At 59.1% G+C, this 68,477-nt stretch overlaps 1 protein-coding gene across 3 annotated transcripts; it reads left to right on the top strand.

Annotated features, from left to right (window-relative positions):
• The first annotated feature begins 63,808 nt into the window (after positions 1-63,808).
• Positions 63,809-66,894, top strand: LOC308183950 (uncharacterized protein). 3 transcript variants are annotated; one of them, XM_080570556.1, is made up of 9 exons: positions 63,809-64,490; positions 64,738-64,784; positions 64,869-65,135; positions 65,217-65,290; positions 65,379-65,456; positions 65,534-65,620; positions 65,733-65,837; positions 65,925-66,012; positions 66,239-66,894. In XM_080570556.1, the coding sequence occupies exons 1-9, from the start codon at positions 64,060-64,062 to the stop codon at positions 66,676-66,678; spliced, it is 1,617 nt and encodes a 538-aa protein (XP_080426682.1). In that variant the 5' UTR covers positions 63,809-64,059; the 3' UTR covers positions 66,679-66,894. The 3 variants fall into 3 exon arrangements, with proteins under 3 accessions (XP_080426682.1, XP_080426684.1, XP_080426683.1); XM_080570557.1 differs by having other exon boundaries at positions 63,841-64,490; positions 65,920-66,012; positions 66,239-66,499; XM_080570558.1 differs by lacking the exon at positions 65,925-66,012 and having other exon boundaries at positions 63,832-64,490; positions 66,239-66,500.
• Positions 66,895-68,477: the final 1,583 nt, after the last annotated feature.

Raw genomic sequence — 68,477 nt, 5'->3', positions numbered from 1 at the left:
CTCACCCAAGTGAGCAAGCAGTATGAGTGTTCTCCAAGGGATGTCAGCTCTGCGCGTGCATGCGCCGGTCAATCTCTAGGGGTGAGAGCACAGCGTGGCCAGCTCCACAGCTCGCTTTGGAGCCTCCTTTTTCCTTCATTCTCGGTCACAATGGTGACCAAGACTCTGCTTTACGCGGCTTGTGGAAAGGCTGCTCAGCCTGTAACTTGTGAAGCTTCTGCTCCCTGCTACGAGCTGCTTGGAAAGGCCCGGCTCTTTCAGAACCCACTTTCCCCTTTGGACCAACGGCCCAGGTGTGCTCGGGGCAGCGGTCTGTGCCAGCTGTGACGCATTTCACACCATTGCTGCTTCTGGAAGCCTGCTGCAGGCCCACCGTGCCTGCTGCCGCCATCGTTCACCCGGCTCTGCCACAAGCACCTTGTTTCTCCTCAGGTGTGGCCTCGAGTGAGCTGTCCCCTCCTGGCTGCCTGCAGGAGAGCTTCAGGGGCCTCAAAGAGAAGGCTCTGCTGGGCTCCGCTGTCACTTTGCCCTTTGGAACAAAAGCGCAAACCTGCGCTACAGCACCGCCGTCGTGCAGCCATCTGGGAGCACAACCAACAGGCTCCCTGAGAATCCCCCGTGCCCCCCAGCGTGCCCCCCATTTTCACTCGCCTGTGCCCCCACTCCCATATGTCCCCCTTTCCCCTCACTATTTCAACTCCCATGTCCCCACCAGTAGTTTCCCAGTGAGCTACGTCCACGGGGCCTGAGGGAACCGGTGGACTTGCTAAGCCACTGGCCATCATACAGGAGAGGCTGTGGAAGTCTGTTTAAGTAGTTCCCACTGACTGGAGGAGAGGAAACATAGCCCCCATTCTACAAAGGGGAAAATGGAAGACCTGGGAGCTACAAGCCTTCCTCCCTTTGTGGGGGTGCAGAGCCTTCACCACCCTCAGGCGGGGGGCAGAGCTGAGGCAGGGCCGGGCTGGGTGGGGGGGGGCGCTCTGGAAGGTTCTGTGCTGTGGGGCGTGCTGGGGGGGGGCACTAGGGGAGGGAACACACGGTGCTGGGGGGCACCCGGGGCACGTAGCTGGGGGTAACTGTGGGGGGGATGCCCTAGAGTAGGAGTTGAACTGGTGAGGGGAAAGGGGGTCATATAGGAGTGGGGGCACACGCAAGTGAAAATGGAGGAGTTCTCCTCCTCCCTGTTAAAGGGGAGCAAAGCTCCCCCCATGGCCTTCCTCCCTTTGTGGGGGTGCACAGCCTTCACCACCCTCAGGCGGGGGGCAGAGCTGAGGCAGGGCCGGGCTGGGTGGGGGGGGGCGCTCTGGAAGGTTCTGTGCTGTGGGGCGTGCTGGGGGGGGGCACTGGGAGGGGCTGTCCTTAAGGTCAGTGGTCATTAAGGTCCCCTCCAACCCAAAGCATTCTAGGATTCTGTTTCTAAAAACACCTCTTCTGTTCCATCCCAGTAATAATAAACAGCACAAGCAGAAATCAGCTCTGCCAGCCTGGGGTGTCCCCATGCATTCAGGTCGTCCTCATCCCCCCCACACTCACGCTACAGCCTGCCCCATGGGAGGCCAAGGGGAGATGTTTCCCCTGCACTTGCAGCTCTCCAGCAAAGGCCCTGGACTGAATGGAACAGGCGGTGCTGGAGCTACACCGGGGGTGCTTGGAGGGCTTGTAGGCACAGTAAAAGATGCATTTCAAACAGCCCAGCTGGGCCCTGCTCGTGTCCCGCAGCCCGAAGGAGATGCCAGCACGGACGCGCTTTGAACCAGGGCATTTACTGGGGTACTGTGTGTTACTGGCATTTACTGTGGGGTACTGAACCGGACTGTGCGGTGGGGCCTGACAAGTGTCCCTACCTTGTGTTGACCTACAGAAGACGGAGGAACTGGCGAGGAGAAGAGGTGCCTTTTCCTGGCTGTGGTGAGTGTCCCCTCAGGTGCCCTGTGCCCACCCAGGTTCCCCTGCAGCGACTGGGATGGCCAGGACGCCTGCTGCGGCGTGTTTGCCCAATGCCGAGGTGTCTTCCTGGGCTTGTGGAGGCTCACGTCCAAGCCTGTCCGAATGAGCAATGAGAAATGCCTGGAGGGGCAGCCTGTGGGGCTCCCAGAACAGCCCCCTCTGGCATGGGTGCGGGATGCGTCCAGCCTGCCCTTTTTCCAGCTCTTTTTCTGCCCCACAGGACATTCTGCCTGATCTTTGTGTGCGTGGAGCTGGCCGTCACTTTCATGCTGGGTGTCGCGGTGCTCTACGCCTCCTATTACGACCGGGAGTTCTTCCACCTGCTGCTTCATGTGCTGCCAGAAGACATCTTCACTGACCTGGCACACTTCCTTGAAGAGACCCTGTCTCTGGTCAGTGAGGGCGTGCCGCCCCACTGCCATCTCCTCTAAATAAAACCGAGGCTGCTCTGCCCAGTTCCTCTGTGCCTGTGCAAGAAAGGGAACTGACCAGGAAAAAAACAAGTACTGAGTCCCTCTACAGATAGGTAGGAGAAACTTCACGTTTGCAGGGCCCCGGGGGACTTCAAGCACCATCTGTCTGCTGGAGGGATAACACCGCAAGACATCAGCAATCCGGGAGGGTCCTGGGGTGCGCTGATGGCAGCTTCCTCACCTGCCTGCTATCCCGAGCAGTGGATATGTATGGGGTGAGCAGCCCCTCACCCCAATCCTGAGCGGGGGCTGCTGTTCCCAGCATGGCATAGAGTCTAGGGAAGGGTTTAAAGAAGATGGTAGGAACAAGTCAGGACTGAACTGGTCCTCACAGCTCCTCGCGCTTTGAACCAGGGCATTTACTGGGGTAAATCCAGGTATGGGGGGCAGTGACCCACCCCTGGGTGCTGTTGACCACTGGTCAATATGCAGATCCCTGAGGAATGCCACTCGTTACTGGTTTCTGGCTGGACACTGAGCCTCTGACCGCTACTCTTTGAGTGCAACCATCTCGCCAATTCCTTACCCACCGAGTTGTCCGTCCATCCGATCCATGTCTCTCCAGTTTAGAGATCATGGGGGACAGTGCAAGTGCTTTGCACGAGTCCAGGTAGATGATGTCCGTTGCTCTTTCCCTACCCACCAATGCTGCAACCCCATCATAGAAGGGCACCAGATTTGTCAGGCATGATCTGCCCCGAGTGAAGCCGTGTTGTCTGTCACCAATCGCCTCCTTATTTTCTATAGCCCTCAGCAACAACTTCTCAGGTACGACGGACAGTGGGTGGTGAAGGCTGTGCACCCCCACAAAGGGAGGAAGGCCATGGGCGGAGCTTTGCTCCCCTTTAACAGGGAGGAGGAGAACTCCTCCATTTTCACTTGCGTGTGCCCCCACTCCTATATGACCCCCTTTCCCCTCACCAGTTCAACTCCTACTCTAGGGCATCCCCCCCACAGTTACCCCCAGCTACGTGCCCCGGGTGCCCCCCAGCACCGTGTGTTCCCTCCCCTAGTGCCCCCCCCCAGCACGCCCCACAGCACAGAACCTTCCAGAGCGCCCCCCCCACCCAGCCCGGCCCTGCCTCAGCTCTGCTCATTCGGACAGGCTTGGACCTGTTCAGTACCGGTTCAGTACCCCACAGTAAATGCCAGTAACACACAGTACCCCAGTAAATGCCCTGGTTCAAAGCGCGTCCGTGCTGGCATCTCCTTCGGGCTGCGGGACACGAGCAGGGCCCAGCTGGGCTGTTTGAAATGCATCTTTTACTGTGCCTACAAGCCCTCCAAGCACCCCCAGTGTAGCTCCAGCACCGCCTGTTCCATTCAGTCCAGGGCCTTTGCTGGAGAGCTGCAAGTGCAGGGGAAACATCTCCCCTTGGCCTCCCATGGGGCAGGCTGTAGCGTGAGTGTGGGGGGGATGAGGACGACCTGAATGCATGGGGACACCCCAGGCTGGCAGAGCTGATTTCTGCTTGTGCTGTTTATTATTACTGGGATGGAACAGAAGAGGTGTTTTTAGAAACAGAATCCTAGAATGCTTTGGGTTGGAGGGGACCTTAATGACCACTGACCTTAAGGACAGCCCCTCCCAGTGCCCCCCCCCAGCACGCCCCACAGCACAGAACCTTCCAGAGCGCCCCCCCCCACCCAGCCCGGCCCTGCCTCAGCTCTGCCTCCCGCCTGAGGGTGGTGAAGGCTGTGCACCCCCACAAAGGGAGGAAGGCTTGTAGCTCCCAGGTCTTCCATTTTCCCCTTTGTAGAATGGGGGCTATGTTTCCTCTCCTCCAGTCAGTGGGAACTACTTAAACAGACTTCCACAGCCTCTCCTGTATGATGGCCAGTGGCTTAGCAAGTCCACCGGTTCCCTCAGGCCCCGTGGACGTAGCTCACTGGGAAACTACTGGTGGGGACATGGGAGTTGAAATAGTGAGGGGAAAGGGGGACATATGGGAGTGGGGGCACAGGCGAGTGAAAATGGGGGGCACGCTGGGGGGCACGGGGGATTCTCAGGGAGCCTGTTGGTTGTGCTCCCAGATGGCTGCACGACGGCGGTGCTGTAGCGCAGGTTTGCGCTTTTGTTCCAAAGGGCAAAGTGACAGCGGAGCCCAGCAGAGCCTTCTCTTTGAGGCCCCTGAAGCTCTCCTGCAGGCAGCCAGGAGGGGACAGCTCACTCGAGGCCACACCTGAGGAGAAACAAGGTGCTTGTGGCAGAGCCGGGTGAACGATGGCGGCAGCAGGCACGGTGGGCCTGCAGCAGGCTTCCAGAAGCAGCAATGGTGTGAAATGCGTCACAGCTGGCACAGACCGCTGCCCCGAGCACACCTGGGCCGTTGGTCCAAAGGGGAAAGTGGGTTCTGAAAGAGCCGGGCCTTTCCAAGCAGCTCGTAGCAGGGAGCAGAAGCTTCACAAGTTACAGGCTGAGCAGCCTTTCCACAGCCCCCTGACGACTTTTTCAGTGGGGATCCAGCCACCCCTCTAGACCCTGCCTGGTCATACCATCCCCACCACGGTGGGTATGGTGTTCTGGGTCTGCCTGGGATGGACTCAACCTTCCCCACAGCAGCCCATGCAGCACTATGCTCTGTACTTCTGGCTAGAACTGACTTGATATTGCACCAATGTGTTTTGTCTACTGCTGAGCCGTGCTGGCACAGCATCAGGACTCCCACAGCGCCCTCCCTCTGCCACCCCCCAGCCCCAAATCCAGTCGGCTGGCTGTGGGCAAGAGGTGGGGAGGGGGCATTGCCAGGGCAGCTGACCCAAAAAGACCAAAGGGATAGTCCATACGGCAACGTCACGCTCAGCAATAAAAGCTGTGGAAGGGGAGGGAGAAGGGGGGGAGACACAGGGGACACAGATTCCTTGGTCAAGATCTTTATTTATTCCTCCGATTCCTCCGTTTCTTCCTTCCTCTCCTGCTGCAAGATCTCAGTTCATCATCGCTATCCTGCAGGAGATCACGTAGCTCTGGAGGCACAGTTGTCACCAGGTCATCGTCTGAAACTTCTTCTACCAAATTAGAGGGGACAAATCCTCTCGTGCCATCCGTCAGCTCTCCCACAAACCAGCCGTCTTCATCCATGTCTCCATAGACATAAACGTATTCTCCCGCAGTCAGAGGAAGCTCTGCTTCGGGGTGCTCATTAGGACCCTCGAAAGGATCGTAGCTATATCGAGCTAAAAATTTTCGAAGTTTTAGCGATTCTTCTCCCGAGGACTGCAGGATGAAGGACACATGCTCTGCTCCTGATTCTTCGTTCCCATGCACAGGGCCCTCGTCTGAAAGAAGGCGGCACCCAGGACTGTTGTGTGCGGCATCTGATGTCCAGGTGCTTGTGTGGGATGCCGGGACCTTGGTTGCCTCCTCAGAAACATCAGAGCTGTCTTCGCGGTTGCAAAGGTCATGGGACTGCTCTGCATAGGCCTGTGCTGTGGGAGAAGATGTCACCTGTGGTAGTCCTGAACCGATACGGTTGGATTCTTTTCTTTTTTCTTGCTCAAGTTGCTGAGAGAGCAGCTCCCATTGTTGACTTTGGTGCTGATTCTGTTTCTCTAATTCTCTCAGCTGCGCTTGAGACGCTTGCGTGTCTTCCTCATGTGTCCTTCTTTGCTCTGCCCAAGCCCTCTGCAAATGCTCAACTTCCTCTTTCTTCTTCTGCAGCAGTCGCCTTGTTTCCTCGAGGTCGTTCTCCTGTTGTTGCCTTCGTCCTGCCAGTTGTCTCATGGCTTTCAGTTCACAACCCAGATCTTGCAGTCGTGTTTGAAGACGTTTGGCCTCTCCGATGGCAGAATTTCGCTGCTCTGTCACTTGCACGAGTTTCCCCTTCAGAGCAGCGTTGTCAGATCGAACCTCGTCTATCCGCTCCTTCTGCCCACGGAGCTGAGAATTTTCTTCTGCGCGCCTGGCATTTTCATTTGTCATCTCTCTCAGACGCACTTTCAGCTCCTCGTACCTTTGCTGCAGTCTTGAGCGTTCCTGATCCAGGTTCCTGTGAGGCCTAAGTTTTTTCCCAGCCTCGGTTTCCGATTCCCCTCTCTGCTGCTGGTCGACCTGCTCTGTCTTTGCAGCAGTCTTTCCAGATTTCAGGTCGGTCTCTTTCAGTTGCCTGGTGTTTTCTTTCAGGTGCTTGGTAAGGAGGCCTAGCATACTAGTCTTCTGCTGGAGCCTCTCCACCTCCTCCCCCAGTTCCAGAGCGCTTTCCTTCCCCAGAAGGCGGGTCTCCTCTTGAAGGACACCGCATTGCCTCTGCAGGTCCTCCAGGGCATGCTGCAGATGAGCTTTCTCCTGCAGCAGCTGGCTGTCTCCACTGCCAGGTGGGCAGGCCTCTTGTTGCGCTGCCACCTGAACACCCACGTCTGTGACCGCCCGCCCGCAGCTCTTCCCTTCTCCCTGGAGGTGAGCTTTTAAGCTGGAGTGGGTTGTCTGCTGCCCTCCTCCCCCAGCAGCACCAGATGCACCGGGGCTCTTCGAAGAGCAGGTCCCGGTGGTCCCTGCGCCCAGGCGAGTCTGCAGGCGGTGCCAGGCCGCAGCCCTGTCTTCGCTGTGGGAGGCAGACGGCCTCCCCTCAGCCTGCTCCAGGATGTACTGCTGGAAGAGCCTTCTCTGCAGTTCCAGTTCATTTTGGAGGCTTACGATGCGGGCGGTCTGCTTGCTGTCCTTCCGCCAGTGGAGCTGCCTGTGGACCTCCTGCAGCTTGCTGCGGGCCTCGCTGCTGCTGCTGCAGCCGTGCCTCACCAGCTCCTCGGCCAGCTCCTGCTGCAGGTCCCGCGCCTGGCGGACGGCGTCGTCCCGCTGCTCTTGGAGCAACTCCTGTGCCTGGCGCCACTCGGCCTCCTTCTCACGCAGCAGCTGACGGATCTCTGTTGCCCGCTGCTTCTGGCTCAGCTCCCACAGCCGCTGCAGCTCCCGTGCCCGTTGCTGCTCCCATCTGGAGCGTAGCTTCTCAGCCAGAAGCTGCCGCTCCTGCTCTGCCATCTTCTTTATCTCGCGGGTTTCATCAGCAAAGCGGCGGTGCAGCTCCTGCGAGTGGAGACGCTCGGCCTCCAGCTGGGCCCGCAGCGCCTCCAGCTCCTGCCTGTGCTCCTCCTGCTGCACAGGCCCGCTGGGGGGTCGCGCTGGGCCCCGACGGGATGAGGGGTGACTGTGCGCCACGGGCCCCTGGCCCACACCACCCCGGATCATGGCTTAAGGAATGAGAACGATGAACGTTCACCAAACGCTGCCAGCAATAGCCACCAGCGATCGCACGGCCTGGGCCTCTGAGGGACAGCAGCCTCTGAGCCCTCAGCAGACACCGGCTCCCAGCACCGCACAGCAGCAGAGGTCGCCTCTGCCACTGGCCCGGCCTGGGCGAGCGCGGCCTTATATAGTGTCCGGGTGATGGCGTCATAGAGGAGGGATGACGTCATATGACCTTATATGGTGCGTGCCCGCCCGGACACACCCCGACAGCCTCAGCGCAAGGGGTGCAGAGGAGGGAGGTGAAGGGTTGTTAACGAGTGCAGACGGAGCCCCCGCGCAGGTGCGCAACGAGAATGTGTCTGTGAGGCCTCAGGCACGGGCACAGCTTACGGGTCTGGGCCACGTCTGTCCTTTAGTGGGGGAAGCGTGGTAGTGATGACATACAGCATTACACAGCCATTAGCATGGGCTGTTAACGAGGGTTAACAACCCCTAGAAGGGTTGTTAACGAGGTCATATGACGTCATCCCTCCTCTAAGACGTTTGGAACAACCTTCCGATAGCTAAATCTGGAGAAAGCCGGGGAGCGCAGTGATACATGGCAAGGAGTAATGGCTTTAAACTAAAAGAGGGTAGATTTAGATGAGATACAAGGAAGAAATTCTTCACTCAGAGGGTGGCGAGGCACTGGAACAGGCTGCTCAGAGAAGCTGTGGATGCCCCATCCCTGGAAGTGTTTAAGGCCAGGCTGGACGGGGCTTGGAGCAAGCTGGTCTAGTGGAAGGTGTCCCTACCCACGGCAGGGGGACTGGAATTTGATTCTCTTGAAGGGCCTTTCCAACCCAACCCCTTCTATGGTTCTGTGATCCTATGAGTGTCCTTCCCATGGGTCTGGAGCTCCAGCAGCTGGAGGGATGGTTGCCCAGATGGAGGAGTTGGGTCCGGGGGTCCCTCTTCCTGCCCCTCAGTGCCTGCAGGGCTGGGTAGGAGAGGGGACGCGGTGCCCGAGGGCAGCCAGGAGGGGACACTGGCAAGGATCTCCAGCCAGGCAGAGATCTCACAGCAGTGCCCCAGTGCCCTGATGGCTGCTCCTCTTCCCTTCCTCTCCCACAGCAAATTTGAGCTGAAGCTGAAGGAAGCGACAGCTGACGAACTGAAGGTGGGCTGCAAGGCAGAGGGCAGAAGTTGGCCCATCCTTAGAGGGTCAGAGAGGGGGGTGCCAGCGCTGCTTCTGTGCAGCCCAGCGGCCTCAGGCAGCGGTGTAGCTGGGCCAGACATTTGTGCCAGAATGCGGTGGAGAGGGAAGGGGGGGGGACATCATTTCCCTGTGCCTGTCTCTGTGAGTCGCCAGGTCTCCCTGTGCCTTGGGGCAGTGGGGGAGCTAGACGGCATGGCCCCAGAGCTGGAGAGCAGTGAGGGTCCCTGGGTCCCAGCACCGCTGTCCAGAATGCTGTGCCTGTTGTTTTGCAGCACATTGCCCAACTGGAAGAGCAGCTGCGGGAGGAGGAGGAGCAGAGAAAGGTAGCGTGCAGGGGCCAAGGGGAACCGTGGGGGTGCCCGCTGGCACAGGGTGGGTGATGTGGAGGAGGGCTGGAGCGGGCACAGGGAGTCAACAATTCTGTCTCCCAGGTGCTGCGTCAGGAATTAACGCATCTACAAGAGGATATAGAGGAGAAGGGAACAGAACATGCCTGGTGAGTGAGGACTGCCCCCCTCCCCTCCCTTGCCGCACACTTGTACCCAGGGGCTTCTCCGCAGCACCCAGCGGAGCAATGGGACCGCCAGGGCTGGAGCCGGGCAACCAGGGATGGAGTGTGGGAGCGAGTTCTGATCAGCACCTGGCGTGACAGAGGAGCCCCATCCCGGTCCTGGGGTGTGCACGTGCTGCTGGGGAGCCCCCGTGGTGATGGAGTTCTGCACTCACCCAACCAAAAACCCTGTTACTTGCAGGCAGCAGCAGATGGAACTGCAGGCCGTGACACAGGGGTGTGTGCACCACCACAGGGGTGTGCTCCACCCGATGGAGCTCACCAGAGAGGTCAGTGTCCCCTCCTCTGTCCGTGTCCCTCAGCTGTGACAGCTAGGGCAGTGTCAGGGGCTAAGTGCCTCTCTCCCGCTCCTCTTTGCAGAAACGTTGCGTGGCCCAGCTTCAGGAGTTGGTGGAATCGTTGAAGGTGAGTTCACAGACCCTCAGAGTCAGAGAATCACAGAAGGCTTGAGGTAGGAAGAGATGGCTGGTGGCGATGATCTTATCAATGACAAATTCAAGGAGAATGGCAAGGATATCCTGCCAGGTGGAGAGGAAGCTCCAGGGAGACCTTTGGAACAACCTTCCGATAGCTAAAGCTGGAGAAAGCCGGGGAGCGCAGTGATACATGGCAAGGAGTAATGGCTTTAAACTAAAAGAGGGTAGATTTAGATGAGATACAAGGAAGAAATTCTTCACTCAGAGGGTGGCGAGGCACTGGAACAGGCTGCTCAGAGAAGCTGTGGATGCCCCATCCCTGGAAGTGTTTAAGGCCAGGCTGGACGGGGCTTGGAGCAAGCTGGTCTAGTGGAAGGTGTCCCTACCCACGGCAGGGGGACTGGAATTTGATTCTCTTGAAGGGCCTTTCCAACCCAACCCCTTCTATGGTTCTGTGATCCTATGAGTGTCCTTCCCATGGGTCTGGAGCTCCAGCAGCTGGAGGGATGGTTGCCCAGATGGAGGAGTTGGGTCCGGGGGTCCCTCTTCCTGCCCCTCAGTGCCTGCAGGGCTGGGTAGGAGAGGGGACGCGGTGCCCGAGGGCAGCCAGGAGGGGACACTGGCAAGGATCTCCAGCCAGGCAGAGATCTCACAGCAGTGCCCCAGTGCCCTGATGGCTGCTCCTCTTCCCTTCCTCTCCCACAGCAAATTTGAGCTGAAGCTGAAGGAAGCGACAGCTGACGAACTGAAGGTGGGCTGCAAGGCAGAGGGCAGAAGTTGGCCCATCCTTAGAGGGTCAGAGAGGGGGGTGCCAGCGCTGCTTCTGTGCAGCCCAGCGGCCTCAGGCAGCGCTGTAGCTGGGCCAGACATTTGTGCCAGAATGCGGTGGAGAGGGAAGGGGGGGGGACATCATTTCCCTGTGCCTGTCTCTGTGAGTCGCCAGGTCTCCCTGTGCCTTGGGGCAGTGGGGGAGCTAGACGGCATGGCCCCAGAGCTGGAGAGCAGTGAGGGTCCCTGGGTCCCAGCACCGCTGTCCAGAATGCTGTGCCTGTTGTTTTGCAGCACATTGCCCAACTGGAAGAGCAGCTGCGGGAGGAGGAGGAGCAGAGAAAGGTAGCGTGCAGGGGCCAAGGGGAACCGTGGGGGTGCCCGCTGGCACAGGGTGGGTGATGTGGAGGAGGGCTGGAGCGGGCACAGGGAGTCAACAATTCTGTCTCCCAGGTGCTGCGTCAGGAATTAATGCATCTACAAGAGGATATAGAGGAGAAGGAAACAGAACATGCCTGGTGAGTGAGGACTGCCCCCCTCCCCTCCCTTGGCAGCAGCAGATGGAACTGCAGGCCGTGACACAGGGGTGTGTGATGTCGGAGGTGCTGGAAGCACGACTGTGCTTCCAGCCCATGTCAACCCCTGCCCCTGCCCCCGCCAGCACGGGGCTCCCTAGGGACAGGGACGTCTTTCAGACGAGGGCCCTGTGGGTGGGAACGAAGAATCAGGAGCAGAGCATGTGTCCTTCATCCTGCAGTCCTCGGGAGAAGAATCGCTAAAACTTCGAAAATTTTTAGCTCGATACAGCTACGATCCTTTCGAGGGTCCTAATGAGCACCCCGAAGCAGAGCTTCCTCTGACTGCGGGAGAATACGTTTATGTCTATGGAGACATGGATGAAGACGGCTGGTTTGTGGGAGAGCTGACGGATGGCACGAGAGGATTTGTCCCCTCTAATTTGGTAGAAGAAGTTTCAGACGATGACCTGGTGACAACTGTGCCTCCAGAGCTACGTGATCTCCTGCAGGATAGCGATGATGAACTGAGATCTTGCAGCAGGAGAGGAAGGAAGAAACGGAGGAATCGGAGGAATAAATAAAGATCTTGACCAAGGAATCTGTGTCCCCTGTGTCTCCCCCCCTTCTCCCTCCCCTTCCACAGCTTTTATTGCTGAGCGTGACGTTGCCGTATGGACTATCCCTTTGGTCTTTTTGGGTCAGCTGCCCTGGCAATGCCCCCTCCCCACCTCTTGCCCACAGCCAGCCGACTGGATTTGGGGCTGGGGGGTGGCAGAGGGAGGGCGCTGTGGGAGTCCTGATGCTGTGCCAGCACGGCTCAGCAGTAGACAAAACACATTGGTGCAATATCAAGTCAGTTCTAGCCAGAAGTACAGAGCATAGTGCTGCATGGGCTGCTGTGGGGAAGGTTGAGTCCATCCCAGGCAGACCCAGAACACCATACCCACCGTGGTGGGGATGGTATGACCAGGCAGGGTCTAGAGGGGTGGCTGGATCCCCACTGAAAAAGTCGTCGGGGGGCTGGGAATGATGGGGAAGGGTCTGGATGGTGTGGTGGGAGCTCCTACGCTCACCCAAGTGAGCAAGCAGTATGAGTGTTCTCCAAGGGATGTCAGCTCTGCGCGTGCATGCGCCGGTCAATCTCTAGGGGTGAGAGCACAGCGTGGCCAGCTCCACAGCTCGCTTTGGAGCCTCCTTTTTCCTTCATTCTCGGTCACAATGGTGACCAAGACTCTGCTTTACGCGGCTTGTGGAAAGGCTGCTCAGCCTGTAACTTGTGAAGCTTCTGCTCCCTGCTACGAGCTGCTTGGAAAGGCCCGGCTCTTTCAGAACCCACTTTCCCCTTTGGACCAACGGCCCAGGTGTGCTCGGGGCAGCGGTCTGTGCCAGCTGTGACGCATTTCACACCATTGCTGCTTCTGGAAGCCTGCTGCAGGCCCACCGTGCCTGCTGCCGCCATCGTTCACCCGGCTCTGCCACAAGCACCTTGTTTCTCCTCAGGTGTGGCCTCGAGTGAGCTGTCCCCTCCTGGCTGCCTGCAGGAGAGCTTCAGGGGCCTCAAAGAGAAGGCTCTGCTGGGCTCCGCTGTCACTTTGCCCTTTGGAACAAAAGCGCAAACCTGCGCTACAGCACCGCCGTCGTGCAGCCATCTGGGAGCACAACCAACAGGCTCCCTGAGAATCCCCCGTGCCCCCCAGCGTGCCCCCCATTTTCACTCGCCTGTGCCCCCACTCCCATATGTCCCCCTTTCCCCTCACTATTTCAACTCCCATGTCCCCACCAGTAGTTTCCCAGTGAGCTACGTCCACGGGGCCTGAGGGAACCGGTGGACTTGCTAAGCCACTGGCCATCATACAGGAGAGGCTGTGGAAGTCTGTTTAAGTAGTTCCCACTGACTGGAGGAGAGGAAACATAGCCCCCATTCTACAAAGGGGAAAATGGAAGACCTGGGAGCTACAAGCCTTCCTCCCTTTGTGGGGGTGCAGAGCCTTCACCACCCTCAGGCGGGAGGCAGAGCTGAGGCAGGGCCGGGCTGGGTGGGGGGGGCGCTCGGAAAGGTTCTGTGCTGTGGGGCGTGCTGGGGGGGGGGCATTGGGAGGGGCTGTCCTTAAGGTCAGTGGTCATTAAGGTCCCCTCCAACCCAAAGCATTCTAGGATTCTGTTTCTAAAAACACCTCTTCTGTTCCATCCCAGTAATAATAAACAGCACAAGCAGAAATCAGCTCTGCCAGCCTGGGGTGTCCCCATGCATTCAGGTCGTCCTCATCCCCCCCACACTCACGCTACAGCCTGCCCCATGGGAGGCCAAGGGGAGATGTTTCCCCTGCAGTTGCAGCTCTCCAGCAAAGGCCCTGGACTGAATGGAACAGGCGGTGCTGGAGCTACACCGGGGGTGCTTGGAGGGCTTGTAGGCACAGTAAAAGATGCATTTCAAACAGCCCAGCTGGGCCCTGCTCGTGTCCCGCAGCCCGAAGGAGATGCCAGCACGGACGCGCTTTGAACCAGGGCATTTACTGGGGTACTGTGTGTTACTGGCATTTACTGTGGGGTACTGAACCGGTACTGAACAGGTCCAAGCCTGTCCGAATGAGCAGAGCTGAGGCAGGGCCGGGCTGGGTGGGGGGGGCGCTCTGGAAGGTTCTGTGCTGTGGGGCGTGCTGGGGGGGGGCACTAGGGGAGGGAACACACGGTGCTGGGGGGCACCCGGGGCACGTAGCTGGGGGTAACTGTGGGGGGGATGCCCTAGAGTAGGAGTTGAACTGGTGAGGGGAAAGGGGGTCATATAGGAGTGGGGGCACACGCAAGTGAAAATGGAGGAGTTCTCCTCCTCCCTGTTAAAGGGGAGCAAAGCTCCCCCCATGGCCTTCCTCCCTTTGTGGGGGTGCACAGCCTTCACCACCCACTGTCCGTCGTACCTGAGAAGTTGTTGCTGAGGGCTATAGAAAATAAGGAGGCGATTGGTGACAGACAACACGGCTTCACTCGGGGCAGATCATGCCTGACAAATCTGGTGCCCTTCTATGATGGGGTTGCAGCATTGGTGGGTAGGGAAAGAGCAACGGACATCATCTACCTGGACTCGTGCAAAGCACTTGCACTGTCCCCCATGATCTCTAAACTGGAGAGACATGGATCGGATGGACGGACAACTCGGTGGGTAAGGAATTGGCGAGATGGTTGCACTCAAAGAGTAGCGGTCAGAGGCTCAGTGTCCAGCCAGAAACCAGTAACGAGTGGCATTCCTCAGGGATCTGCATATTGACCAGTGGTCAACAGCACCCAGGGGTGGGTCACTGCCCCCCACACCTGGATTTACCCCAGTAAATGCCCTGGTTCAAAGCGCGAGGAGCTGTGAGGACCAGTTCAGTCCTGACTTGTTCCTACCATCTTCTTTAAACCCTTCCCTAGACTCTATGCCATGCTGGGAACAGCAGCCCCCGCTCAGGATTGGGGTGAGGGGCTGCTCACCCCATACATATCCACTGCTCGGGATAGCAGGCAGGTGAGGAAGCTGCCATCAGCGCACCCCAGGACCCTCCCGGATTGCTGATGTCTTGCGGTGTTATCCCTCCAGCAGACAGATGGTGCTTGAAGTCCCCCGGGGCCCTGCAAACGTGAAGTTTCTCCTACCTATCTGTAGAGGGACTCAGTACTTGTTTTTTTCCTGGTCAGTTCCCTTTCTTGCACAGGCACAGAGGAACTGGGCAGAGCAGCCTCGGTTTTATTTAGAGGAGATGTCAGTGGGGCGGCACGCCCTCACTGACCAGAGACGGGGTCTCTTCAAGGAAGTGTGCCAGGTCAGTGAAGATGTCTTCTGGCAGCACATGAAGCAGCAGGTGGAAGAACTCCCGGTCGTAATAGGAGGCGTAGAGCACCGCGACACCCAGCATGAAAGTGACGGCCAGCTCCACGCACACGAAGATCAGGCAGAATGTCCTGTGGGGCAGAAAAAGAGCTGGAAAAAGGGCAGGCTGGACGCATCCCGCACCCATGCCAGAGGGGGCTGTTCTGGGAGCCCCACAGGCTGCCCCTCCAGGCATTTCTCATTGCTCATTCGGACAGGCTTGGACGTGAGCCTCCACAAGCCCAGGAAGACACCTCGGCATTGGGCAAACACGCCGCAGCAGGCGTCCTGGCCATCCCAGTCGCTGCAGGGGAACCTGGGTGGGCACAGGGCACCTGAGGGGACACTCACCACAGCCAGGAAAAGGCACCTCTTCTCCTCGCCAGTTCCTCCGTCTTCTGTAGGTCAACACAAGGTAGGGACACTTGTCAGGCCCCACCGCACAGTCCGGTTCAGTACCCCACAGTAAATGCCAGTAACACACAGTACCCCAGTAAATGCCCTGGTTCAAAGCGCGTCCGTGCTGGCATCTCCTTCGGGCTGCGGGACACGAGCAGGGCCCAGCTGGGCTGTTTGAAATGCATCTTTTACTGTGCCTACAAGCCCTCCAAGCACCCCCGGTGTAGCTCCAGCACCGCCTGTTCCATTCAGTCCAGGGCCTTTGCTGGAGAGCTGCAACTGCAGGGGAAACATCTCCCCTTGGCCTCCCATGGGGCAGGCTGTAGCGTGAGTGTGGGGGGGATGAGGACGACCTGAATGCATGGGGACACCCCAGGCTGGCAGAGCTGATTTCTGCTTGTGCTGTTTATTATTACTGGGATGGAACAGAAGAGGTGTTTTTAGAAACAGAATCCTAGAATGCTTTGGGTTGGAGGGGACCTTAATGACCACTGACCTTAAGGACAGCCCCTCCCAGTGCCCCCCCCTAGCACGCCCCACAGCACAGAACCTTCCAGAGCGCCCCCCCCCACCCAGCCCGGCCCTGCCTCAGCTCTGCCTCCCGCCTGAGGGTGGTGAAGGCTCTGCACCCCCACAAAGGGAGGAAGGCTTGTAGCTCCCAGGTCTTCCATTTTCCCCTTTGTAGAATGGGGGCTATGTTTCCTCTCCTCCAGTCAGTGGGAACTACTTAAACAGACTTCCACAGCCTCTCCTGTATGATGGCCAGTGGCTTAGCAAGTCCACCGGTTCCCTCAGGCCCCGTGGACGTAGCTCACTGGGAAACTACTGGTGGGGACATAGGAGTTGAAATAGTGAGGGGAAAGGGGGACATATGGGAGTGGGGGCACAGGCGAGTGAAAATGGGGGGCACGCTGGGGGGCACGGGGGATTCTCAGGGAGCCTGTTGGTTGTGCTCCCAGATGGCTGCACGACGGCGGTGCTGTAGCGCAGGTTTGCGCTTTTGTTCCAAAGGGCAAAGTGACAGCGGAGCCCAGCAGAGCCTTCTCTTTGAGGCCCCTGAAGCTCTCCTGCAGGCAGCCAGGAGGGGACAGCTCACTCGAGGCCACACCTGAGGAGAAACAAGGTGCTTGTGGCAGAGCCGGGTGAACGATGGCGGCAGCAGGCACGGTGGGCCTGCAGCAGGCTTCCAGAAGCAGCAATGGTGTGAAATGCGTCACAGCTGGCACAGACCGCTGCCCCGAGCACACCTGGGCCGTTGGTCCAAAGGGGAAAGTGGGTTCTGAAAGAGCCGGGCCTTTCCAAGCAGCTCGTAGCAGGGAGCAGAAGCTTCACAAGTTACAGGCTGAGCAGCCTTTCCACAGCCCCCTGACGACTTTTTCAGTGGGGATCCAGCCACCCCTCTAGACCCTGCCTGGTCATACCATCCCCACCACGGTGGGTATGGTGTTCTGGGTCTGCCTGGGATGGACTCAACCTTCCCCACAGCAGCCCATGCAGCACTATGCTCTGTACTTCTGGCTAGAACTGACTTGATATTGCACCAATGTGTTTTGTCTACTGCTGAGCCGTGCTGGCACAGCATCAGGACTCCCACAGCGCCCTCCCTCTGCCACCCCCCAGCCCCAAATCCAGTCGGCTGGCTGTGGGCAAGAGGTGGGGAGGGGGCATTGCCAGGGCAGCTGACCCAAAAAGACCAAAGGGATAGTCCATACGGCAACGTCACGCTCAGCAATAAAAGCTGTGGAAGGGGAGGGAGAAGGGGGGGAGACACAGGGGACACAGATTCCTTGGTCAAGATCTTTATTTATTCCTCCGATTCCTCCGTTTCTTCCTTCCTCTCCTGCTGCAAGATCTCAGTTCATCATCGCTATCCTGCAGGAGATCACGTAGCTCTGGAGGCACAGTTGTCACCAGGTCATCGTCTGAAACTTCTTCTACCAAATTAGAGGGGACAAATCCTCTCGTGCCATCCGTCAGCTCTCCCACAAACCAGCCGTCTTCATCCATGTCTCCATAGATATAAACGTATTCTCCCGCAGTCAGAGGAAGCTCTGCTTCGGGGTGCTCATTAGGACCCTCGAAAGGATCGTAGCTGTATCGAGCTAAAAATTTTCGAAGTTTTAGCGATTCTTCTCCCGAGGACTGCAGGATGAAGGACACATGCTCTGCTCCTGCTTCTTCGTTCCCATGCACAGGGCCCTCGTCTGAAAGAAGGCGGCACCCAGGACTGTTGTGTGCGGCATCTGATGTCGAGGTGCTTGTGTGGGATGCCGGGACCTTGGTTGCCTCCTCAGAAACATCAGAGCTGTCTTCGCGGTTGCAAAGGTCATGGGACTGCTCTGCATAGGCCTGTGCTGTGGGAGAAGATGTCACCTGTGGTAGTCCTGAACCAATACGGTTGGATTCTTTTCTTTTTTCTTGCTCAAGTTGCTGAGAGAGCAGCTCCCATTGTTGACTTTGGTGCTGATTCTGTTTCTCTAATTCTCTCAGCTGCGCTTGAGACGCTTGCGTGTCTTCCTCATGTGTCCTTCTTTGCTCTGCCCAAGCCCTCTGCAAATGCTCAACTTCCTCTTTCTTCTTCTGCAGCAGTCGCCTTGTTTCCTCGAGGTCGTTCTCCTGTTGTTGCCTTCGTCCTGCCAGTTGTCTCATGGCTTTCAGTTCACAACCCAGATCTTGCAGTCGTGTTTGAAGACGTTTGGCCTCTCCGATGGCAGAATTTCGCTGCTCTGTCACTTGCACGAGTTTCCCCTTCAGAGCAGCGTTGTCAGATCGAACCTCGTCTATCCGCTCCTTCTGCCCACGGAGCTGAGAATTTTCTTCTGCGCGCCTGGCATTTTCATTTGTCATCTCTCTCAGACGCACTTTCAGCTCCTCGTACCTTTGCTGCAGTCTTGAGCGTTCCTGATCCAGGTTCCTGTGAGGCCTAAGTTTTTTCCCAGCCTCGGTTTCCGATTCCCCTCTCTGCTGCTGGTCGACCTGCTCTGTCTTTGCAGCAGTCTTTCCAGATTTCAGGTCGGTCTCTTTCAGTTGCCTGGTGTTTTCTTTCAGGTGCTTGGTAAGGAGGCCTAGCATACTAGTCTTCTGCTGGAGCCTCTCCACCTCCTCCCCCAGTTCCAGAGCGCTTTCCTTCCCCAGAAGGCGGGTCTCCTCTTGAAGGACACCGCATTGCCTCTGCAGGTCCTCCAGGGCATGCTGCAGATGAGCTTTCTCCTGCAGCAGCTGGCTGTCTCCACTGCCAGGTGGGCAGGCCTCTTGTTGCGCTGCCACCTGAACACCCACGTCTGTGACCGCCCGCCCGCAGCTCTTCCCTTCTCCCTGGAGGTGAGCTTTTAAGCTGGAGTGGGTTGTCTGCTGCCCTCCTCCCCCAGCAGCACCAGATGCACCGGGGCTCTTCGAAGAGCAGGTCCCGGTGGTCCCTGCGCCCAGGCGAGTCTGCAGGCGGTGCCAGGCCGCAGCCCTGTCTTCGCTGTGGGAGGCAGACGGCCTCCCCTCAGCCTGCTCCAGGATGTACTGCTGGAAGAGCCTTCTCTGCAGTTCCAGTTCATTTTGGAGGCTTACGATGCGGGCGGTCTGCTTGCTGTCCTTCCGCCAGTGGAGCTGCCTGTGGACCTCCTGCAGCTTGCTGCGGGCCTCGCTGCTGCTGCTGCAGCCGTGCCTCACCAGCTCCTCGGCCAGCTCCTGCTGCAGGTCCCGCGCCTGGCGGACGGCGTCGTCCCGCTGCTCTTGGAGCAACTCCTGTGCCTGGCGCCACTCGGCCTCCTTCTCACGCAGCAGCTGACGGATCTCTGTTGCCCGCTGCTTCTGGCTCAGCTCCCACAGCCGCTGCAGCTCCCGTGCCCGTTGCTGCTCCCATCTGGAGCGTAGCTTCTCAGCCAGAAGCTGCCGCTCCTGCTCTGCCATCTTCTTTATCTCGCGGGTTTCATCAGCAAAGCGGCGGTGCAGCTCCTGCGAGTGGAGACGCTCGGCCTCCAGCTGGGCCCGCAGCGCCTCCAGCTCCTGCCTGTGCTCCTCCTGCTGCACAGGCCTGCTGGGGGGTCGCGCTGGGCCCCGACGGGATGAGGGGTGACTGTGCGCCACGGGCCCCTGGCCCACGCCACCCCGGATCATGGCTTAAGGAATGAGAACGATGAACGTTCACCAAACGCTGCCAGCAATAGCCACCAGCGATCGCACGGCCTGGGCCTCTGAGGGACAGCAGCCTCTGAGCCCTCAGCAGACACCGGCTCCCAGCACCGCGCAGCAGCAGAGGTCGCCTCTGCCACTGGCCCGGCCTGGGCGAGCGCGGCCTTATATAGTGTCCGGGTGATGGCGTCATAGAGGAGGGATGACGTCATATGACCTTATATGGTGCGTGCCCGCCCGGACACACCCCGACAGCCTCAGCGCAAGGGGTGCAGAGGAGGGAGGTGAAGGGTTGTTAACGAGTGCAGACGGAGCCCCCGCGCAGGTGCGCAACGAGAATGTGTCTGTGAGGCCTCAGGCACGGGCACAGCTTACGGGTCTGGGCCACGTCTGTCCTTTAGTGGGGGAAGCGTGGTAGTGATGACATACAGCATTACACAGCCATTAGCATGGGCTGTTAACGAGGGTTAACAACCCCTAGAAGGGTTGTTAACGAGGTCATATGACGTCATCCCTCCTCTAAGACGTTTGGAACAACCTTCCGATAGCTAAATCTGGAGAAAGCCGGGGAGCGCAGTGATACATGGCAAGGAGTAATGGCTTTAAACTAAAAGAGGGTAGATTTAGATGAGATACAAGGAAGAAATTCTTCACTCAGAGGGTGGCGAGGCACTGGAACAGGCTGCTCAGAGAAGCTGTGGATGCCCCATCCCTGGAAGTGTTTAAGGCCAGGCTGGACGGGGCTTGGAGCAAGCTGGTCTAGTGGAAGGTGTCCCTACCCACGGCAGGGGGACTGGAATTTGATTCTCTTGAAGGGCCTTTCCAACCCAACCCCTTCTATGGTTCTGTGATCCTATGAGTGTCCTTCCCATGGGTCTGGAGCTCCAGCAGCTGGAGGGATGGTTGCCCAGATGGAGGAGTTGGGTCCGGGGGTCCCTCTTCCTGCCCCTCAGTGCCTGCAGGGCTGGGTAGGAGAGGGGACGCGGTGCCCGAGGGCAGCCAGGAGGGGACACTGGCAAGGATCTCCAGCCAGGCAGAGATCTCACAGCAGTGCCCCAGTGCCCTGATGGCTGCTCCTCTTCCCTTCCTCTCCCACAGCAAATTTGAGCTGAAGCTGAAGGAAGCGACAGCTGACGAACTGAAGGTGGGCTGCAAGGCAGAGGGCAGAAGTTGGCCCATCCTTAGAGGGTCAGAGAGGGGGGTGCCAGCGCTGCTTCTGTGCAGCCCAGCGGCCTCAGGCAGCGGTGTAGCTGGGCCAGACATTTGTGCCAGAATGCGGTGGAGAGGGAAGGGGGGGGGACATCATTTCCCTGTGCCTGTCTCTGTGAGTCGCCAGGTCTCCCTGTGCCTTGGGGCAGTGGGGGAGCTAGACGGCATGGCCCCAGAGCTGGAGAGCAGTGAGGGTCCCTGGGTCCCAGCACCGCTGTCCAGAATGCTGTGCCTGTTGTTTTGCAGCACATTGCCCAACTGGAAGAGCAGCTGCGGGAGGAGGAGGAGCAGAGAAAGGTAGCGTGCAGGGGCCAAGGGGAACCGTGGGGGTGCCCGCTGGCACAGGGTGGGTGATGTGGAGGAGGGCTGGAGCGGGCACAGGGAGTCAACAATTCTGTCTCCCAGGTGCTGCGTCAGGAATTAAGGCATCTACAAGAGGATATAGAGGAGAAGGAAACAGAACATGCCTGGTGAGTGAGGACTGCCCCCCTCCCCTCCCTTGCCGCACACTTGTACCCAGGGGCTTCTCCGCAGCACCCAGCGGAGCAATGGGACCGCCAGGGCTGGAGCCGGGCAACCAGGGATGGAGTGTGGGAGCGAGTTCTGATCAGCACCTGGCGTGACAGAGGAGCCCCATCCCAGTCCTGGGGTGTGCACGTGCTGCTGGGGAGCCCCCGTGGTGATGGAGTTCTGCACTCACCCAACCAAAAACCCTGTTACTTGCAGGCAGCAGCAGATGGAACTGCAGGCCGTGACACAGGGGTGTGTGCACCACCACAGGGGTGTGCTCCACCCGATGGAGCTCACCAGAGAGGTCAGTGTCCCCTCCTCTGTCCGTGTCCCTCAGCTGTGACAGCTAGGGCAGTGTCAGGGGCTAAGTGCCTCTCTCCCGCTCCTCTTTGCAGAAACGTTGCGTGGCCCAGCTTCAGGAGTTGGTGGAATCGTTGAAGGTGAGTTCACAGACCCTCAGAGTCAGAGAATCACAGAAGGCTTGAGGTAGGAAGAGATGGCTGGTGGCGATGATCTTATCAATGACAAATTCAAGGAGAATGGCAAGGATATCCTGCCAGGTGGAGAGGAAGCTCCAGGGAGACCTTTGGAACAACCTTCCGATAGCTAAAGCTGGAGAAAGCCGGGGAGCGCAGTGATACATGGCAAGGAGTAATGGCTTTAAACTAAAAGAGGGTAGATTTAGATGAGATACAAGGAAGAAATTCTTCACTCAGAGGGTGGCGAGGCACTGGAACAGGCTGCTCAGAGAAGCTGTGGATGCCCCATCCCTGGAAGTGTTTAAGGCCAGGCTGGACGGGGCTTGGAGCAAGCTGGTCTAGTGGAAGGTGTCCCTACCCACGGCAGGGGGACTGGAATTTGATTCTCTTGAAGGGCCTTTCCAACCCAACCCCTTCTATGGTTCTGTGATCCTATGAGTGTCCTTCCCATGGGTCTGGAGCTCCAGCAGCTGGAGGGATGGTTGCCCAGATGGAGGAGTTGGGTCCGGGGGTCCCTCTTCCTGCCCCTCAGTGCCTGCAGGGCTGGGTAGGAGAGGGGACGCGGTGCCCGAGGGCAGCCAGGAGGGGACACTGGCAAGGATCTCCAGCCAGGCAGAGATCTCACAGCAGTGCCCCAGTGCCCTGATGGCTGCTCCTCTTCCCTTCCTCTCCCACAGCAAATTTGAGCTGAAGCTGAAGGAAGCGACAGCTGACGAACTGAAGGTGGGCTGCAAGGCAGAGGGCAGAAGTTGGCCCATCCTTAGAGGGTCAGAGAGGGGGGTGCCAGCGCTGCTTCTGTGCAGCCCAGCGGCCTCAGGCAGCGCTGTAGCTGGGCCAGACATTTGTGCCAGAATGCGGTGGAGAGGGAAGGGGGGGGGACATCATTTCCCTGTGCCTGTCTCTGTGAGTCGCCAGGTCTCCCTGTGCCTTGGGGCAGTGGGGGAGCTAGACGGCATGGCCCCAGAGCTGGAGAGCAGTGAGGGTCCCTGGGTCCCAGCACCGCTGTCCAGAATGCTGTGCCTGTTGTTTTGCAGCACATTGCCCAACTGGAAGAGCAGCTGCGGGAGGAGGAGGAGCAGAGAAAGGTAGCGTGCAGGGGCCAAGGGGAACCGTGGGGGTGCCCGCTGGCACAGGGTGGGTGATGTGGAGGAGGGCTGGAGCGGGCACAGGGAGTCAACAATTCTGTCTCCCAGGTGCTGCGTCAGGAATTAAGGCATCTACAAGAGGATATAGAGGAGAAGGAAACAGAACATGCCTGGTGAGTGAGGACTGCCCCCCTCCCCTCCCTTGCCGCACACTTGTACCCAGGGGCTTCTCCGCAGCACCCAGCGGAGCAATGGGACCGCCAGGGCTGGAGCCGGGCAACCAGGGATGGAGTGTGGGAGCGAGTTCTGATCAGCACCTGGCGTGACAGAGGAGCCCCATCCCAGTCCTGGGGTGTGCACGTGCTGCTGGGGAGCCCCCGTGGTGATGGAGTTCTGCACTCACCCAACCAAAAACCCTGTTACTTGCAGGCAGCAGCAGATGGAACTGCAGGCCGTGACACAGGGGTGTGTGCACCACCACAGGGGTGTGCTCCACCCGATGGAGCTCACCAGAGAGGTCAGTGTCCCCTCCTCTGTCCGTGTCCCTCAGCTGTGACAGCTAGGGCAGTGTCAGGGGCTAAGTGCCTCTCTCCCGCTCCTCTTTGCAGAAACGTTGCGTGGCCCAGCTTCAGGAGTTGGTGGAATCGTTGAAGGTGAGTTCACAGACCCTCAGAGTCAGAGAATCACAGAAGGCTTGAGGTAGGAAGAGATGGCTGGTGGCGATGATCTTATCAATGACAAATTCAAGGAGAATGGCAAGGATATCCTGCCAGGTGGAGAGGAAGCTCCAGGGAGACCTTTGGAACAACCTTCCGATAGCTAAAGCTGGAGAAAGCCGGGGAGCGCAGTGATACATGGCAAGGAGTAATGGCTTTAAACTAAAAGAGGGTAGATTTAGATGAGATACAAGGAAGAAATTCTTCACTCAGAGGGTGGCGAGGCACTGGAACAGGCTGCTCAGAGAAGCTGTGGATGCCCCATCCCTGGAAGTGTTTAAGGCCAGGCTGGACGGGGCTTGGAGCAAGCTGGTCTAGTGGAAGGTGTCCCTACCCACGGCAGGGGGACTGGAATTTGATTCTCTTGAAGGGCCTTTCCAACCCAACCCCTTCTATGGTTCTGTGATCCTATGAGTGTCCTTCCCATGGGTCTGGAGCTCCAGCAGCTGGAGGGATGGTTGCCCAGATGGAGGAGTTGGGTCCGGGGGTCCCTCTTCCTGCCCCTCAGTGCCTGCAGGGCTGGGTAGGAGAGGGGACGCGGTGCCCGAGGGCAGCCAGGAGGGGACACTGGCAAGGATCTCCAGCCAGGCAGAGATCTCACAGCAGTGCCCCAGTGCCCTGATGGCTGCTCCTCTTCCCTTCCTCTCCCACAGCAAATTTGAGCTGAAGCTGAAGGAAGCGACAGCTGACGAACTGAAGGTGGGCTGCAAGGCAGAGGGCAGAAGTTGGCCCATCCTTAGAGGGTCAGAGAGGGGGGTGCCAGCGCTGCTTCTGTGCAGCCCAGCGGCCTCAGGCAGCGGTGTAGCTGGGCCAGACATTTGTGCCAGAATGCGGTGGAGAGGGAAGGGGGGGGGACATCATTTCCCTGTGCCTGTCTCTGTGAGTCGCCAGGTCTCCCTGTGCCTTGGGGCAGTGGGGGAGCTAGACGGCATGGCCCCAGAGCTGGAGAGCAGTGAGGGTCCCTGGGTCCCAGCACCGCTGTCCAGAATGCTGTGCCTGTTGTTTTGCAGCACATTGCCCAACTGGAAGAGCAGCTGCGGGAGGAGGAGGAGCAGAGAAAGGTAGCGTGCAGGGGCCAAGGGGAACCGTGGGGGTGCCCGCTGGCACAGGGTGGGTGATGTGGAGGAGGGCTGGAGCGGGCACAGGGAGTCAACAATTCTGTCTCCCAGGTGCTGCGTCAGGAATTAATGCATCTACAAGAGGATATAGAGGAGAAGGAAACAGAACATGCCTGGTGAGTGAGGACTGCCCCCCTCCCCTCCCTTGGCAGCAGCAGATGGAACTGCAGGCCGTGACACAGGGGTGTGTGATGTCGGAGGTGCTGGAAGCACGACTGTGCTTCCAGCCCATGTCAACCCCTGCCCCTGCCCCCGCCAGCACGGGGCTCCCTAGGGACAGGGACGTCTTTCAGACGAGGGCCCTGTGGGTGGGAACGAAGAATCAGGAGCAGAGCATGTGTCCTTCATCCTGCAGTCCTCGGAAGAAGAATCGCTAAAACTTCGAAAATTTTTAGCTCGATACAGCTACGATCCTTTCGAGGGTCCTAATGAGCACCCCGAAGCAGAGCTTCCTCTGACTGCGGGAGAATACGTTTATGTCTATGGAGACATGGATGAAGACGGCTGGTTTGTGGGAGAGCTGACGGATGGCACGAGAGGATTTGTCCCCTCTAATTTGGTAGAAGAAGTTTCAGACGATGACCTGGTGACAACTGTGCCTCCAGAGCTACGTGATCTCCTGCAGGATAGCGATGATGAACTGAGATCTTGCAGCAGGAGAGGAAGGAAGAAACGGAGGAATCGGAGGAATAAATAAAGATCTTGACCAAGGAATCTGTGTCCCCTGTGTCTCCCCCCCTTCTCCCTCCCCTTCCACAGCTTTTATTGCTGAGCGTGACGTTGCCGTATGGACTATCCCTTTGGTCTTTTTGGGTCAGCTGCCCTGGCAATGCCCCCTCCCCACCTCTTGCCCACAGCCAGCCGACTGGATTTGGGGCTGGGGGGTGGCAGAGGGAGGGCGCTGTGGGAGTCCTGATGCTGTGCCAGCACGGCTCAGCAGTAGACAAAACACATTGGTGCAATATCAAGTCAGTTCTAGCCAGAAGTACAGAGCATAGTGCTGCATGGGCTGCTGTGGGGAAGGTTGAGTCCATCCCAGGCAGACCCAGAACACCATACCCACCGTGGTGGGGATGGTATGACCAGGCAGGGTCTAGAGGGGTGGCTGGATCCCCACTGAAAAAGTCGTCGGGGGGCTGGGAATGATGGGGAAGGGTCTGGATGGTGTGGTGGGAGCTCCTACGCTCACCCAAGTGAGCAAGCAGTATGAGTGTTCTCCAAGGGATGTCAGCTCTGCGCGTGCATGCGCCGGTCAATCTCTAGGGGTGAGAGCACAGCGTGGCCAGCTCCACAGCTCGCTTTGGAGCCTCCTTTTTCCTTCATTCTCGGTCACAATGGTGACCAAGACTCTGCTTTACGCGGCTTGTGGAAAGGCTGCTCAGCCTGTAACTTGTGAAGCTTCTGCTCCCTGCTACGAGCTGCTTGGAAAGGCCCGGCTCTTTCAGAACCCACTTTCCCCTTTGGACCAACGGCCCAGGTGTGCTCGGGGCAGCGGTCTGTGCCAGCTGTGACGCATTTCACACCATTGCTGCTTCTGGAAGCCTGCTGCAGGCCCACCGTGCCTGCTGCCGCCATCGTTCACCCGGCTCTGCCACAAGCACCTTGTTTCTCCTCAGGTGTGGCCTCGAGTGAGCTGTCCCCTCCTGGCTGCCTGCAGGAGAGCTTCAGGGGCCTCAAAGAGAAGGCTCTGCTGGGCTCCGCTGTCACTTTGCCCTTTGGAACAAAAGCGCAAACCTGCGCTACAGCACCGCCGTCGTGCAGCCATCTGGGAGCACAACCAACAGGCTCCCTGAGAATCCCCCGTGCCCCCCAGCGTGCCCCCCATTTTCACTCGCCTGTGCCCCCACTCCCATATGTCCCCCTTTCCCCTCACTATTTCAACTCCCATGTCCCCACCAGTAGTTTCCCAGTGAGCTACGTCCACGGGGCCTGAGGGAACCGGTGGACTTGCTAAGCCACTGGCCATCATACAGGAGAGGCTGTGGAAGTCTGTTTAAGTAGTTCCCACTGACTGGAGGAGAGGAAACATAGCCCCCATTCTACAAAGGGGAAAATGGAAGACCTGGGAGCTACAAGCCTTCCTCCCTTTGTGGGGGTGCAGAGCCTTCACCACCCTCAGGCGGGGGGCAGAGCTGAGGCAGGGCCGGGCTGGGTGGGGGGGGGGCGCTCTGGAAGGTTCTGTGCTGTGGGGCGTGCTGGGGGGGGGCACTAGGGGAGGGAACACACGGTGCTGGGGGGCACCCGGGGCACGAAGCTGGGGGTAACTGTGGGGGGGATGCCCTAGAGTAGGAGTTGAACTGGTGAGGGGAAAGGGGGTCATATAGGAGTGGGGGCACACGCAAGTGAAAATGGAGGAGTTCTCCTCCTCCCTGTTAAAGGGGAGCAAAGCTCCCCCCATGGCCTTCCTCCCTTTGTGGGGGTGCACAGCCTTCACCACCCTCAGGCGGGGGGCAGAGCTGAGGCAGGGCCGGGCTGGGTGGGGGGGGGGGCGCTCTGGAAGGTTCTGTGCTGTGGGGCGTGCTGGGGGGGGGCACTGGGAGGGGCTGTCCTTAAGGTCAGTGGTCATTAAGGTCCCCTCCAACCCAAAGCATTCTAGGATTCTGTTTCTAAAAACACCTCTTCTGTTCCATCCCAGTAATAATAAACAGCACAAGCAGAAATCAGCTCTGCCAGCCTGGGGTGTCCCCATGCATTCAGGTCGTCCTCATCCCCCCCACACTCACGCTACAGCCTGCCCCATGGGAGGCCAAGGGGAGATGTTTCCCCTGCACTTGCAGCTCTCCAGCAAAGGCCCTGGACTGAATGGAACAGGCGGTGCTGGAGCTACACCGGGGGTGCTTGGAGGGCTTGTAGGCACAGTAAAAGATGCATTTCAAACAGCCCAGCTGGGCCCTGCTCGTGTCCCGCAGCCCGAAGGAGATGCCAGCACGGACGCGCTTTGAACCAGGGCATTTACTGGGGTACTGTGTGTTACTGGCATTTACTGTGGGGTACTGAACCGGTACTGAACAGGTCCAAGCCTGTCCGAATGAGCAGAGCTGAGGCAGGGCCGGGCTGGGTGGGGGGGGCGCTCTGGAAGGTTCTGTGCTGTGGGGCGTGCTGGGGGGGGGCACTAGGGGAGGGAACACACGGTGCTGGGGGGCACCCGGGGCACGAAGCTGGGGGTAACTGTGGGGGGGATGCCCTAGAGTAGGAGTTGAACTGGTGAGGGGAAAGGGGGTCATATAGGAGTGGGGGCACACGCAAGTGAAAATGGAGGAGTTCTCCTCCTCCCTGTTAAAGGGGAGCAAAGCTCCGCCCATGGCCTTCCTCCCTTTGTGGGGGTGCACAGCCTTCACCACCCACTGTCCGTCGTACCTGAGAAGTTGTTGCTGAGGGCTATAGAAAATAAGGAGGCGATTGGTGACAGACAACACGGCTTCACTCGGGGCAGATCATGCCTGACAAATCTGGTGCCCTTCTATGATGGGGTTGCAGCATTGGTGGGTAGGGAAAGAGCAACGGACATCATCTACCTGGACTCGTGCAAAGCACTTGCACTGTCCCCCATGATCTCTAAACTGGAGAGACATGGATCGGATGGACGGACAACTCGGTGGGTAAGGAATTGGCGAGATGGTTGCACTCAAAGAGTAGCGGTCAGAGGCTCAGTGTCCAGCCAGAAACCAGTAACGAGTGGCATTCCTCAGGGATCTGCATATTGACCAGTGGTCAACAGCACCCAGGGGTGGGTCACTGCCCCCCATACCTGGATTTACCCCAGTAAATGCCCTGGTTCAAAGCGCGAGGAGCTGTGAGGACCAGTTCAGTCCTGACTTGTTCCTACCATCTTCTTTAAACCCTTCCCTAGACTCTATGCCATGCTGGGAACAGCAGCCCCCGCTCAGGATTGGGGTGAGGGGCTGCTCACCCCATACATATCCACTGCTCGGGATAGCAGGCAGGTGAGGAAGCTGCCATCAGCGCACCCCAGGACCCTCCCGGATTGCTGATGTCTTGCGGTGTTATCCCTCCAGCAGACAGATGGTGCTTGAAGTCCCCCGGGGCCCTGCAAACGTGAAGTTTCTCCTACCTATCTGTAGAGGGACTCAGTACTTGTTTTTTTCCTGGTCAGTTCCCTTTCTTGCACAGGCACAGAGGAACTGGGCAGAGCAGCCTCGGTTTTATTTAGAGGAGATGTCAGTGGGGCGGCACGCCCTCACTGACCAGAGACGGGGTCTCTTCAAGGAAGTGTGCCAGGTCAGTGAAGATGTCTTCTGGCAGCACATGAAGCAGCAGGTGGAAGAACTCCCGGTCGTAATAGGAGGCGTAGAGCACCGCGACACCCAGCATGAAAGTGACGGCCAGCTCCACGCACACAAAGATCAGGCAGAATGTCCTGTGGGGCAGAAAAAGAGCTGGAAAAAGGGCAGGCTGGACGCATCCCGCACCCATGCCAGAGGGGGCTGTTCTGGGAGCCCCACAGGCTGCCCCTCCAGGCATTTCTCATTGCTCATTCGGACAGGCTTGGACGTGAGCCTCCACAAGCCAGGGAAGACACCTCGGCATTGGGCAAACACGCCGCAGCAGGCGTCCTGGCCATCCCAGTCGCTGCAGGGGAACCTGGGTGGGCACAGGGCACCTGAGGGGACACTCACCACAGCCAGGAAAAGGCACCTCTTCTCCTCGCCAGTTCCTCCGTCTTCTGTAGGTCAACACAAGGTAGGGACACTTGTCAGGCCCCACCGCACAGTCCGGTTCAGTACCCCACAGTAAATGCCAGTAACACACAGTACCCCAGTAAATGCCCTGGTTCAAAGCGCGTCCGTGCTGGCATCTCCTCCGGGCTGCGGGACACGAGCAGGGCCCAGCTGGGCTGTTTGAAATGCATCTTTTACTGTGCCTACAAGCCCTCCAAGCACCCCCGGTGTAGCTCCAGCACCGCCTGTTCCATTCAGTCCAGGGCCTTTGCTGGAGAGCTGCAACTGCAGGGGAAACATCTCCCCTTGGCCTCCCATGGGGCAGGCTGTAGCGTGAGTGTGGGGGGGATGAGGACGACCTGAATGCATGGGGACACCCCAGGCTGGCAGAGCTGATTTCTGCTTGTGCTGTTTATTATTACTGGGATGGAACAGAAGAGGTGTTTTTAGAAACAGAATCCTAGAATGCTTTGGGTTGGAGGGGACCTTAATGACCACTGACCTTAAGGACAGCCCCTCCCAGTGCCCCCCCCTAGCACGCCCCACAGCACAGAACCTTCCAGAGCGCCCCCCCCCCCCCCAGCCCGGCCCTGCCTCAGCTCTGCCTCCCGCCTGAGGGTGGTGAAGGCTCTGCACCCCCACAAAGGGAGGAAGGCTTGTAGCTCCCAGGTCTTCCATTTTCCCCTTTGTAGAATGGGGGCTATGTTTCCTCTCCTCCAGTCAGTGGGAACTACTTAAACAGACTTCCACAGCCTCTCCTGTATGATGGCCAGTGGCTTAGCAAGTCCACCGGTTCCCTCAGGCCCCGTGGACGTAGCTCACTGGGAAACTACTGGTGGGGACATAGGAGTTGAAATAGTGAGGGGAAAGGGGGACATATGGGAGTGGGGGCACAGGCGAGTGAAAATGGGGGGCACGCTGGGGGGCACGGGGGATTCTCAGGGAGCCTGTTGGTTGTGCTCCCAGATGGCTGCACGACGGCGGTGCTGTAGCGCAGGTTTGCGCTTTTGTTCCAAAGGGCAAAGTGACAGCGGAGCCCAGCAGAGCCTTCTCTTTGAGGCCCCTGAAGCTCTCCTGCAGGCAGCCAGGAGGGGACAGCTCACTCGAGGCCACACCTGAGGAGAAACAAGGTGCTTGTGGCAGAGCCGGGTGAACGATGGCGGCAGCAGGCACGGTGGGCCTGCAGCAGGCTTCCAGAAGCAGCAATGGTGTGAAATGCGTCACAGCTGGCACAGACCGCTGCCCCGAGCACACCTGGGCCGTTGGTCCAAAGGGGAAAGTGGGTTCTGAAAGAGCCGGGCCTTTCCAAGCAGCTCGTAGCAGGGAGCAGAAGCTTCACAAGTTACAGGCTGAGCAGCCTTTCCACAGCCCCCTGACGACTTTTTCAGTGGGGATCCAGCCACCCCTCTAGACCCTGCCTGGTCATACCATCCCCACCACGGTGGGTATGGTGTTCTGGGTCTGCCTGGGATGGACTCAACCTTCCCCACAGCAGCCCATGCAGCACTATGCTCTGTACTTCTGGCTAGAACTGACTTGATATTGCACCAATGTGTTTTGTCTACTGCTGAGCCGTGCTGGCACAGCATCAGGACTCCCACAGCGCCCTCCCTCTGCCACCCCCCAGCCCCAAATCCAGTCGGCTGGCTGTGGGCAAGAGGTGGGGAGGGGGCATTGCCAGGGCAGCTGACCCAAAAAGACCAAAGGGATAGTCCATACGGCAACGTCACGCTCAGCAATAAAAGCTGTGGAAGGGGAGGGAGAAGGGGGGGAGACACAGGGGACACAGATTCCTTGGTCAAGATCTTTATTTATTCCTCCGATTCCTCCGTTTCTTCCTTCCTCTCCTGCTGCAAGATCTCAGTTCATCATCGCTATCCTGCAGGAGATCACGTAGCTCTGGAGGCACAGTTGTCACCAGGTCATCGTCTGAAACTTCTTCTACCAAATTAGAGGGGACAAATCCTCTCGTGCCATCCGTCAGCTCTCCCACAAACCAGCCGTCTTCATCCATGTCTCCATAGACATAAACGTATTCTCCCGCAGTCAGAGGAAGCTCTGCTTCGGGGTGCTCATTAGGACCCTCGAAAGGATCGTAGCTGTATCGAGCTAAAAATTTTCGAAGTTTTAGCGATTCTTCTCCCGAGGACTGCAGGATGAAGGACACATGCTCTGCTCCTGCTTCTTCGTTCCCATGCACAGGGCCCTCGTCTGAAAGAAGGCGGCACCCAGGACTGTTGTGTGTGGCATCTGATGTCCAGGTGCTTGTGTGGGATGCCGGGACCTTGGTTGCCTCCTCAGAAACATCAGAGCTGTCTTCGCGGTTGCAAAGGTCATGGGACTGCTCTGCATAGGCCTGTGCTGTGGGAGAAGATGTCACCTGTGGTAGTCCTGAACCGATACGGTTGGATTCTTTTCTTTTTTCTTGCTCAAGTTGCTGAGAGAGCAGCTCCCATTGTTGACTTTGGTGCTGATTCTGTTTCTCTAATTCTCTCAGCTGCGCTTGAGACGCTTGCGTGTCTTCCTCATGTGTCCTTCTTTGCTCTGCCCAAGCCCTCTGCAAATGCTCAACTTCCTCTTTCTTCTTCTGCAGCAGTCGCCTTGTTTCCTCGAGGTCGTTCTCCTGTTGTTGCCTTCGTCCTGCCAGTTGTCTCATGGCTTTCAGTTCACAACCCAGATCTTGCAGTCGTGTTTGAAGACGTTTGGCCTCTCCGATGGCAGAATTTCGCTGCTCTGTCACTTGCACGAGTTTCCCCTTCAGAGCAGCGTTGTCAGATCGAACCTCGTCTATCCGCTCCTTCTGCCCACGGAGCTGAGAATTTTCTTCTGCGCGCCTGGCATTTTCATTTGTCATCTCTCTCAGACGCACTTTCAGCTCCTCGTACCTTTGCTGCAGTCTTGAGCGTTCCTGATCCAGGTTCCTGTGAGGCCTAAGTTTTTTCCCAGCCTCGGTTTCCGATTCCCCTCTCTGCTGCTGGTCGACCTGCTCTGTCTTTGCAGCAGTCTTTCCAGATTTCAGGTCGGTCTCTTTCAGTTGCCTGGTGTTTTCTTTCAGGTGCTTGGTAAGGAGGCCTAGCATACTAGTCTTCTGCTGGAGCCTCTCCACCTCCTCCCCCAGTTCCAGAGCGCTTTCCTTCCCCAGAAGGCGGGTCTCCTCTTGAAGGACACCGCATTGCCTCTGCAGGTCCTCCAGGGCATGCTGCAGATGAGCTTTCTCCTGCAGCAGCTGGCTGTCTCCACTGCCAGGTGGGCAGGCCTCTTGTTGCGCTGCCACCTGAACACCCACGTCTGTGACCGCCCGCCCGCAGCTCTTCCCTTCTCCCTGGAGGTGAGCTTTTAAGCTGGAGTGGGTTGTCTGCTGCCCTCCTCCCCCAGCAGCACCAGATGCACCGGGGCTCTTCGAAGAGCAGGTCCCGGTGGTCCCTGCGCCCAGGCGAGTCTGCAGGCGGTGCCAGGCCGCAGCCCTGTCTTCGCTGTGGGAGGCAGACGGCCTCCCCTCAGCCTGCTCCAGGATGTACTGCTGGAAGAGCCTTCTCTGCAGTTCCAGTTCATTTTGGAGGCTTACGATGCGGGCGGTCTGCTTGCTGTCCTTCCGCCAGTGGAGCTGCCTGTGGACCTCCTGCAGCTTGCTGCGGGCCTCGCTGCTGCTGCTGCAGCCGTGCCTCACCAGCTCCTCGGCCAGCTCCTGCTGCAGGTCCCGCGCCTGGCGGACGGCGTCGTCCCGCTGCTCTTGGAGCAACTCCTGTGCCTGGCGCCACTCGGCCTCCTTCTCACGCAGCAGCTGACGGATCTCTGTTGCCCGCTGCTTCTGGCTCAGCTCCCACAGCCGCTGCAGCTCCCGTGCCCGTTGCTGCTCCCATCTGGAGCGTAGCTTCTCAGCCAGAAGCTGCCGCTCCTGCTCTGCCATCTTCTTTATCTCGCGGGTTTCATCAGCAAAGCGGCGGTGCAGCTCCTGCGAGTGGAGACGCTCGGCCTCCAGCTGGGCCCGCAGCGCCTCCAGCTCCTGCCTGTGCTCCTCCTGCTGCACAGGCCTGCTGGGGGGTCGCGCTGGGCCCCGACGGGATGAGGGGTGACTGTGCGCCACGGGCCCCTGGCCCACGCCACCCCGGATCATGGCTTAAGGAATGAGAACGATGAACGTTCACCAAACGCTGCCAGCAATAGCCACCAGCGATCGCACGGCCTGGGCCTCTGAGGGACAGCAGCCTCTGAGCCCTCAGCAGACACCGGCTCCCAGCACCGCGCAGCAGCAGAGGTCGCCTCTGCCACTGGCCCGGCCTGGGCGAGCGCGGCCTTATATAGTGTCCGGGTGATGGCGTCATAGAGGAGGGATGACGTCATATGACCTTATATGGTGCGTGCCCGCCCGGACACACCCCGACAGCCTCAGCGCAAGGGGTGCAGAGGAGGGAGGTGAAGGGTTGTTAACGAGTGCAGACGGAGCCCCCGCGCAGGTGCGCAACGAGAATGTGTCTGTGAGGCCTCAGGCACGGGCACAGCTTACGGGTCTGGGCCACGTCTGTCCTTTAGTGGGGGAAGCGTGGTAGTGATGACATACAGCATTACACAGCCATTAGCATGGGCTGTTAACGAGGGTTAACAACCCCTAGAAGGGTTGTTAACGAGGTCATATGACGTCATCCCTCCTCTAAGACGTTTGGAACAACCTTCCGATAGCTAAATCTGGAGAAAGCCGGGGAGCGCAGTGATACATGGCAAGGAGTAATGGCTTTAAACTAAAAGAGGGTAGATTTAGATGAGATACAAGGAAGAAATTCTTCACTCAGAGGGTGGCGAGGCACTGGAACAGGCTGCTCAGAGAAGCTGTGGATGCCCCATCCCTGGAAGTGTTTAAGGCCAGGCTGGACGGGGCTTGGAGCAAGCTGGTCTAGTGGAAGGTGTCCCTACCCACGGCAGGGGGACTGGAATTTGATTCTCTTGAAGGGCCTTTCCAACCCAACCCCTTCTATGGTTCTGTGATCCTATGAGTGTCCTTCCCATGGGTCTGGAGCTCCAGCAGCTGGAGGGATGGTTGCCCAGATGGAGGAGTTGGGTCCGGGGGTCCCTCTTCCTGCCCCTCAGTGCCTGCAGGGCTGGGTAGGAGAGGGGACGCGGTGCCCGAGGGCAGCCAGGAGGGGACACTGGCAAGGATCTCCAGCCAGGCAGAGATCTCACAGCAGTGCCCCAGTGCCCTGATGGCTGCTCCTCTTCCCTTCCTCTCCCACAGCAAATTTGAGCTGAAGCTGAAGGAAGCGACAGCTGACGAACTGAAGGTGGGCTGCAAGGCAGAGGGCAGAAGTTGGCCCATCCTTAGAGGGTCAGAGAGGGGGGTGCCAGCGCTGCTTCTGTGCAGCCCAGCGGCCTCAGGCAGCGGTGTAGCTGGGCCAGACATTTGTGCCAGAATGCGGTGGAGAGGGAAGGGGGGGGGACATCATTTCCCTGTGCCTGTCTCTGTGAGTCGCCAGGTCTCCCTGTGCCTTGGGGCAGTGGGGGAGCTAGACGGCATGGCCCCAGAGCTGGAGAGCAGTGAGGGTCCCTGGGTCCCAGCACCGCTGTCCAGAATGCTGTGCCTGTTGTTTTGCAGCACATTGCCCAACTGGAAGAGCAGCTGCGGGAGGAGGAGGAGCAGAGAAAGGTAGCGTGCAGGGGCCAAGGGGAACCGTGGGGGTGCCCGCTGGCACAGGGTGGGTGATGTGGAGGAGGGCTGGAGCGGGCACAGGGAGTCAACAATTCTGTCTCCCAGGTGCTGCGTCAGGAATTAATGCATCTACAAGAGGATATAGAGGAGAAGGAAACAGAACATGCCTGGTGAGTGAGGACTGCCCCCCTCCCCTCCCTTGCCGCACACTTGTACCCAGGGGCTTCTCCGCAGCACCCAGCGGAGCAATGGGACCGCCAGGGCTGGAGCCGGGCAACCAGGGATGGAGTGTGGGAGCGAGTTCTGATCAGCACCTGGCGTGACAGAGGAGCCCCATCCCGGTCCTGGGGTGTGCACGTGCTGCTGGGGAGCCCCCGTGGTGATGGAGTTCTGCACTCACCCAACCAAAAACCCTGTTACTTGCAGGCAGCAGCAGATGGAACTGCAGGCCGTGACACAGGGGTGTGTGCACCACCACAGGGGTGTGCTCCACCCGATGGAGCTCACCAGAGAGGTCAGTGTCCCCTCCTCTGTCCGTGTCCCTCAGCTGTGACAGCTAGGGCAGTGTCAGGGGCTAAGTGCCTCTCTCCCGCTCCTCTTTGCAGAAACGTTGCGTGGCCCAGCTTCAGGAGTTGGTGGAATCGTTGAAGGTGAGTTCACAGACCCTCAGAGTCAGAGAATCACAGAAGGCTTGAGGTAGGAAGAGATGGCTGGTGGCGATGATCTTATCAATGACAAATTCAAGGAGAATGGCAAGGATATCCTGCCAGGTGGAGAGGAAGCTCCAGGGAGACCTTTGGAACAACCTTCCGATAGCTAAAGCTGGAGAAAGCCGGGGAGCGCAGTGATACATGGCAAGGAGTAATGGCTTTAAACTAAAAGAGGGTAGATTTAGATGAGATACAAGGAAGAAATTCTTCACTCAGAGGGTGGCGAGGCACTGGAACAGGCTGCTCAGAGAAGCTGTGGATGCCCCATCCCTGGAAGTGTTTAAGGCCAGGCTGGACGGGGCTTGGAGCAAGCTGGTCTAGTGGAAGGTGTCCCTACCCACGGCAGGGGGACTGGAATTTGATTCTCTTGAAGGGCCTTTCCAACCCAACCCCTTCTATGGTTCTGTGATCCTATGAGTGTCCTTCCCATGGGTCTGGAGCTCCAGCAGCTGGAGGGATGGTTGCCCAGATGGAGGAGTTGGGTCCGGGGGTCCCTCTTCCTGCCCCTCAGTGCCTGCAGGGCTGGGTAGGAGAGGGGACGCGGTGCCCGAGGGCAGCCAGGAGGGGACACTGGCAAGGATCTCCAGCCAGGCAGAGATCTCACAGCAGTGCCCCAGTGCCCTGATGGCTGCTCCTCTTCCCTTCCTCTCCCACAGCAAATTTGAGCTGAAGCTGAAGGAAGCGACAGCTGACAAACTGAAGGTGGGCTGCAAGGCAGAGGGCAGAAGTTGGCCCATCCTTAGAGGGTCAGAGAGGGGGGTGCCAGCGCTGCTTCTGTGCAGCCCAGCGGCCTCAGGCAGCGCTGTAGCTGGGCCAGACATTTGTGCCAGAATGCGGTGGAGAGGGAAGGGGGGGGGACATCATTTCCCTGTGCCTGTCTCTGTGAGTCGCCAGGTCTCCCTGTGCCTTGGGGCAGTGGGGGAGCTAGACGGCATGGCCCCAGAGCTGGAGAGCAGTGAGGGTCCCTGGGTCCCAGCACCGCTGTCCAGAATGCTGTGCCTGTTGTTTTGCAGCACATTGCCCAACTGGAAGAGCAGCTGCGGGAGGAGGAGGAGCAGAGAAAGGTAGCGTGCAGGGGCCAAGGGGAACCGTGGGGGTGCCCGCTGGCACAGGGTGGGTGATGTGGAGGAGGGCTGGAGCGGGCACAGGGAGTCAACAATTCTGTCTCCCAGGTGCTGCGTCAGGAATTAAGGCATCTACAAGAGGATATAGAGGAGAAGGAAACAGAACATGCCTGGTGAGTGAGGACTGCCCCCCTCCCCTCCCTTGCCGCACACTTGTACCCAGGGGCTTCTCCGCAGCACCCAGCGGAGCAATGGGACCGCCAGGGCTGGAGCCGGGCAACCAGGGATGGAGTGTGGGAGCGAGTTCTGATCAGCACCTGGCGTGACAGAGGAGCCCCATCCCAGTCCTGGGGTGTGCACGTGCTGCTGGGGAGCCCCCGTGGTGATGGAGTTCTGCACTCACCCAACCAAAAACCCTGTTACTTGCAGGCAGCAGCAGATGGAACTGCAGGCCGTGACACAGGGGTGTGTGAACCACCACAGGGGTGTGCTCCACCCGATGGAGCTCACCAGAGAGGTCAGTGTCCCCTCCTCTGTCCGTGTCCCTCAGCTGTGACAGCTAGGGCAGTGTCAGGGGCTAAGTGCCTCTCTCCCGCTCCTCTTTGCAGAAACGTTGCGTGGCCCAGCTTCAGGAGTTGGTGGAATCGTTGAAGGTGAGTTCACAGACCCTCAGAGTCAGAGAATCACAGAAGGCTTGAGGTAGGAAGAGATGGCTGGTGGCGATGATCTTATCAATGACAAATTCAAGGAGAATGGCAAGGATATCCTGCCAGGTGGAGAGGAAGCTCCAGGGAGACCTTTGGAACAACCTTCCGATAGCTAAAGCTGGAGAAAGCCGGGGAGCGCAGTGATACATGGCAAGGAGTAATGGCTTTAAACTAAAAGAGGGTAGATTTAGATGAGATACAAGGAAGAAATTCTTCACTCAGAGGGTGGCGAGGCACTGGAACAGGCTGCTCAGAGAAGCTGTGGATGCCCCATCCCTGGAAGTGTTTAAGGCCAGGCTGGACGGGGCTTGGAGCAAGCTGGTCTAGTGGAAGGTGTCCCTACCCACGGCAGGGGGACTGGAATTTGATTCTCTTGAAGGGCCTTTCCAACCCAACGCCTTCTATGGTTCTGTGATCCTATGAGTGTCCTTCCCATGGGTCTGGAGCTCCAGCAGCTGGAGGGATGGTTGCCCAGATGGAGGAGTTGGGTCCGGGGGTCCCTCTTCCTGCCCCTCAGTGCCTGCAGGGCTGGGTAGGAGAGGGGACGCGGTGCCCGAGGGCAGCCAGGAGGGGACACTGGCAAGGATCTCCAGCCAGGCAGAGATCTCACAGCAGTGCCCCAGTGCCCTGATGGCTGCTCCTCTTCCCTTCCTCTCCCACAGCAAATTTGAGCTGAAGCTGAAGGAAGCGACAGCTGACGAACTGAAGGTGGGCTGCAAGGCAGAGGGCAGAAGTTGGCCCATCCTTAGAGGGTCAGAGAGGGGGGTGCCAGCGCTGCTTCTGTGCAGCCCAGCGGCCTCAGGCAGCGGTGTAGCTGGGCCAGACATTTGTGCCAGAATGCGGTGGAGAGGGAAGGGGGGGGGACATCATTTCCCTGTGCCTGTCTCTGTGAGTCGCCAGGTCTCCCTGTGCCTTGGGGCAGTGGGGGAGCTAGACGGCATGGCCCCAGAGCTGGAGAGCAGTGAGGGTCCCTGGGTCCCAGCACCGCTGTCCAGAATGCTGTGCCTGTTGTTTTGCAGCACATTGCCCAACTGGAAGAGCAGCTGCGGGAGGAGGAGGAGCAGAGAAAGGTAGCGTGCAGGGGCCAAGGGGAACCGTGGGGGTGCCCGCTGGCACAGGGTGGGTGATGTGGAGGAGGGCTGGAGCGGGCACAGGGAGTCAACAATTCTGTCTCCCAGGTGCTGCGTCAGGAATTAAGGCATCTACAAGAGGATATAGAGGAGAAGGAAACAGAACATGCCTGGTGAGTGAGGACTGCCCCCCTCCCCTCCCTTGCCGCACACTTGTACCCAGGGGCTTCTCCGCAGCACCCAGCAGAGCAATGGGACCGCCAGGGCTGGAGCCGGGCAACCAGGGATGGAGTGTGGGAGCGAGTTCTGATCAGCACCTGGCGTGACAGAGGAGCCCCATCCCGGTCCTGGGGTGTGCACGTGCTGCTGGGGAGCCCCCGTGGTGATGGAGTTCTGCACTCACCCAACCAAAAACCCTGTTACTTGCAGGCAGCAGCAGATGGAACTGCAGGCCGTGACACAGGGGTGTGTGCACCACCACAGGGGTGTGCTCCACCCGATGGAGCTCACCAGAGAGGTCAGTGTCCCCTCCTCTGTCCGTGTCCCTCAGCTGTGACAGCTAGGGCAGTGTCAGGGGCTAAGTGCCTCTCTCCCGCTCCTCTTTGCAGAAACGTTGCGTGGCCCAGCTTCAGGAGTTGGTGGAATCGTTGAAGGTGAGTTCACAGACCCTCAGAGTCAGAGAATCACAGAAGGCTTGAGGTAGGAAGAGATGGCTGGTGGCGATGATCTTATCAATGACAAATTCAAGGAGAATGGCAAGGATATCCTGCCAGGTGGAGAGGAAGCTCCAGGGAGACCTTTGGAACAACCTTCCGATAGCTAAAGCTGGAGAAAGCCGGGGAGCGCAGTGATACATGGCAAGGAGTAATGGCTTTAAACTAAAAGAGGGTAGATTTAGATGAGATACAAGGAAGAAATTCTTCACTCAGAGGGTGGCGAGGCACTGGAACAGGCTGCTCAGAGAAGCTGTGGATGCCCCATCCCTGGAAGTGTTTAAGGCCAGGCTGGACGGGGCTTGGAGCAAGCTGGTCTAGTGGAAGGTGTCCCTACCCACGGCAGGGGGACTGGAATTTGATTCTCTTGAAGGGCCTTTCCAACCCAACCCCTTCTATGGTTCTGTGATCCTATGAGTGTCCTTCCCATGGGTCTGGAGCTCCAGCAGCTGGAGGGATGGTTGCCCAGATGGAGGAGTTGGGTCCGGGGGTCCCTCTTCCTGCCCCTCAGTGCCTGCAGGGCTGGGTAGGAGAGGGGACGCGGTGCCCGAGGGCAGCCAGGAGGGGACACTGGCAAGGATCTCCAGCCAGGCAGAGATCTCACAGCAGTGCCCCAGTGCCCTGATGGCTGCTCCTCTTCCCTTCCTCTCCCACAGCAAATTTGAGCTGAAGCTGAAGGAAGCGACAGCTGACGAACTGAAGGTGGGCTGCAAGGCAGAGGGCAGAAGTTGGCCCATCCTTAGAGGGTCAGAGAGGGGGGTGCCAGCGCTGCTTCTGTGCAGCCCAGCGGCCTCAGGCAGCGGTGTAGCTGGGCCAGACATTTGTGCCAGAATGCGGTGGAGAGGGAAGGGGGGGGGACATCATTTCCCTGTGCCTGTCTCTGTGAGTCGCCAGGTCTCCCTGTGCCTTGGGGCAGTGGGGGAGCTAGACGGCATGGCCCCAGAGCTGGAGAGCAGTGAGGGTCCCTGGGTCCCAGCACCGCTGTCCAGAATGCTGTGCCTGTTGTTTTGCAGCACATTGCCCAACTGGAAGAGCAGCTGCGGGAGGAGGAGGAGCAGAGAAAGGTAGCGTGCAGGGGCCAAGGGGAACCGTGGGGGTGCCCGCTGGCACAGGGTGGGTGATGTGGAGGAGGGCTGGAGCGGGCACAGGGAGTCAACAATTCTGTCTCCCAGGTGCTGCGTCAGGAATTAAGGCATCTACAAGAGGATATAGAGGAGAAGGAAACAGAACATGCCTGGTGAGTGAGGACTGCCCCCCTCCCCTCCCTTGCCGCACACTTGTACCCAGGGGCTTCTCCGCAGCACCCAGCAGAGCAATGGGACCGCCAGGGCTGGAGCCGGGCAACCAGGGATGGAGTGTGGGAGCGAGTTCTGATCAGCACCTGGCGTGACAGAGGAGCCCCATCCCGGTCCTGGGGTGTGCACGTGCTGCTGGGGAGCCCCCGTGGTGATGGAGTTCTGCACTCACCCAACCAAAAACCCTGTTACTTGCAGGCAGCAGCAGATGGAACTGCAGGCCGTGACACAGGGGTGTGTGCACCACCACAGGGGTGTGCTCCACCCGATGGAGCTCACCAGAGAGGTCAGTGTCCCCTCCTCTGTCCGTGTCCCTCAGCTGTGACAGCTAGGGCAGTGTCAGGGGCTAAGTGCCTCTCTCCCGCTCCTCTTTGCAGAAACGTTGCGTGGCCCAGCTTCAGGAGTTGGTGGAATCGTTGAAGGTGAGTTCACAGACCCTCAGAGTCAGAGAATCACAGAAGGCTTGAGGTAGGAAGAGATGGCTGGTGGCGATGATCTTATCAATGACAAATTCAAGGAGAATGGCAAGGATATCCTGCCAGGTGGAGAGGAAGCTCCAGGGAGACCTTTGGAACAACCTTCCGATAGCTAAAGCTGGAGAAAGCCGGGGAGCGCAGTGATACATGGCAAGGAGTAATGGCTTTAAACTAAAAGAGGGTAGATTTAGATGAGATACAAGGAAGAAATTCTTCACTCAGAGGGTGGCGAGGCACTGGAACAGGCTGCTCAGAGAAGCTGTGGATGCCCCATCCCTGGAAGTGTTTAAGGCCAGGCTGGACGGGGCTTGGAGCAAGCTGGTCTAGTGGAAGGTGTCCCTACCCACGGCAGGGGGACTGGAATTTGATTCTCTTGAAGGGCCTTTCCAACCCAACCCCTTCTATGGTTCTGTGATCCTATGAGTGTCCTTCCCATGGGTCTGGAGCTCCAGCAGCTGGAGGGATGGTTGCCCAGATGGAGGAGTTGGGTCCGGGGGTCCCTCTTCCTGCCCCTCAGTGCCTGCAGGGCTGGGTAGGAGAGGGGACGCGGTGCCCGAGGGCAGCCAGGAGGGGACACTGGCAAGGATCTCCAGCCAGGCAGAGATCTCACAGCAGTGCCCCAGTGCCCTGATGGCTGCTCCTCTTCCCTTCCTCTCCCACAGCAAATTTGAGCTGAAGCTGAAGGAAGCGACAGCTGACGAACTGAAGGTGGGCTGCAAGGCAGAGGGCAGAAGTTGGCCCATCCTTAGAGGGTCAGAGAGGGGGGTGCCAGCGCTGCTTCTGTGCAGCCCAGCGGCCTCAGGCAGCGGTGTAGCTGGGCCAGACATTTGTGCCAGAATGCGGTGGAGAGGGAAGGGGGGGGGACATCATTTCCCTGTGCCTGTCTCTGTGAGTCGCCAGGTCTCCCTGTGCCTTGGGGCAGTGGGGGAGCTAGACGGCATGGCCCCAGAGCTGGAGAGCAGTGAGGGTCCCTGGGTCCCAGCACCGCTGTCCAGAATGCTGTGCCTGTTGTTTTGCAGCACATTGCCCAACTGGAAGAGCAGCTGCGGGAGGAGGAGGAGCAGAGAAAGGTAGCGTGCAGGGGCCAAGGGGAACCGTGGGGGTGCCCGCTGGCACAGGGTGGGTGATGTGGAGGAGGGCTGGAGCGGGCACAGGGAGTCAACAATTCTGTCTCCCAGGTGCTGCGTCAGGAATTAAGGCATCTACAAGAGGATATAGAGGAGAAGGAAACAGAACATGCCTGGTGAGTGAGGACTGCCCCCCTCCCCTCCCTTGCCGCACACTTGTACCCAGGGGCTTCTCCGCAGCACCCAGCAGAGCAATGGGACCGCCAGGGCTGGAGCCGGGCAACCAGGGATGGAGTGTGGGAGCGAGTTCTGATCAGCACCTGGCGTGACAGAGGAGCCCCATCCCGGTCCTGGGGTGTGCACGTGCTGCTGGGGAGCCCCCGTGGTGATGGAGTTCTGCACTCACCCAACCAAAAACCCTGTTACTTGCAGGCAGCAGCAGATGGAACTGCAGGCCGTGACACAGGGGTGTGTGCACCACCACAGGGGTGTGCTCCACCCGATGGAGCTCACCAGAGAGGTCAGTGTCCCCTCCTCTGTCCGTGTCCCTCAGCTGTGACAGCTAGGGCAGTGTCAGGGGCTAAGTGCCTCTCTCCCGCTCCTCTTTGCAGAAACGTTGCGTGGCCCAGCTTCAGGAGTTGGTGGAATCGTTGAAGGTGAGTTCACAGACCCTCAGAGTCAGAGAATCACAGAAGGCTTGAGGTAGGAAGAGATGGCTGGTGGCGATGATCTTATCAATGACAAATTCAAGGAGAATGGCAAGGATATCCTGCCAGGTGGAGAGGAAGCTCCAGGGAGACCTTTGGAACAACCTTCCGATAGCTAAAGCTGGAGAAAGCCGGGGAGCGCAGTGATACATGGCAAGGAGTAATGGCTTTAAACTAAAAGAGGGTAGATTTAGATGAGATACAAGGAAGAAATTCTTCACTCAGAGGGTGGCGAGGCACTGGAACAGGCTGCTCAGAGAAGCTGTGGATGCCCCATCCCTGGAAGTGTTTAAGGCCAGGCTGGACGGGGCTTGGAGCAAGCTGGTCTAGTGGAAGGTGTCCCTACCCACGGCAGGGGGACTGGAATTTGATTCTCTTGAAGGGCCTTTCCAACCCAACGCCTTCTATGGTTCTGTGATCCTATGAGTGTCCTTCCCATGGGTCTGGAGCTCCAGCAGCTGGAGGGATGGTTGCCCAGATGGAGGAGTTGGGTCCGGGGGTCCCTCTTCCTGCCCCTCAGTGCCTGCAGGGCTGGGTAGGAGAGGGGACGCGGTGCCCGAGGGCAGCCAGGAGGGGACACTGGCAAGGATCTCCAGCCAGGCAGAGATCTCACAGCAGTGCCCCAGTGCCCTGATGGCTGCTCCTCTTCCCTTCCTCTCCCACAGCAAATTTGAGCTGAAGCTGAAGGAAGCGACAGCTGACGAACTGAAGGTGGGCTGCAAGGCAGAGGGCAGAAGTTGGCCCATCCTTAGAGGGTCAGAGAGGGGGGTGCCAGCGCTGCTTCTGTGCAGCCCAGCGGCCTCAGGCAGCGGTGTAGCTGGGCCAGACATTTGTGCCAGAATGCGGTGGAGAGGGAAGGGGGGGGGACATCATTTCCCTGTGCCTGTCTCTGTGAGTCGCCAGGTCTCCCTGTGCCTTGGGGCAGTGGGGGAGCTAGACGGCATGGCCCCAGAGCTGGAGAGCAGTGAGGGTCCCTGGGTCCCAGCACCGCTGTCCAGAATGCTGTGCCTGTTGTTTTGCAGCACATTGCCCAACTGGAAGAGCAGCTGCGGGAGGAGGAGGAGCAGAGAAAGGTAGCGTGCAGGGGCCAAGGGGAACCGTGGGGGTGCCCGCTGGCACAGGGTGGGTGATGTGGAGGAGGGCTGGAGCGGGCACAGGGAGTCAACAATTCTGTCTCCCAGGTGCTGCGTCAGGAATTAAGGCATCTACAAGAGGATATAGAGGAGAAGGAAACAGAACATGCCTGGTGAGTGAGGACTGCCCCCCTCCCCTCCCTTGCCGCACACTTGTACCCAGGGGCTTCTCCGCAGCACCCAGCAGAGCAATGGGACCGCCAGGGCTGGAGCCGGGCAACCAGGGATGGAGTGTGGGAGCGAGTTCTGATCAGCACCTGGCGTGACAGAGGAGCCCCATCCCGGTCCTGGGGTGTGCACGTGCTGCTGGGGAGCCCCCGTGGTGATGGAGTTCTGCACTCACCCAACCAAAAACCCTGTTACTTGCAGGCAGCAGCAGATGGAACTGCAGGCCGTGACACAGGGGTGTGTGCACCACCACAGGGGTGTGCTCCACCCGATGGAGCTCACCAGAGAGGTCAGTGTCCCCTCCTCTGTCCGTGTCCCTCAGCTGTGACAGCTAGGGCAGTGTCAGGGGCTAAGTGCCTCTCTCCCGCTCCTCTTTGCAGAAACGTTGCGTGGCCCAGCTTCAGGAGTTGGTGGAATCGTTGAAGGTGAGTTCACAGACCCTCAGAGTCAGAGAATCACAGAAGGCTTGAGGTAGGAAGAGATGGCTGGTGGCGATGATCTTATCAATGACAAATTCAAGGAGAATGGCAAGGATATCCTGCCAGGTGGAGAGGAAGCTCCAGGGAGACCTTTGGAACAACCTTCCGATAGCTAAAGCTGGAGAAAGCCGGGGAGCGCAGTGATACATGGCAAGGAGTAATGGCTTTAAACTAAAAGAGGGTAGATTTAGATGAGATACAAGGAAGAAATTCTTCACTCAGAGGGTGGCGAGGCACTGGAACAGGCTGCTCAGAGAAGCTGTGGATGCCCCATCCCTGGAAGTGTTTAAGGCCAGGCTGGACGGGGCTTGGAGCAAGCTGGTCTAGTGGAAGGTGTCCCTACCCACGGCAGGGGGACTGGAATTTGATTCTCTTGAAGGGCCTTTCCAACCCAACCCCTTCTATGGTTCTGTGATCCTATGAGTGTCCTTCCCATGGGTCTGGAGCTCCAGCAGCTGGAGGGATGGTTGCCCAGATGGAGGAGTTGGGTCCGGGGGTCCCTCTTCCTGCCCCTCAGTGCCTGCAGGGCTGGGTAGGAGAGGGGACGCGGTGCCCGAGGGCAGCCAGGAGGGGACACTGGCAAGGATCTCCAGCCAGGCAGAGATCTCACAGCAGTGCCCCAGTGCCCTGATGGCTGCTCCTCTTCCCTTCCTCTCCCACAGCAAATTTGAGCTGAAGCTGAAGGAAGCGACAGCTGACGAACTGAAGGTGGGCTGCAAGGCAGAGGGCAGAAGTTGGCCCATCCTTAGAGGGTCAGAGAGGGGGGTGCCAGCGCTGCTTCTGTGCAGCCCAGCGGCCTCAGGCAGCGGTGTAGCTGGGCCAGACATTTGTGCCAGAATGCGGTGGAGAGGGAAGGGGGGGGGACATCATTTCCCTGTGCCTGTCTCTGTGAGTCGCCAGGTCTCCCTGTGCCTTGGGGCAGTGGGGGAGCTAGACGGCATGGCCCCAGAGCTGGAGAGCAGTGAGGGTCCCTGGGTCCCAGCACCGCTGTCCAGAATGCTGTGCCTGTTGTTTTGCAGCACATTGCCCAACTGGAAGAGCAGCTGCGGGAGGAGGAGGAGCAGAGAAAGGTAGCGTGCAGGGGCCAAGGGGAACCGTGGGGGTGCCCGCTGGCACAGGGTGGGTGATGTGGAGGAGGGCTGGAGCGGGCACAGGGAGTCAACAATTCTGTCTCCCAGGTGCTGCGTCAGGAATTAAGGCATCTACAAGAGGATATAGAGGAGAAGGAAACAGAACATGCCTGGTGAGTGAGGACTGCCCCCCTCCCCTCCCTTGGCAGCAGCAGATGGAACTGCAGGCCGTGACACAGGGGTGTGTGATGTCGGAGGTGCTGGAAGCACGACTGTGCTTCCAGCCCATGTCAACCCCTGCCCCTGCCCCCGCCAGCACGGGGCTCCCTAGGGACAGGGACGTCTTTCAGACGAGGGCCCTGTGGGTGGGAACGAAGAATCAGGAGCAGAGCATGTGTCCTTCATCCTGCAGTCCTCGGAAGAAGAATCGCTAAAACTTTGAAAATTTTTAGCTCGATATAGCTACGATCCTTTCGAGGGTCCTAATGAGCACCCCGAAGCAGAGCTTCCTCTGACTGCGGGAGAATACGTTTATGTCTATGGAGACATGGATGAAGACGGCTGGTTTGTGGGAGAGCTGACGGATGGCACGAGAGGATTTGTCCCCTCTAATTTGGTAGAAGAAGTTTCAGACGATGACCTGGTGACAACTGTGCCTCCAGAGCTACGTGATCTCCTGCAGGATAGCGATGATGAACTGAGATCTTGCAGCAGGAGAGGAAGGAAGAAACGGAGGAATCGGAGGAATAAATAAAGATCTTGACCAAGGAATCTGTGTCCCCTGTGTCTCCCCCCCTTCTCCCTCCCCTTCCACAGCTTTTATTGCTGAGCGTGACGTTGCCGTATGGACTATCCCTTTGGTCTTTTTGGGTCAGCTGCCCTGGCAATGCCCCCTCCCCACCTCTTGCCCACAGCCAGCCGACTGGATTTGGGGCTGGGGGGTGGCAGAGGGAGGGCGCTGTGGGAGTCCTGATGCTGTGCCAGCACGGCTCAGCAGTAGACAAAACACATTGGTGCAATATCAAGTCAGTTCTAGCCAGAAGTACAGAGCATAGTGCTGCATGGGCTGCTGTGGGGAAAGTTGAGTCCATCCCAGGCAGACCCAGAACACCATACCCACCGTGGTGGGGATGGTATGACCAGGCAGGGTCTAGAGGGGTGGCTGGATCCCCACTGAAAAAGTCGTCGGGGGGCTGGGAATGATGGGGAAGGGTCTGGATGGTGTGGTGGGAGCTCCTACGCTCACCCAAGTGAGCAAGCAGTATGAGTGTTCTCCAAGGGATGTCAGCTCTGCGCGTGCATGCGCCGGTCAATCTCTAGGGGTGAGAGCACAGCGTGGCCAGCTCCACAGCTCGCTTTGGAGCCTCCTTTTTCCTTCATTCTCGGTCACAATGGTGACCAAGACTCTGCTTTACGCGGCTTGTGGAAAGGCTGCTCAGCCTGTAACTTGTGAAGCTTCTGCTCCCTGCTACGAGCTGCTTGGAAAGGCCCGGCTCTTTCAGAACCCACTTTCCCCTTTGGACCAACGGCCCAGGTGTGCTCGGGGCAGCGGTCTGTGCCAGCTGTGACGCATTTCACACCATTGCTGCTTCTGGAAGCCTGCTGCAGGCCCACCGTGCCTGCTGCCGCCATCGTTCACCCGGCTCTGCCACAAGCACCTTGTTTCTCCTCAGGTGTGGCCTCGAGTGAGCTGTCCCCTCCTGGCTGCCTGCAGGAGAGCTTCAGGGGCCTCAAAGAGAAGGCTCTGCTGGGCTCCGCTGTCACTTTGCCCTTTGGAACAAAAGCGCAAACCTGCGCTACAGCACCGCCGTCGTGCAGCCATCTGGGAGCACAACCAACAGGCTCCCTGAGAATCCCCCGTGCCCCCCAGCGTGCCCCCCATTTTCACTCGCCTGTGCCCCCGCTCCCATATGTCCCCCTTTCCCCTCACTATTTCAACTCCCATGTCCCCACCAGTAGTTTCCCAGTGAGCTACGTCCACGGGGCCTGAGGGAACCGGTGGACTTGCTAAGCCACTGGCCATCATACAGGAGAGGCTGTGGAAGTCTGTTTAAGTAGTTCCCACTGACTGGAGGAGAGGAAACATAGCCCCCATTCTACAAAGGGGAAAATGGAAGACCTGGGAGCTACAAGCCTTCCTCCCTTTGTGGGGGTGCAGAGCCTTCACCACCCTCAGGCGGGAGGCAGAGCTGAGGCAGGGCCGGGCTGGGTGGGGGGGGGGGCGCTCTGGAAGGTTCTGTGCTGTGGGGCGTGCTGGGGGGGGGCACTGGGAGGGGCTGTCCTTAAGGTCAGTGGTCATTAAGGTCCCCTCCAACCCAAAGCATTCTAGGATTCTGTTTCTAAAAACACCTCTTCTGTTCCATCCCAGTAATAATAAACAGCACAAGCAGAAATCAGCTCTGCCAGCCTGGGGTGTCCCCATGCATTCAGGTCGTCCTCATCCCCCCCACACTCACGCTACAGCCTGCCCCATGGGAGGCCAAGGGGAGATGTTTCCCCTGCACTTGCAGCTCTCCAGCAAAGGCCCTGGACTGAATGGAACAGGCGGTGCTGGAGCTACACCGGGGGTGCTTGGAGGGCTTGTAGGCACAGTAAAAGATGCATTTCAAACAGCCCAGCTGGGCCCTGCTCGTGTCCCGCAGCCCGAAGGAGATGCCAGCACGGACGCGCTTTGAACCAGGCCATTTACTGGGGTACTGTGTGTTACTGGCATTTACTGTGGGGTACTGAACCGGACTGTGCGGTGGGGCCTGACAAGTGTCCCTACCTTGTGTTGACCTACAGAAGACGGAGGAACTGGCGAGGAGAAGAGGTGCCTTTTCCTGGCTGTGGTGAGTGTCCCCTCAGGTGCCCTGTGCCCACCCAGGTTCCCCTGCAGCGACTGGGATGGCCAGGACGCCTGCTGCGGCGTGTTTGCCCAATGCCGAGGTGTCTTCCTGGGCTTGTGGAGGCTCACGTCCAAGCCTGTCCGAATGAGCAATGAGAAATGCCTGGAGGGGCAGCCTGTGGGGCTCCCAGAACAGCCCCCTCTGGCATGGGTGCGGGATGCGTCCAGCCTGCCCTTTTTCCAGCTCTTTTTCTGCCCCACAGGACATTCTGCCTGATCTTCCTGTGCGTGGAGCTGGCCGTCACTTTCATGCTGGGTGTCGCGGTGCTCTACGCCTCCTATTACGACCGGGAGTTCTTCCACCTGCTGCTTCATGTGCTGCCAGAAGACATCTTCACTGACCTGGCACACTTCCTTGAAGAGACCCTGTCTCTGGTCAGTGAGGGCGTGCCGCCCCACTGACATCTCCTCTAAATAAAACCGAGGCTGCTCTGCCCAGTTCCTCTGTGCCTGTGCAAGAAAGGGAACTGACCAGGAAAAATACAAGTACTGAGTCCCTCTACAGATAGGTAGGAGAAACTTCACGTTTGCAGGGCCCCGGGGGACTTCAAGCACCATCTGTCTGCTGGAGGGATAACACCGCAAGACATCAGCAATCCGGGAGGGTCCTGGGGTGCGCTGATGGCAGCTTCCTCACCTGCCTGCTATCCCGAGCAGTGGATATGTATGGGGTGAGCAGCCCCTCACCCCAATCCTGAGCGGGGGCTGCTGTTCCCAGCATGGCATAGAGTCTAGGGAAGGGTTTAAAGAAGATGGTAGGAACAAGTCAGGACTGAACTGGTCCTCACAGCTCCTCGCGCTTTGAACCAGGGCATTTAGTGGGGTAAATCCAGGTATGGGGGGCAGTGACCCACCCCTGGGTGCTGTTGACCACTGGTCAATATGCAGATCCCTGAGGAATGCCACTCGTTACTGGTTTCTGGCTGGACACTGAGCCTCTGACCGCTACTCTTTGAGTGCAACCATCTCGCCAATTCCTTACCCACCGAGTTGTCCGTCCATCCGATCCATGTCTCTCCAGTTTAGAGATCATGGGGGACAGTGCAAGTGCTTTGCACGAGTCCAGGTAGATGATGTCCGTTGCTCTTTCCCTACCCACCAATGCTGCAACCCCATCATAGAAGGGCACCAGATTTGTCAGGCATGATCTGCCCCGAGTGAAGCCGTGTTGTCTGTCACCAATCGCCTCCTTATTTTCTATAGCCCTCAGCAACAACTTCTCAGGTACGACGGACAGTGGGTGGTGAAGGCTGTGCACCCCCACAAAGGGAGGAAGGCCATGGGGGGAGCTTTGCTCCCCTTTAACAGGGAGGAGGAGAACTCCTCCATTTTCACTTGCGTGTGCCCCCACTCCTATATGACCCCCTTTCCCCTCACCAGTTCAACTCCTACTCTAGGGCATCCCCCCCACAGTTACCCCCAGCTACGTGCCCCGGGTGCCCCCCAGCACCGTGTGTTCCCTCCCCTAGTGCCCCCCCCCAGCACGCCCCACAGCACAGAACCTTCCAGAGCGCCCCCCCCACCCAGCCCGGCCCTGCCTCAGCTCTGCTCATTCGGACAGGCTTGGACCTGTTCAGTACCGGTTCAGTACCCCACAGTAAATGCCAGTAACACACAGTACCCCAGTAAATGCCCTGGTTCAAAGCGCGTCCGTGCTGGCATCTCCTTCGGGCTGCGGGACACGAGCAGGGCCCAGCTGGGCTGTTTGAAATGCATCTTTTACTGTGCCTACAAGCCCTCCAAGCACCCCCGGTGTAGCTCCAGCACCGCCTGTTCCATTCAGTCCAGGGCCTTTGCTGGAGAGCTGCAACTGCAGGGGAAACATCTCCCCTTGGCCTCCCATGGGGCAGGCTGTAGCGTGAGTGTGGGGGGGATGAGGACGACCTGAATGCATGGGGACACCCCAGGCTGGCAGAGCTGATTTCTGCTTGTGCTGTTTATTATTACTGGGATGGAACAGAAGAGGTGTTTTTAGAAACAGAATCCTAGAATGCTTTGGGTTGGAGGGGACCTTAATGACCACTGACCTTAAGGACAGCCCCTCCCAGTGCCCCCCCCTAGCACGCCCCACAGCACAGAACCTTCCAGAGCGCCCCCCCCCCCCCAGCCCGGCCCTGCCTCAGCTCTGCCTCCCGCCTGAGGGTGGTGAAGGCTCTGCACCCCCACAAAGGGAGGAAGGCTTGTAGCTCCCAGGTCTTCCATTTTCCCCTTTGTAGAATGGGGGCTATGTTTCCTCTCCTCCAGTCAGTGGGAACTACTTAAACAGACTTCCACAGCCTCTCCTGTATGATGGCCAGTGGCTTAGCAAGTCCACCGGTTCCCTCAGGCCCCGTGGACGTAGCTCACTGGGAAACTACTGGTGGGGACATAGGAGTTGAAATAGTGAGGGGAAAGGGGGACATATGGGAGTGGGGGCACAGGCGAGTGAAAATGGGGGGCACGCTGGGGGGCACGGGGGATTCTCAGGGAGCCTGTTGGTTGTGCTCCCAGATGGCTGCACGACGGCGGTGCTGTAGCGCAGGTTTGCGCTTTTGTTCCAAAGGGCAAAGTGACAGCGGAGCCCAGCAGAGCCTTCTCTTTGAGGCCCCTGAAGCTCTCCTGCAGGCAGCCAGGAGGGGACAGCTCACTCGAGGCCACACCTGAGGAGAAACAAGGTGCTTGTGGCAGAGCCGGGTGAACGATGGCGGCAGCAGGCACGGTGGGCCTGCAGCAGGCTTCCAGAAGCAGCAATGGTGTGAAATGCGTCACAGCTGGCACAGACCGCTGCCCCGAGCACACCTGGGCCGTTGGTCCAAAGGGGAAAGTGGGTTCTGAAAGAGCCGGGCCTTTCCAAGCAGCTCGTAGCAGGGAGCAGAAGCTTCACAAGTTACAGGCTGAGCAGCCTTTCCACAGCCCCCTGACGACTTTTTCAGTGGGGATCCAGCCACCCCTCTAGACCCTGCCTGGTCATACCATCCCCACCACGGTGGGTATGGTGTTCTGGGTCTGCCTGGGATGGACTCAACCTTCCCCACAGCAGCCCATGCAGCACTATGCTCTGTACTTCTGGCTAGAACTGACTTGATATTGCACCAATGTGTTTTGTCTACTGCTGAGCCGTGCTGGCACAGCATCAGGACTCCCACAGCGCCCTCCCTCTGCCACCCCCCAGCCCCAAATCCAGTCGGCTGGCTGTGGGCAAGAGGTGGGGAGGGGGCATTGCCAGGGCAGCTGACCCAAAAAGACCAAAGGGATAGTCCATACGGCAACGTCACGCTCAGCAATAAAAGCTGTGGAAGGGGAGGGAGAAGGGGGGGAGACACAGGGGACACAGATTCCTTGGTCAAGATCTTTATTTATTCCTCCGATTCCTCCGTTTCTTCCTTCCTCTCCTGCTGCAAGATCTCAGTTCATCATCGCTATCCTGCAGGAGATCACGTAGCTCTGGAGGCACAGTTGTCACCAGGTCATCGTCTGAAACTTCTTCTACCAAATTAGAGGGGACAAATCCTCTCGTGCCATCCGTCAGCTCTCCCACAAACCAGCCGTCTTCATCCATGTCTCCATAGACATAAACGTATTCTCCCGCAGTCAGAGGAAGCTCTGCTTCGGGGTGCTCATTAGGACCCTCAAAAGGATCGTAGCTGTATCGAGCTAAAAATTTTCGAAGTTTTAGCGATTCTTCTCCCGAGGACTGCAGGATGAAGGACACATGCTCTGCTCCTGCTTCTTCGTTCCCATGCACAGGGCCCTCGTCTGAAAGAAGGCGGCACCCAGGACTGTTGTGTGTGGCATCTGATGTCCAGGTGCTTGTGTGGGATGCCGGGACCTTGGTTGCCTCCTCAGAAACATCAGAGCTGTCTTCGCGGTTGCAAAGGTCATGGGACTGCTCTGCATAGGCCTGTGCTGTGGGAGAAGATGTCACCTGTGGTAGTCCTGAACCGATACGGTTGGATTCTTTTCTTTTTTCTTGCTCAAGTTGCTGAGAGAGCAGCTCCCATTGTTGACTTTGGTGCTGATTCTGTTTCTCTAATTCTCTCAGCTGCGCTTGAGACGCTTGCGTGTCTTCCTCATGTGTCCTTCTTTGCTCTGCCCAAGCCCTCTGCAAATGCTCAACTTCCTCTTTCTTCTTCTGCAGCAGTCGCCTTGTTTCCTCGAGGTCGTTCTCCTGTTGTTGCCTTCGTCCTGCCAGTTGTCTCATGGCTTTCAGTTCACAACCCAGATCTTGCAGTCGTGTTTGAAGACGTTTGGCCTCTCCGATGGCAGAATTTCGCTGCTCTGTCACTTGCACGAGTTTCCCCTTCAGAGCAGCGTTGTCAGATCGAACCTCGTCTATCCGCTCCTTCTGCCCACGGAGCTGAGAATTTTCTTCTGCGCGCCTGGCATTTTCATTTGTCATCTCTCTCAGACGCACTTTCAGCTCCTCGGACCTTTGCTGCAGTCTTGAGCGTTCCTGATCCAGGTTCCTGTGAGGCCCAAGTTTTTTCCCAGCCTCGGTTTCCGATTCCCCTCTCTGCTGCTGGTCGACCTGCTCTGTCTTTGCAGCAGTCTTTCCAGATTTCAGGTCGGTCTCTTTCAGTTGCCTGGTGTTTTCTTTCAGGTGCTTGGTAAGGAGGCCTAGCATACTAGTCTTCTGCTGGAGCCTCTCCACCTCCTCCCCCAGTTCCAGAGCGCTTTCCTTCCCCAGAAGGCGGGTCTCCTCTTGAAGGACACCGCATTGCCTCTGCAGGTCCTCCAGGGCATGCTGCAGATGAGCTTTCTCCTGCAGCAGCTGGCTGTCTCCACTGCCAGGTGGGCAGGCCTCTTGTTGCGCTGCCACCTGAACACCCACGTCTGTGACCGCCCGCCCGCAGCTCTTCCCTTCTCCCTGGAGGTGAGCTTTTAAGCTGGAGTGGGTTGTCTGCTGCCCTCCTCCCCCAGCAGCACCAGATGCACCGGGGCTCTTCGAAGAGCAGGTCCCGGTGGTCCCTGCGCCCAGGCGAGTCTGCAGGCGGTGCCAGGCCGCAGCCCTGTCTTCGCTGTGGGAGGCAGACGGCCTCCCCTCAGCCTGCTCCAGGATGTACTGCTGGAAGAGCCTTCTCTGCAGTTCCAGTTCATTTTGGAGGCTTACGATGCGGGCGGTCTGCTTGCTGTCCTTCCGCCAGTGGAGCTGCCTGTGGACCTCCTGCAGCTTGCTGCGGGCCTCGCTGCTGCTGCTGCAGCCGTGCCTCACCAGCTCCTCGGCCAGCTCCTGCTGCAGGTCCCGCGCCTGGCGGACGGCGTCGTCCCGCTGCTCTTGGAGCAACTCCTGTGCCTGGCGCCACTCGGCCTCCTTCTCACGCAGCAGCTGACGGATCTCTGTTGCCCGCTGCTTCTGGCTCAGCTCCCACAGCCGCTGCAGCTCCCGTGCCCGTTGCTGCTCCCATCTGGAGCGTAGCTTCTCAGCCAGAAGCTGCCGCTCCTGCTCTGCCATCTTCTTTATCTCGCGGGTTTCATCAGCAAAGCGGCGGTGCAGCTCCTGCGAGTGGAGACGCTCGGCCTCCAGCTGGGCCCGCAGCGCCTCCAGCTCCTGCCTGTGCTCCTCCTGCTGCACAGGCCCGCTGGGGGGTCGCGCTGGGCCCCGACGGGATGAGGGGTGACTGTGCGCCACGGGCCCCTGGCCCACACCAGCCCGGATCATGGCTTAAGGAATGAGAACGATGAACGTTCACCAAACGCTGCCAGCAATAGCCACCAGCGATCGCACGGCCTGGACCTCTGAGGGACAGCAGCCTCTGAGCCCTCAGCAGACACCGGCTCCCAGCACCGCGCAGCAGCAGAGGTCGCCTCTGCCACTGGCCCGGCCTGGGCGAGCGCGGCCTTATATAGTGTCCGGGTGATGGCGTCATAGAGGAGGGATGACGTCATATGACCTTATATGGTGCGTGCCCGCCCGGACACACCCCGACAGCCTCAGCGCAAGGGGTGCAGAGGAGGGAGGTGAAGGGTTGTTAACGAGTGCAGACGCAGCCCCCGCGCAGGTGCGCAACGAGAATGTGTCTGTGAGGCCTCAGGCACGGGCACAGCTTACGGGTCTGGGCCACGTCTGTCCTTTAGTGGGGGAAGCGTGGTAGTGATGACATACAGCATTACACAGCCATTAGCATGGGTTGTTAACGAGGGTTAACAACCCCTAGAAGGGTTGTTAACGAGGTCATATGACGTCATCCCTCCTCTAAGACGTTTGGAACAACCTTCCGATAGCTAAATCTGGAGAAAGCCGGGGAGCGCAGTGATACATGGCAAGGAGTAATGGCTTTAAACTAAAAGAGGGTAGATTTAGATGAGATACAAGGAAGAAATTCTTCACTCAGAGGGTGGCGAGGCACTGGAACAGGCTGCTCAGAGAAGCTGTGGATGCCCCATCCCTGGAAGTGTTTAAGGCCAGGCTGGACGGGGCTTGGAGCAAGCTGGTCTAGTGGAAGGTGTCCCTACCCACGGCAGGGGGACTGGAATTTGATTCTCTTGAAGGGCCTTTCCAACCCAACCCCTTCTATGGTTCTGTGATCCTATGAGTGTCCTTCCCATGGGTCTGGAGCTCCAGCAGCTGGAGGGATGGTTGCCCAGATGGAGGAGTTGGGTCCGGGGGTCCCTCTTCCTGCCCCTCAGTGCCTGCAGGGCTGGGTAGGAGAGGGGACGCGGTGCCCGAGGGCAGCCAGGAGGGGACACTGGCAAGGATCTCCAGCCAGGCAGAGATCTCACAGCAGTGCCCCAGTGCCCTGATGGCTGCTCCTCTTCCCTTCCTCTCCCACAGCAAATTTGAGCTGAAGCTGAAGGAAGCGACAGCTGACGAACTGAAGGTGGGCTGCAAGGCAGAGGGCAGAAGTTGGCCCATCCTTAGAGGGTCAGAGAGGGGGGTGCCAGCGCTGCTTCTGTGCAGCCCAGCGGCCTCAGGCAGCGGTGTAGCTGGGCCAGACATTTGTGCCAGAATGCGGTGGAGAGGGAAGGGGGGGGGACATCATTTCCCTGTGCCTGTCTCTGTGAGTCGCCAGGTCTCCCTGTGCCTTGGGGCAGTGGGGGAGCTAGACGGCATGGCCCCAGAGCTGGAGAGCAGTGAGGGTCCCTGGGTCCCAGCACCGCTGTCCAGAATGCTGTGCCTGTTGTTTTGCAGCACATTGCCCAACTGGAAGAGCAGCTGCGGGAGGAGGAGGAGCAGAGAAAGGTAGCGTGCAGGGGCCAAGGGGAACCGTGGGGGTGCCCGCTGGCACAGGGTGGGTGATGTGGAGGAGGGCTGGAGCGGGCACAGGGAGTCAACAATTCTGTCTCCCAGGTGCTGCGTCAGGAATTAAGGCATCTACAAGAGGATATAGAGGAGAAGGGAACAGAACATGCCTGGTGAGTGAGGACTGCCCCCCTCCCCTCCCTTGCCGCACACTTGTACCCAGGGGCTTCTCCGCAGCACCCAGCGGAGCAATGGGACCGCCAGGGCTGGAGCCGGGCAACCAGGGATGGAGTGTGGGAGCGAGTTCTGATCAGCACCTGGCGTGACAGAGGAGCCCCATCCCAGTCCTGGGGTGTGCACGTGCTGCTGGGGAGCCCCCGTGGTGATGGAGTTCTGCACTCACCCAACCAAAAACCCTGTTACTTGCAGGCAGCAGCAGATGGAACTGCAGGCCGTGACACAGGGGTGTGTGCACCACCACAGGGGTGTGCTCCACCCGATGGAGCTCACCAGAGAGGTCAGTGTCCCCTCCTCTGTCCGTGTCCCTCAGCTGTGACAGCTAGGGCAGTGTCAGGGGCTAAGTGCCTCTCTCCCGCTCCTCTTTGCAGAAACGTTGCGTGGCCCAGCTTCAGGAGTTGGTGGAATCGTTGAAGGTGAGTTCACAGACCCTCAGAGTCAGAGAATCACAGAAGGCTTGAGGTAGGAAGAGATGGCTGGTGGCGATGATCTTATCAATGACAAATTCAAGGAGAATGGCAAGGATATCCTGCCAGGTGGAGAGGAAGCTCCAGGGAGACCTTTGGAACAACCTTCCGATAGCTAAAGCTGGAGAAAGCCGGGGAGCGCAGTGATACATGGCAAGGAGTAATGGCTTTAAACTAAAAGAGGGTAGATTTAGATGAGATACAAGGAAGAAATTCTTCACTCAGAGGGTGGCGAGGCACTGGAACAGGCTGCTCAGAGAAGCTGTGGATGCCCCATCCCTGGAAGTGTTTAAGGCCAGGCTGGACGGGGCTTGGAGCAAGCTGGTCTAGTGGAAGGTGTCCCTACCCACGGCAGGGGGACTGGAATTTGATTCTCTTGAAGGGCCTTTCCAACCCAACCCCTTCTATGGTTCTGTGATCCTATGAGTGTCCTTCCCATGGGTCTGGAGCTCCAGCAGCTGGAGGGATGGTTGCCCAGATGGAGGAGTTGGGTCCGGGGGTCCCTCTTCCTGCCCCTCAGTGCCTGCAGGGCTGGGTAGGAGAGGGGACACGGTGCCCGAGGGCAGCCAGGAGGGGACACTGGCAAGGATCTCCAGCCAGGCAGAGATCTCACAGCAGTGCCCCAGTGCCCTGATGGCTGCTCCTCTTCCCTTCCTCTCCCACAGCAAATTTGAGCTGAAGCTGAAGGAAGCGACAGCTGACGAACTGAAGGTGGGCTGCAAGGCAGAGGGCAGAAGTTGGCCCATCCTTAGAGGGTCAGAGAGGGGGGTGCCAGCGCTGCTTCTGTGCAGCCCAGCGGCCTCAGGCAGCGGTGTAGCTGGGCCAGACATTTGTGCCAGAATGCGGTGGAGAGGGAAGGGGGGGGGACATCATTTCCCTGTGCCTGTCTCTGTGAGTCGCCAGGTCTCCCTGTGCCTTGGGGCAGTGGGGGAGCTAGACGGCATGGCCCCAGAGCTGGAGAGCAGTGAGGGTCCCTGGGTCCCAGCACCGCTGTCCAGAATGCTGTGCCTGTTGTTTTGCAGCACATTGCCCAACTGGAAGAGCAGCTGCGGGAGGAGGAGGAGCAGAGAAAGGTAGCGTGCAGGGGCCAAGGGGAACCGTGGGGGTGCCCGCTGGCACAGGGTGGGTGATGTGGAGGAGGGCTGGAGCGGGCACAGGGAGTCAACAATTCTGTCTCCCAGGTGCTGCGTCAGGAATTAAGGCATCTACAAGAGGATATAGAGGAGAAGGAAACAGAACATGCCTGGTGAGTGAGGACTGCCCCCCTCCCCTCCCTTGGCAGCAGCAGATGGAACTGCAGGCCGTGACACAGGGGTGTGTGATGTCGGAGGTGCTGGAAGCACGACTGTGCTTCCAGCCCATGTCAACCCCTGCCCCTGCCCCCGCCAGCACGGGGCTCCCTAGGGACAGGGACGTCTTTCAGACGAGGGCCCTGTGGGTGGGAACGAAGAATCAGGAGCAGAGCATGTGTCCTTCATCCTGCAGTCCTCGGAAGAAGAATCGCTAAAACTTCGAAAATTTTTAGCTCGATATAGCTACGATCCTTTCGAGGGTCCTAATGAGCACCCCGAAGCAGAGCTTCCTCTGACTGCGGGAGAATACGTTTATGTCTATGGAGACATGGATGAAGACGGCTGGTTTGTGGGAGAGCTGACGGATGGCACGAGAGGATTTGTCCCCTCTAATTTGGTAGAAGAAGTTTCAGACGATGACCTGGTGACAACTGTGCCTCCAGAGCTACGTGATCTCCTGCAGGATAGCGATGATGAACTGAGATCTTGCAGCAGGAGAGGAAGGAAGAAACGGAGGAATCGGAGGAATAAATAAAGATCTTGACCAAGGAATCTGTGTCCCCTGTGTCTCCCCCCCTTCTCCCTCCCCTTCCACAGCTTTTATTGCTGAGCGTGACGTTGCCGTATGGACTATCCCTTTGGTCTTTTTGGGTCAGCTGCCCTAGCAATGCCCCCTCCCCACCTCTTGCCCACAGCCAGCCGACTGGATTTGGGGCTGGGGGGTGGCAGAGGGAGGGCGCTGTGGGAGTCCTGATGCTGTGCCAGCACGGCTCAGCAGTAGACAAAACACATTGGTGCAATATCAAGTCAGTTCTAGCCAGAAGTACAGAGCATAGTGCTGCATGGGCTGCTGTGGGGAAGGTTGAGTCCATCCCAGGCAGACCCAGAACACCATACCCACCGTGGTGGGGATGGTATGACCAGGCAGGGTCTAGAGGGGTGGCTGGATCCCCACTGAAAAAGTCGTCAGGGGGCTGTGGAAAGGCTGCTCAGCCTGTAACTTGTGAAGCTTCTGCTCCCTGCTACGAGCTGCTTGGAAAGGCCCGGCTCTTTCAGAACCCACTTTCCCCTTTGGACCAACGGCCCAGGTGTGCTCGGGGCAGCGGTCTGTGCCAGCTGTGACGCATTTCACACCATTGCTGCTTCTGGAAGCCTGCTGCAGGCCCACCGTGCCTGCTGCCGCCATCGTTCACCCGGCTCTGCCACAAGCACCTTGTTTCTCCTCAGGTGTGGCCTCGAGTGAGCTGTCCCCTCCTGGCTGCCTGCAGGAGAGCTTCAGGGGCCTCAAAGAGAAGGCTCTGCTGGGCTCCGCTGTCACTTTGCCCTTTGGAACAAAAGCGCAAACCTGCGCTACAGCACCGCCGTCGTGCAGCCATCTGGGAGCACAACCAACAGGCTCCCTGAGAATCCCCCGTGCCCCCCAGCGTGCCCCCCATTTTCACTCGCCTGTGCCCCCGCTCCCATATGTCCCCCTTTCCCCTCACTATTTCAACTCCCATGTCCCCACCAGTAGTTTCCCAGTGAGCTACGTCCACGGGGCCTGAGGGAACCGGTGGACTTGCTAAGCCACTGGCCATCATACAGGAGAGGCTGTGGAAGTCTGTTTAAGTAGTTCCCACTGACTGGAGGAGAGGAAACATAGCCCCCATTCTACAAAGGGGAAAATGGAAGACCTGGGAGCTACAAGCCTTCCTCCCTTTGTGGGGGTGCAGAGCCTTCACCACCCTCAGGCGGGAGGCAGAGCTGAGGCAGGGCCGGGCTGGGTGGGGGGGGGCGCTCTGGAAGGTTCTGTGCTGTGGGGCGTGCTGGGGGGGGGCACTGGGAGGGGCTGTCCTTAAGGTCAGTGGTCATTAAGGTCCCCTCCAACCCAAAGCCTTCTAGGATTCTGTTTCTAAAAACACCTCTTCTGTTCCATCCCAGTAATAATAAACAGCACAAGCAGAAATCAGCTCTGCCAGCCTGGGGTGTCCCCATGCATTCAGGTCGTCCTCATCCCCCCCACACTCACGCTACAGCCTGCCCCATGGGAGGCCAAGGGGAGATGTTTCCCCTGCAGTTGCAGCTCTCCAGCAAAGGCCCTGGACTGAATGGAACAGGCGGTGCTGGAGCTACACCGGGGGTGCTTGGAGGGCTTGTAGGCACAGTAAAAGATGCATTTCAAACAGCCCAGCTGGGCCCTGCTCGTGTCCCGCAGCCCGAAGGAGATGCCAGCACGGACGCGCTTTGAACCAGGGCATTTACTGGGGTACTGTGTGTTACTGGCATTTACTGTGGGGTACTGAACCGGACTGTGCGGTGGGGCCTGACAAGTGTCCCTACCTTGTGTTGACCTACAGAAGACGGAGGAACTGGCGAGGAGAAGAGGTGCCATTTCCTGGCTGTGGTGAGTGTCCCCTCAGGTGCCCTGTGCCCACCCAGGTTCCCCTGCAGCGACTGGGATGGCCAGGACGCCTGCTGCGGCGTGTTTGCCCAATGCCGAGGTGTCTTCCCTGGCTTGTGGAGGCTCACGTCCAAGCCTGTCCGAATGAGCAATGAGAAATGCCTGGAGGGGCAGCCTGTGGGGCTCCCAGAACAGCCCCCTCTGGCATGGGTGCGGGATGCGTCCAGCCTGCCCTTTTTCCAGCTCTTTTTCTGCCCCACAGGACATTCTGCCTGATCTTCCTGTGCGTGGAGCTGGCCGTCACTTTCATGCTGGGTGTCGCGGTGCTCTACGCCTCCTATTACGACCGGGAGTTCTTCCACCTGCTGCTTCATGTGCTGCCAGAAGACATCTTCACTGACCTGGCACACTTCCTTGAAGAGACCCTGTCTCTGGTCAGTGAGGGCGTGCCGTCCCACTGACATCTCCTCTAAATAAAACCGAGGCTGCTCTGCCCAGTTCCTCTGTGCCTGTGCAAGAAAGGGAACTGACCAGGAAAAAAACAAGTACTGAGTCCCTCTACAGATAGGTAGGAGAAACTTCACGTTTGCAGGGCCCCGGGGGACTTCAAGCACCATCTGTCTGCTGGAGGGATAACACCGCAAGACATCAGCAATCCGGGAGGGTCCTGGGGTGCGCTGATGGCAGCTTCCTCACCTGCCTGCTATCCCGAGCAGTGGATATGTATGGGGTGAGCAGCCCCTCACCCCAATCCTGAGCGGGGGCTGCTGTTCCCAGCATGGTATAGAGTCTAGGGAAGGGTTTAAAGAAGATGGTAGGAACAAGTCAGGACTGAACTGGTCCTCACAGCTCCTTGCGCTTTGAACCAGGGCATTTACTGGGGTAAATCCAGGTATGGGGGGCAGTGACCCACCCCTGGGTGCTAATGGAGGGCTGGGAAGCGTCCCTCCACAACTCACTTCTGGCACCAGCCCCAGAGCAGTGACAGCCATGTCCCAGTGGGCAGCAGCACTGAATCCCAGCTCAGAAATCTGTGCTCGTCCATGTGTCGCAAAAGGAATGATGCGCTTCACTCCTAAGAGAGAAGCAGCAATAGATTTATTGCTGAAAACAGTGATGGAGCAAAGCCAAATATGCCTGCTGAATGGCTGCTTGGCAGCTTACCAGTGTGTGGGGCTAGCAGAGGGCATCAAACAGACCTCAGTGTGACCACAAGTCAGCCCAGCCTTACAGGGTGCAGTGCACACAGGGGCCTGGCACACCCCATCATTATCTGGGCACTACTGAGCGCACAACTCATACATGCTGGCCTGCTGTACGAATGAGAGGTCTGTTGGGCCTGCTGGGAACCTCTTGTCCCGATGCGGGAAACGTTTCTTGGCGCGCAACCTCAAGTTTCTTAGTGAGTGGGGCTACATCTGGCTGGTGGCCAGTCTCTAGCGGTCTTCCCCAGGGCTCAGTTCTGGGGCCAATTACCTTCAACATGTTTATCAAAGATCTAGGTGCAGGAGAGGAATGGGTCCTCAGCAAGTTTGCCAATGACACTAAACTGGGAGGCACCGTTGACTCCGTGGAGGACTGAGAGGCTTTGCAGAAGGATCTAGACAGATTGGCACACTGGGAGATTAGTAACGGCATGAAGTTCAACAACGGAAGATGCCAGGTGCTGCCCCTGGGACAGCGTAATGCTGGATGCAAGCACAGGCTGGGAGACGAGTGGCTGGAGAGAGCAGCTCAGCAGAACGGGCTCTGGAGGTGCAGCTCCACAGCAGGCTCAGCGTGAGCCAGCAGCCAAGTCCTGGCAGCCACGAGGGCAAAATGCATTCTGGAGTGCATTCAACCCAGTAAAGCCAGCCGTTAATTGTCTTGCTGCGTTTAATTATCTTAATTAATTAATTAATAATTAATTTTCTTGCTGTATTTAGTACGTGTGCAGCCTCACCTTGAGTATTGTGTGCACTTCTGGGCTCCACAACACAAAAGGGATGTGGACGTCCTTGAAAGTGTCCGGAGCAGGGCAACAAAGCTGGCAAAAGGGCTGGAAGCCACGTCCTGTGAGGACAGGCTGAGGTCACCTGGCTTGTCTAGGCTGGAGAAGAGAAGGCAAAGAGGCCACCTCATTGCTTTCTACAACTTCCCGAGGAGGAGAAATGCAGAGGCAGGTGTCGATCTCTTCTCCACACTCACACACTACAGCCGGCACTGGGGGGGGGGTGTCCTTAAGGTCAGTGGTCATTAAGGTCCCCTCCAACCCAAAGCATTCTAGGATCCTGTTTCTAAAAACACCTCTTCTGTTCCATCCCAGTAATAATAAACAGCACAAGCAGAAATCAGCTCTGCCAGCCTGGGGTGTCCCCATGCATTCAGGTCGTCCTCATCCCCCCCACACTCACGCTACAGCCTGCCCCATGGGAGGCCAAGGGGAGATGTTTCCCCTGCAGTTGCAGCTCTCCAGCAAAGGCCCTGGACTGAATGGAACAGGCGGTGCTGGAGCTACACCGGGGGTGCTTGGAGGGCTTGTAGGCACAGTAAAAGATGCATTTCAAACAGCCCAGCTGGGCCCTGCTCGTGTCCCGCAGCCCGAAGGAGATGCCAGCACGGACGCGCTTTGAACCAGGCCATTTACTGGGGTACTGTGTGTTACTGGCATTTACTGTGGGGTACTGAACCGGACTGTGCGGTGGGGCCTGACAAGTGTCCCTACCTTGTGTTGACCTACAGAAGATGGAGGAACTGGCGAGGAGAAGAGGTGCCTTTTCCTGGCTGTGGTGAGTGTCCCCTCAGATGCCCTGTGCCCACCCAGGTTCCCCTGCAGCGACTGGGATGGCCAGGACGCCTGCTGCGGCGTGTTTGCCCAATGCCGAGGTGTCTTCCCTGGCTTGTGGAGGCTCACGTCCAAGCCTGTCCGAATGAGCAATGAGAAATGCCTGGAGGGGCAGCCTGTGGGGCTCCCAGAACAGCCCCCTCTGGCATGGGTGCGGGATGCGTCCAGCCTGCCCTTTTTCCAGCTCTTTTTCTGCCCCACAGGACATTCTGCCTGATCTTCCTGTGCGTGGAGCTGGCCGTCACTTTCATGCTCGGTGTCGCGGTGCTCTACGCCTCCTATTACGACCGGGAGTTCTTCCACCTGTTGCTTCATGTGCTGCCAGAAGACATCTTCACTGACCTGGCACACTTCCTTGAAGAGACCCTGTCTCTGGTCAGTGAGGGCGTGCCGCCCCACTGCCATCTCCTCTAAATAAAACCGAGGCTGCTCTGCCCAGTTCCTCTGTGCCTGTGCAAGAAAGGGAACTGACCAGGAAAAAAACAAGTACTGAGTCCCTCTACAGATAGGTAGGAGAAACTTCACGTTTGCAGGGCCCCGGGGGACTTCAAGCACCATCTGTCTGCTGGAGGGATAACACCGCAAGACATCAGCAATCCGGGAGGGTCCTGGGGTGCGCTGATGGCAGCTTCCTCACCTGCCTGCTATCCCGAGCAGTGGATATGTATGGGGTGAGCAGCCCCTCACCCCAATGCTGAGCGGGGGCTGCTGTTCCCAGCATGGCATAGAGTCTAGGGAAGGGTTTAAAGAAGATGGTAGGAACAAGTCAGGACTGAACTGGTCCTCACAGCTCCTCGCGCTTTGAACCAGGGCATTTACTGGGGTAAATCCAGGTATGGGGGGCAGTGACCCACCCCTGGGTGCTAATGGAGGGCTGGGAAGGGCCCCTCTGTTAGCATCCTTGAAGACACGTAATCCACAAAGGCTGGAGCCCGGGGGCGGCGCTGTCGGGGGCGGCACCGGGGGCCGGGGCCGAGGCCGGGACCGGGAGCGGGGCCCGACCCGCGTCCGCCGCTATCCCACAGTCCCCAGGGGGGCGCTCTGCCCGCCGCCTCCTCTCTGTGGTCGGCCGCTCCTTGGCGGGCGGCTGATAGGGGGCGGTGCTTGAGCGGCGCGGACCAATCCCGACAGCGCCGCCGGCGTCGGGAAGCCTCCTATTGGCCGGCCCCGCATCGCGCGGGGACCAATCCCCGCCGCCGTTGGTTTGGAAACCGGCGGCGCGCGGCGCGGGGCCCGTCGAAGGGTCCCGGCGGGGCCGGGCGCAGGGTGCGGAGCCCCCATGGCGTCTCGCGGCCCCCCCGGCGGCGGGGAGAGCCGGGCCACGGAGCCCCGCGGGACGCCCCCGTTCCGGGCGGACCCGGCGGCGCTGGCCGCGATCCTCAGCGGGCCGGGCCCGGGCCCGGGAGCGCGGCCCGAGGCTCGGCCCGGCGGCGCCGTCAGGGCCTCGCTGGCCGGGCGCGTCCCGCTGCGGCTCGGCTCCCTCCGCACCCAGATGCGCGCCCCCGGTGCCGCCGCCCGCTGCTGCCGCCGCTCAGCGCCCCGCTCCCCGCAGGCCTCGCGGCCGCTCCAGCGCCACCTCGACCGCGCCTCCGGTTTCTCTGTTCGGGCTCCCGGGGGCCCCCCGCGCCCCCTCGCCCTCCCTGCCGCCGCCCCGGTTCTCGAGCGCCGCGGCGAAGCCCCGAAGGGGGCGGCCGGGGCCCGGTCCCGCAGGTGAGGGGAGGGAGCGGGGGAGCCCCGCCGGCGGCTCTCGGCCCGGGGAGGGGACGGGAGGGGAAGGGGAGCGGCCGGTGCTGGGACGCCCCTCCCGGGACCGGCTTTGGGGCTGTCCCGGGGATGCTCGGTTCCTGCCACGAACCAGCCACACACAGGACGAGCGCACCCCGGCCAGCCCCTCCCCCGCTGTTTTTTTTTGGGGGGGGTCCTAACCCCACCCCTAAGGCCCCCCCCGCCCCTGCAGCCTGAAAAAACACACGGACCAGGATCCCCCCGCAGTGGTGAAAGCAGGTGGGTGCCCCCCACCCCCTGCAGCACCCAGGTGTTTGGGTGCTGCCCCCCCCACCCCATAACTGTGCCTCTCCCTCCCCACAGAGACCCTCCCGGCTGCGCTGGCCCCTGTCCTGCCCAGTGAGCAGCTGAGCGAGACGGGGGGAGCCACGGGGGGCAGACCCTGCCTGGCCCGCCGAGTGCCCGCCCGCGTCCCCTCCTCGGCCAGGGGCACCGCAGGAGCTGCCCGGGGGGCACAGGGGCTCCCACAAACCGCGGGGGGGGCCCAAGCTGAACCGCCAGGTTCCCTCCTTACCCAGGAGAGCGCGTCCATGCTCCCAGACCGCCCCTCGAATGAAAGCAGCACCCCAGGTATGCCCCCTGTGCCCCCCACGCTGCCGCCCTGCACTGGGGGGGGGCTGTACTGGTGCTCAGGACCCCCCCCGCCTGCAGGCACTGACCCCCCCCGAGCATCTGGACCCTCCAACGTCGGCTTGGCTCGCCGTGTGCCCATCACCAAGGCCATGGTTTGTATGGGGGGGGGGGTGAAGGGGCAGGTGCCAGTGCTGAGCCCCCCCACCCCAAAATCCCTCTGCCCGCCATCTCGCCCTGCAGCGCTTTGAGGCATCCAAAGAGCGCTTCTTCCGCACGCCGCGCCTCACCCCCCGCAGCCGCGTGTTGGGCACCCACCAGGTGGGTGACAAGCCGGGGGGGTGGGGGTCCAAGCCCACCCCCCTCCCCCCCACGCTGACGGCAGCGTCACCCCGCAGCGCCCCCTGAAGTGGAGACTGGCCCTGTCCCCCCAGCCTGGCCCCAGCACCGATGCTGCTGAGAGCAAGGAGGAGGCCCCACCCTGGGTGAGTGCCAGGGAGCACTGAGCCCTTCGGGGTCCCCCCCCTCAGAGGCTGGGACTTGTGGCAGCAGCGCCCCCCCCCCCCACCTGCCTTGATTTTGGCATCCCTCCCGCAGGAGGACATCGTGGTGCAGCTCTTCAGGGAGGACGAGGGCCAGCAGGAGCCCGAGGGGCAGACACCGGCTCTGCCCAGCACCTCGCCGAGCTCCAGCACGGCTCAGGTGGGGAGGTCCCGGGGGGGTCCCTGTGGAGGTGGGGGGAGGTGTGGAGGATGGAGCCTAACGGGGGGGACCTTCCTCCCAGGACAGGGCCGTGGTGCAGCTCTTCGCGGGGGAAAAGGGCTGGCAGGATGCCGAAGTGATGGTGAACGCGGTGCTGGCTCTGCCCAAGGCTCAGGTGGGGAGGCCTTGGGGGGGGAGATGGACAGAGCCTGGGTGAGGGGAGGGAGACCTGGGGTCAGAGCGGCGGGGCAGGGGGACATTCCCTGGGGAGGTGGAGGGGACCCCGGGGTTCAGACTGGAGGGCACTGCGTGGGGCAGGGAGGCCGGGGGCACCGAGATGTCGTCCCCCCATTCCGGGGGTGTCCCACGCAGAGCTGTGCACTCAGGCTTTCCCCCCGCAGCGTGTGACCCTGCTGCTGCAGCTGCTGTGGCAGGATTTGCAGGGCCTTCCTGGCGTGACGGAGGTGCTCAGGAACCTTTGGGGTCGTGTGGCCCAGCACGGCCTGGTCCCCGTGTCCCCCCACCAGGGCCCCTGCAAGCACCCAGGGCAGCTGTGACCACATCCACCCCCCTGGGGCTGGGGGCTGCCCCCGTGGGCACCATCGCGCTGCTAATAAACTCTTTTGTGCTGCACGTTGCCGCGGGGTCTCTGTGGGTGCTGGGAGCCCCTGCCCTGCTGCTGCCGCCATGGGGGCCCTGGGTGCTGCCCCCCAGCAGGCAGGGCTGCGCTGTCCCCCCCGTAATGGCTACGCAGTGCCTGCACTGGGGAGGAGGCTCTGGGGGGGCCCAGGGCTGTGGAAACATCTCCCCTTGGCCACCCATGGGGCAGGCTGTAGCGTGAGTGTGGGGGGGATGAGGACGACCTGAATGCATGGGGACACCCCAGGCTGGCAGAGCTGATTTCTGCTTGTGCTGTTTATTATTACTGGGATGGAACAGAAGAGGTGTTTTTAGAAACAGAATCCTAGAATGCTTTGGGTTGGAGGGGACCTTAATGACCACTGACCTTAAGGACAGCCCCTCCCAGTGCCCCCCCCCAGCACGCCCCACAGCACAGAACCTTCCAGAGCGCCCCCCCCCACCCAGCCCGGCCCTGCCTCAGCTCTGCCTCCCGCCTGAGGGTGGTGAAGGCTCTGCACCCCCACAAAGGGAGGAAGGCTTGTAGCTCCCAGGTCTTCCATTTTCCCCTTTGTAGAATGGGGGCTATGTTTCCTCTCCTCCAGTCAGTGGGAACTACTTAAACAGACTTCCACAGCCTCTCCTGTATGATGGCCAGTGGCTTAGCAAGTCCACCGGTTCCCTCAGGCCCCGTGGACGTAGCTCACTGGGAAACTACTGGTGGGGACATGGGAGTTGAAATAGTGAGGGGAAAGGGGGACATATGGGAGTGGGGGCACAGGCGAGTGAAAATGGGGGGCACGCTGGGGGGCACGGGGGATTCTCAGGGAGCCTGTTGGTTGTGCTCCCAGATGGCTGCACGACGGCGGTGCTGTAGCGCAGGTTTGCGCTTTTGTTCCAAAGGGCAAAGTGACAGCGGAGCCCAGCAGAGCCTTCTCTTTGAGGCCCCTGAAGCTCTCCTGCAGGCAGCCAGGAGGGGACAGCTCACTCGAGGCCACACCTGAGGAGAAACAAGGTGCTTGTGGCAGAGCCGGGTGAACGATGGCGGCAGCAGGCACGGTGGGCCTGCAGCAGGCTTCCAGAAGCAGCAATGGTGTGAAATGCGTCACAGCTGGCACAGACCGCTGCCCCGAGCACACCTGGGCCGTTGGTCCAAAGGGGAAAGTGGGTTCTGAAAGAGCCGGGCCTTTCCAAGCAGCTCGTAGCAGGGAGCAGAAGCTTCACAAGTTACAGGCTGAGCAGCCTTTCCACAGCCCCCTGACGACTTTTTCAGTGGGGATCCAGCCACCCCTCTAGACCCTGCCTGGTCATACCATCCCCACCACGGTGGGTATGGTGTTCTGGGTCTGCCTGGGATGGACTCAACCTTCCCCACAGCAGCCCATGCAGCACTATGCTCTGTACTTCTGGCTAGAACTGACTTGATATTGCACCAATGTGTTTTGTCTACTGCTGAGCCGTGCTGGCACAGCATCAGGACTCCCACAGCGCCCTCCCTCTGCCACCCCCCAGCCCCAAATCCAGTCGGCTGGCTGTGGGCAAGAGGTGGGGAGGGGGCATTGCCAGGGCAGCTGACCCAAAAAGACCAAAGGGATAGTCCATACGGCAACGTCACGCTCAGCAATAAAAGCTGTGGAAGGGGAGGGAGAAGGGGGGGAGACACAGGGGACACAGATTCCTTGGTCAAGATCTTTATTTATTCCTCCGATTCCTCCGTTTCTTCCTTCCTCTCCTGCTGCAAGATCTCAGTTCATCATCGCTATCCTGCAGGAGATCACGTAGCTCTGGAGGCACAGTTGTCACCAGGTCATCGTCTGAAACTTCTTCTACCAAATTAGAGGGGACAAATCCTCTCGTGCCATCCGTCAGCTCTCCCACAAACCAGCCGTCTTCATCCATGTCTCCATAGACATAAACGTATTCTCCCGCAGTCAGAGGAAGCTCTGCTTCGGGGTGCTCATTAGGACCCTCGAAAGGATCGTAGCTGTATCGAGCTAAAAATTTTCGAAGTTTTAGCGATTC

This window comes from Anser brachyrhynchus (genome assembly GCF_964034855.1).
Source record: "Anser brachyrhynchus genome assembly, chromosome: 29".
Lineage (NCBI taxonomy): Eukaryota > Metazoa > Chordata > Aves > Anseriformes > Anatidae > Anser > Anser brachyrhynchus.
This window is presented reverse-complemented; position numbering and strand designations above follow the sequence as displayed.

Excerpts from the sequence above, each read along its gene's own strand:
- LOC308183950 (XM_080570556.1), top strand. The coding sequence starts at position 64,060 with ATGGCGTCTCGCGGCCCCCCCGGCGGCGGGGAGAGCCGGGCCACGGAG. Across the intron at positions 65,291-65,378 it reads TGCCCATCACCAAGGCCATG|CGCTTTGAGGCATCCAAAGA; the intron begins GTTTGTATGGGG and ends CTCGCCCTGCAG. Across the intron at positions 65,457-65,533 it reads GCGTGTTGGGCACCCACCAG|CGCCCCCTGAAGTGGAGACT; the intron begins GTGGGTGACAAG and ends GTCACCCCGCAG.